Consider the following 72,089-nt stretch of genomic DNA (forward strand, 5'->3'; position numbering starts at 1 on the left):
GGACACTTGGAGGTCAGGGTCTGAAGACGATTCAGTGAAGGAGTGAGGCACGTCCGGGGGTTAGGATCTTGGCAGGGGATGCTGTGGCCTCCAGGGCTAGTGACCACGGAGAGCGGGAGCCCATCTTCACGCCTGGAGCCTCGGAGGTGAAACTCCTGGAGAAGCGGCCGCCCTAGCGAGCACGTGGGCCATTTGAGTACAGCCACCTCCCGAGCCGCGACGCGGGAAGGGGGACCTTGCTGGGGAAGAAACGGACAGAATGCTGCCCCCGTCCCGGTCCCCTGCAGGCGCTCCTGCTGGCCCAGCTCAGTCAGAGCGAGGGGGCCAGGGAGCCCGGGGCTGAGGCCCAAGCGTGTCCTCGGGAGCACAGCAGGAGGAGCGGTGCCGAGAGTGCACGAGGGGGAGGTGGAAAGTGCCACAAAGCGAACCGGCGGACAAGACCGGAACTTTCAGACGTTGTTCTAAAGGGGACGCTCACCGGTCAGGGCACAGTCAGTGTCAACTCCCTGGCTTTATGTGAGGGAATTATTCTCACTTTGAAGTTTATCAAGTTAACAAAGGGAGCAGCTGGAAATCCTAGACCCACATGGTTGAAACGACTACATACACCAGGTCTATCAGTTTATCGACCTTTCCATCTCTTTTCAAACCACAAGCAAAACGAACAGGGTTTCATCCAGGAAGCGGGGCCAAGGGTCGAGGCGTTACGGAGCACAGAGGGCTTTTCAGTGGAGGAAATCCCATGAGCTGCCAGAGCGAGCGTGCCAGGCGCAGGGAAGCGTGGAGCCCCCGACGGGCCGTCGGTGGAGACCTGGGGCTCATCCTTAGTGATTCCGATGCCAGGCTGAGGCAGGTTAATGCAGACCCTTCCTTCCTTTGACGTTAGCAGGAGATGGTAGTTGGCGTGAAGATTTTGGCCATTTCGGCGAGTTACCCAGTTCCTCTGGGTTTCTCCCACGCACGTGTACTTTTTAACTTTGGTTTGATTTTCCTTCTGTTAATCTGTCTTGTGCCAATTTAATTCCAAGACCAACCAGAAGGCCCTGGAGGGTGGAGGAAAATCTCCTCCCCCGACACACTGAACTGTGCACTTTCAGTTACAAGGATAAATGTCATGAGATGTACATTCCATGCACTTTGCTTTAATAAATACTTGTTAATGAAAACTGCTTGGCATGGAGAGAAACAGACTGCCATCGCATTTTCCCTCCAGACCCACGTTCACATATGATGGCTAACAAAGAGTCGTGAGGCGTTTAAAGGGGGATGGGCATTGATTTGAGAGGAACGGGGTAAAGAAGAAGAAACTGGTGGATTTCTGGTTGGCCTTTGAAGGATAAGATCTAAGATGCTAAAGACAGACGTGGATATACAAACAGAAGGAAGACCAGACGGAGACACACTGGGTCAGGAAAGAGTCCGTTTTTGGAGAAGCATGGGGCGCTTGGAAAGGGACTGGTGAGAGACGAGGCTGCAAGCGGAGAGGCATTTTGAGAAGCTGAGATTATGGGCTTCCACTGCTGATAGTCTGGAGTTCTCCTGACCTTGACCCATTTTTCACTCGCTGTCTTTCACTCATCCTGCAGGAGATCAGGCATGCTGTTGGTAGTATTAAGAACAACGTTGAAATATAGATTTCTGCCTTCAGTGCGTGAGCACCCAGATAATATATATTAGCTTCGATCATATTTTATAACCTGCCTCTTGAGCTAGGATACATATTTTGTGTCTAGAAAACCCTAAAGACTCCACCAAAAAAAAAAAAAAACTGTTAGAACTAATCAGGTCAGTAAAGTTGCAGAATACAAAATCAACAACCAAAATCAATTGTGTTTTATACACTAACGATGACGTATCTGAAAAAGAAATCAAGAAAACAGCCCCATTCGCTATAGCATCAAAAACAATAAAATAGTCAGGAGTGCATTTTATGAAGGAGGTCAGAAGGCCTGTGCCCTGAAAACCACCAGACACGGATGAGGGCAACTGGAGAAGACACAAGTCAATGGAAATTACCTCATATTTACGGGTTAGAAGAACTAAGGTTGTTAAAATGTCTGTACTACTGCCCAAAGCCATTTACTCAATGTACTCCTTATCAAAATACCAGTGACATTTTTTTGCAGAAATAAAAAAAGATCCTCAAATTCATATGGAACCAAAAAAAAAAAAAAAAAGACTGCAAAACCACCAAAGCGATCTTGAGAAAGAACAAGCCAGAGGCACCACACTTCCTGGCTTCACACTGTGCTCTGAGCTGTCGTAACCAAAACTGTGCTGCTGGCGTGAAAACGGACGCACAGGCAGAAATCCACACGTACGTGGTCAACTGATATTTGATGAGGGGCCAAGAATACTTAGCTGGGAGAAGACTGTCTCTTCAGTAAATGGTGCTGAGAAAATATCACAGCCACACAGGCAAGAGTGAAACTGGACCCCTACCGTCCCCGAGTCACAAAAATTCACTTGAAATGGGTGAAGGGTTTAAATGTAAAACCTGAAACCGTAACAATTTTAGAAGAAAACACAGGGTAAAATCTAGCTAGCTACAGTCAGAAAACGAGAGATGTAAGGACATGGTATTAGCAAGCAAATGAAAGTATGTTTAACGGATTTATGGAGGTAAAATTGATACGTGTATATAATCGATTTTATAGATATATATATATATGTAAATGGCACACATTTAATGCACACAGTCTGCTGCGTTTGGACACAGGCACACATGCGTGAAACCGGCACCACTATCAAAGTAATAAACATATTCACTCGGAACAACCAAACCTGCAATCCAGTTTTGCGACTTGCAGGAGTAGTTTCCTTTTGGGAAGAGACCCTAACTGCCCTTGAAGCTCAGCTTGGAATCTTCGTCTCTGCAGGTGGAACTGCGAGCCAGCAAAGCAGGTACTGAGTGGACGGCTGATGTCAACTGGCTTTTTTTTTTCTCTCTCTCCAAATATGTAAGCATTTTGCAAATAACCCATCTGATTCTGGGTTTAAGATTTCTCTGTCGGAGGGAGGACAGATGGTGACCGGCCCTCCGCAAAACCACGGGGCAGAACGTGACATTTAAGTCTGTCCGCCGTTACTTTACGCACTGAAGGCTCAGTCTCTGCGTTCCCGCCTCTCACGCCTTTGGTGTCCGCTCCCTGGGAGGAAGGAGATCGGACGTGCGTCTGGCAGTGCTGCCCTTCTGCGGTGGAGAGTGTAAGACTGTGTCCTATGTGCTGCGTTTTATGGAGGCGAGACCTTCACTTGTCTGCCTTGTTTCTGTCTCTCAGCAGTCCCCGGGGGGCCAGGTCGCACGTCAGGGGGAAGCAGCAGAAGGGCTTCTTGCGTTTTCTGCCACTTCTAGGCGGTTGGCTTGGAGCAGTTCGGGGACGCTCTCTGCCTGATCTCTCAGGTGTGAAGGGGGTGACGGGGCGGCAGGGTGTGGTGGTGGACCAGACCGTGTCTGAGTCCCCCGGCTACGATGCCTGCTTCCCCACCTGGCAAAGGGGCAGAACCCAGCCCTTCCGACTGCAGCTAGTCCCTCAGCCCTCTGTCTACAGCAGCGGAGTCAAGGTCCCTCCACGATGCCCACACCCTAGTCCCTGAAACCTGGGAACACGTTACTTTACGTGACAAAGCAGATTTTTCAGATGTGATTAAGTGAAGGATCTTAAAATGGGAGCGAACATCCTGGATTATCTGGGTGGGCGGGTCCAGTATGATCACAGGAGTCCTTACGCAGAGAGGCAGGAGGGACAGGGCCACAGGGAGAAGACATTAGGATGGAAGCAGAAGCCAGGACGGAGAGGACGCCCAGCTGCGGGCTGTCAGGGCAGAGGGGGCGCTCACAGGGGAGGCCGGTGTCCTCTAGAGGCTGCAAAAGCCAGAGAAACAGATTAGAGCCTCCAGGAGGAACACCTGATGGAAGACCGTCCCAGAGCCGGGGAGACTAAATGACAGCGCAGCTGTGTTTCTGTGGGAACCACGTACATCGGCGGTGATTAAGGTCACGATGTCAATTTTGACTTTGGCGAACTCTGTTCACCAAAAATCCTGGCGAGTGTCGCGTCATGGAAGTGTGCTCGACTGAAGATGTGCAGGTGACGTTCTGGCCAACTGCCGAGAAACAAAGCCATTCGGAGCAAGTCATTCCCCATTGGAACTGACATGGCAAAGTCAGCTGCTTCGAAGCAGCGAGAAGATGCCTGTGTAGGAGATTCTGTGTGCTTTGACTCAAGAGAGAGCCCACGCGGGTTAAATATAGCCTCCTTGTCTGAAAAAGCAAGCTTCATAGGCAGTCCTTCTCCCTGAAATGTCAGGGGCTCTCGCCAGGAGAATGAGATAGGGATGCAGAGAGCGTGTCAGCGTTTTCCGTGCTTTTTAATGATTCTTTCAAGGTTCAAGTTGCATTTGTTTCTGTGGAAATGCTGATGGAAGCACAAGTTCGCTTGTGTGGTCCCTCTTCCCTCAGCCCCCTTTCTGGGCTCAGAGCGGTGACATAATGAAGAAAGTAAGTGCTGAGTATCTCACCAGAAAGCCTCGGCGGGAGGTGGTGGGTGTTCCAGCTTCTGGAAATGGAAACCAGCTGGTCCCGGCGTGTTGCACAGAGGCTTCTCTCTGCCGCTTTCCAGGAGTTCATCACCGGGCAAACCTCCCGACCTCGCTGAGCAATGAGGACATTAAAATCAAGCCTAACCTCACAGTTCACCACGAGGACTGCCGGCAGTGACCGCGGAACCGATGGAGGCTTCCCCGGGGCGGGGTTGCTATAATTCAGGAAACTGGAGAGTTGCCATGACTCCCCGGGAAATCTTCTCCCAAGAAAGCGCTTCTGAGCACCTCTCCCCCCGGGGGCTGTTTTGCTTTGTTTTGTTTTGAGGGCAGATTAGGTTTCTTGGTTTACTTCAGTGGCGGGGCTGGGGGTCGAACCCAGGAACTGCGGGTGCTGAGCGCGCGCCCCACCCCGGGGCTGTCCCTCCCCCGGGGCACTTCCTCACAAGCCAGGTGTCGGCACCGCGGAGCTCAGAGGAGCTTCCTCCATCATCTCCGTCAGCCGAGGCGCTACGAGGCATCTTGGGAAGCTGGATGGAGAGAAAGTTAAACAGCAGTAAAGAGCTGAGTGGTGCCGGCAGGCTTCAAGTGGGGGAAGCAACCAGGGGCAGGAGATGCCTGGTTTCAGGAGAGCAGGTCTTCAGTGGGTGCTTCAGCCTTGCTGCTCCAGGTTCTCTCCTCTTGGACGGTTCCCTTGTAGCCCAAGCTGCCACTCACGGCAACCAAGGCCCTGGTCCCATGCCCTGCCTTCCTCGTCTGTCCTTAGGGCCACCTGCATCATCCCAACCTCTGTCCTACACCAGCCTCTTTTTCCTCAGAGTGTATGCAGATGAAGTCTGAATTCTTTACTTACTTCTAAGACAAACTTGTGCTTGGGTGTTTATTTGCTGTAAAGCTTTGCCAGTAAGGATGTCTTACAAGCAATGCTAGAGACAGTAAATTTGTGAACCCAGATCTCAGATGGTTTTTGGCCACTGCCCAGCAATTCTATGCAACTCCTCAAGTATGTTCTCTTCCTCGTTCACCAAAATGACGTGTTTATGCCTACCCTCCTCTGTAAACATCCAACACCAACTCTCCTTTCCCGCTTTCTTAAGTTCCAAACTTGCTTCCTTTCTCAATAACACAAGTTTAGAAGCTCTCCCCACCTGCCTTCTGCAAAGCCTACCAGTTCACAGGTGTCCCTCGGTGCGCACTGTGTCCTCTCATCCTTCGAGTATTCACTAAGGTCGGCTGACAACCGAGACAAAGAGCCCCAGCCTTGCCGTGGTTTCCCACGTGAGAGGTGCCGGGTCACCCAGACGATGTCCAGCGAGGCTCTTCCAGTCATGTGACTTTCCTGGGCATCTTTCCTTCAAGCAAAGCTTGAGACTCAGATCACTTTCCCATTGGAGGCAGAGGTAAAAAAAAAAAAGATGGCGAGAAGGCTCAACTGCTTTAGTTCAGATGTGACCTTTTATTTATTTCTAGGATCCCCTTTGAGGAAACCTATCACAGGGTCCTCCCTCCATGCAAGACAAATGGAAAATACAGTTGTGTGACCAGAAAGAAGCCACCTGCTGCGTGTTTGACCACATTACGGACGGCGTATCCCCGTTGCCTTCGCTTGCGCGCGTGTTCTGTTCTAGCTCAGCGTACCAGGAGCTCTACCTGTGAAGTGGCTGTTTCTCCCTCCTGAGCAGCTTCTCTTCTCCATTAGGTCATTACCTTTAGTACCCAGACACGCACTCATCCCCCAGGATCGCCTGTCGTAAAGAACAAGGAATTGTCAAAGCCCGCTGCCGTTGCCCCCGCTTTCTGACTACACCCAAGGTTCTGATAGCGCGCGGGCGTCCCGAGGGCCCCCCGTCGGAGTGCCTTCCGTTTGTTGGCAGGACGCTACCTGGCGCACGCTTCCAGTGAAGGGAGACCCTGGGTTTGGAGACTCAAGCCAGACGCTCAGGTCTTACAACTGTCACCATGGTGATCGAGAAATAAAGAACAGCGGATGGATGCATTTCAGAAATAAAAATCCTGAGTCTGAGATTCAGCACGAACGCAGCAGCGTGACAGAGGAAGAAAGCCTGTTTCCGTGCACGCCGTGAAAAGCCCACCCTGAAACTGCTGCCTCTCCTGCATCTGCAGACCCTCCCTCCTCCCCTAGATCACGGCTGGCAGTCACTCCTACCTTGAAACAACAAAAGCAACAAGAGAATTTTTCTTTGACCCCGACTTTCCTTTTCAACCGTCCTCTGATACCACTAAACTTGCTGAAAAGGTTTACACCCCGTCTTTGCAGTCTCATTGTCACTCTCTCCTCCATCCCATCCAGCAGAACTTCGTCTCCCCTCCACAGGCGTTGCCAGAGACCTGCCACGTTGGCACAGGCATCGATTACTTCTCTGCTTTTGTTTTATACGAACAATTATCCTCTAAGTCCTGGAGTGCCTGAGAGGTCCTCTCAATACACCCCCTTGGTGACCGCATCCAAACAGAAGGCTTTGGTGGGGGGTGTGGCTCAGTGGCAGAGCACATGCTTAGCACGCATGAGGCCCTGGGTTCAGTCCTCAGTCCCTCCATTAAATACATAAATGAACAAACAGTAAGCAAATCTAGTTACCTCTCCCCCCAAAAGCTTAAGAAAAGATGCTTCAGGGAACATCCTGTCAATGTCTCTCTGCACATACATACAAGAGCCCCTCTAGTCTAGAATGTGAACTCAGAAATGGAATGACTTCTTCAGGGCAACACCAACTTACAGGATTTGTCAGGCTGTCTGCCACGGTAAACACGCAGACTGATGACCCTGCAGCAATGTAAGAGCTAATTTCCAGGCTTCATCAATGCTTGCCATTCTGACTTTAATATTTTTTTCTACCATGACAGGTGTGAATGTATTTTTAGTGAGATTGAACACCTTTCTGTTTGGGCATTAGCCACATGGTCGTGGTCTCTCTTTTCCATAAATCCCCCTTGCGCAGCCTCTGCTCATTTCTCTTTTTTTGGTCCTGATTCATTCACAGGAGTTATGTTTCATGTTTTGAATACCTGACCTTTGTCGCCTACAGGCACAGCAAACACGTTCTCCTCGTCTGAAGGCTGTTTATCCACTTTACTTACGGTGCCTTTTTGTGCACCGGCTTGACACGGTCACACCCATCACTGTAACAGTTACACCATTACCGTGCTTTTGGTGTCTTGCTGAACAATTTCTTTCTTACTTCAAAGTCATCAAAACATCCTCATGTCTTCTTCTAGGCATTTAAAGTGAAGGTTGCATTTTATTTTTTGGTTTGCTTGTGGCTTGTTTTATTTACTTCTATGTACACTTTAAAAGATAGTTAGATCTGCAACCTACTTAAAGTTGATTTTGCTGTGTGCAGGGCGCAGTAGGGTACTGGTCTCCCTGGGGGTAAATAATTACCCAAACATCGCCTGTTTTGGGCCTGTTCTTTTTCCACTGATCTGCTGCTGTTTCTCCGTCACATCCGTTGTCTCCGTATGAGCATGTGTCTGGATTCTCTGTGTGATTCCAGTGACGGATTTTTCTAAACCTGCAGCAGAACCACACTGTCTTAGTTACTGTAATTTTGGAGTAAGTCTCGAATTCTGGCCAGGCGTGTCCTACAACCTCATCTTTTCCTGTAAGTCCTCTTTGCTATTTTTGAACATTCTTAACATACTGGAAAAGAAAAAGCTTCCTCCCATGCCTGTAAACCAAGACGCTTGAGGATGGGCTCTGGTGATTCTGTGCATAATTATTAAGCCTTCCATGCAGCGCACATGCAGTGGTGCCAGCCTGGACCAGAAGTGGACTGTCTGCAAAGAGAACAGCGCTTTTCTGAAGGTCTCTCCTACCCTCACCCCTGCGATTGTCCTCTTTTCCCTCTTTAAAAACGTCTCCTTGTCTCATCCCATTTCCACTTTTACAAAGCAGATTTTTGAACAATTTCAAATGACTAGATGAATTGTTTCTTTAGTGCAGCATCAGGAAGAATAGAATCAAAACTTATTTATATACAAATGGAATTTTAAAATATTATGAGTCTAAGTGAGTCATGTGAGGAACATGTGAGTAATAATGAAAGTACAACATACACGTTTGTGAAACTCAAATAAATTCACACAAGATGGTAAATATCCTGACATCAACACAGTCTTCAAGCCTTGTTTAAAACGTTTTCCACGACCAATGAAGCAAACTTGGGGATAATGGATGCCACACAGGTAACTTACCTAAGTTCAAATAGATTAAGGATTCACAGTGCTGTTAATTATTGTTTGTGTTGTAAGAAGCTGGTGTAGCACCAGGAAAAACCAGTGTCAGAAGAGACCATTACAGATCAGCTTCTGTTTTAGTCCGAAATGCAGCTTCCTGATACCTAAATCAAATATTTTTAAAAATGACTGTTTTTCATCTTTCACATCCGCTCTTTTTTCTTAATAGAGTCCCACCCAGCGACGTGATCTTAGGAGAGGCGTTCAGTATCATTCCCTGCTTCACAGAGGGGTAAATGGAGGCACCAAGATAGTCGCGACTTGGAAAAGGCGACAGACAGAGGTAGACAGAGGTAGAGAGGTAGCAGTCGGCTTTGGGCTCTTCCCCTGACTCTCGGACTTGTACCTGAGGACTTGTATTTTTGTCTTTTTGCCTCTGATATTGATTATAATTCCTTTACCCATAAAGATGGATGACTGTATGGGAGGGTGTAGCTCAGTGGTAGAGTGTGTGCTTAGCATGCCTGAGACCTTGGGTTCAAGCCCCGGGACCTCCACTAAAAATAATAAACAAATGGACAAACCTACCTACCTCCCTTCCAAAAAATAAAAATAAGTTATAAAAACACAAAGTTAATGACTGTCTATTGTTTGTCTTAATAACAAAATTATACCTTGTAAAAAGTAAGAAAATTAAATATTTTCACAGTCATCTTTCAAGATTTCTACTAGAATAAATGACCTATTTATTCGTTTTCACTTAAGCAAGTCCAGGGAAGTGAACACATTCACGGCTGACTGATCTCTCCGCCAGCTGACTTTGCTGAGTCTGCGTCACCCCGGACCTGCGGCTTCTCTGCCTCTTCTTGCTGTTCTCCACTGGCCGACACGCGGCCCTCTTGAACTGCCAACAAGTGACACACTGAGGAAAGAAATGCTGGCGAGGCGGAGACAAGTCACTAGAGTAGGGTGCTGATGCAGTTCCCTAGGCGGGCGTTTTTGGGTCACCAGTGGGCGTCCTTTATCATACCATCCCAGCCCCCTGTGGCCGCGGGTAACAGCTGCCTCCCCGTCATCTCCTCTTTCTCATGAGGTCATTCCAGAGCTCAAGCCCCGTGAGCCAGAGAAACGGGTGTCGCTGTAGCTGCACAGCTCAGCTGGCAGCGAGCACGGAACACCAGGGAAATCAGGAAGCAACTGACAGTGAGAACTGCTTCTTCCCCCGACACCAGAAACACTGCATGAAGAAAGCCAATTAAGTTGAACATCTCATCAACCCATTAACAAGCGTGCAGTCACGCTTCGGGGTTTATGTTTTCCAACATTTGACTTAAAGCACAGAGCTAGGGAAGTTTATATATATATATATGGTAGATATATGATACATATGTGATATAAACACGATTATGTATGAGATATACAATGATATAGATGAGATATATATATATATAAAAATATATATGAACTCAATTTTATAGAGATATATATATATTTTGACCTGTAAGTCCACTAATATGCAGACTCTTTTTCAGTAGTAAACACTACAGTACTGCATGATCTGGGGTTGGTTAAATCCTCCAGTTTAGAACCACATACACACACACAAACAGAGGGCTCGCTATAAACTATATGCGGACTTTTCAATTGTGCAGAAGGTCTGTGCCCCTTCCTCCCAAGTTGTTCAAGGGTAATATACATATATATTTATTTTTATTTTTATTTATTTCTCTCTCTATATATATTTATATATATATATTTCTCTCTATATATATTTATATATATCTATTTCTCTCTCTATATATATATATTCTCCTTATTTAACTTGACAGCTTGTATCTAAATAGCCTGTTACTAATGAGTCTGGGTAATTAAAACAAACCAAGTCGAGCCACAGAAAGACAGTCTTGGTTCTCAGAGAAGAGCTCAGGCACCTGCCCCCTCCCCTCGTTACTCTGGGCCTCCGTCCATCAAACGTCCTCTGTTTTCCTCTTCTCTCGTACCTTTAACCTCACGACTGGCTCTTCGCCAGACCATTCAAGTCTTCTCTCCCTTCTCTTCATTTTTTTTTTCACACGTATGCACAAAGACCTCCTTCGTCTTTCCCTGCTTCTCTTTTAATTCTTAACCATCACTTTCTCTTCCTTTCCTGTTAACCATCCACTTTCTTAGGACAATATATCATCTCTCTCTTCGGGTCCTCTGTTTCCTTAGCAAATCAGCCTAACAGCTGACACGTCCACCTTTCCGCATTTCACTGCTTTTAACTGCGCTTTCCTGGTTCCTCTGTTAAGTGACGTTGATCGTGTTTAATCCATTTGTCTTTGACGTGTGTTCGGGAAAGCTCTGGCCTCCCTCCTGACTGAAGTGAGATTCCTCGTGACAAACTATGACCACGGAGACACTCTTCAAGCTCAAGAGAAAGGAAACGTGTGGCTGGCTGGTGGCGCACATGTTTCGGGGACACCAGGGCCACACTGGAGGGGCCAGTTCTCTCCTCCGTGGAAGCCGGTTTTATAAAAGACAAAGCCAGTCCTCCTTTAAGTCATCTTGGGAAAATGTACCATTTGAGCAGATATATTGACTCTCAGCGCAGAGGTGTTTTCAACAGACCATTCTGTTCCAAGGAAGGCCGTCTCACTACCGCTTAGGCAAGGCAGCACCACTAATCAGTATCTGAGGGTCAGGCCCGCCTGTGCAACGGACAGCGGTCTGGAGCGCAGCGTGAGGGTTTCCACGTGAGGCCAAGGTCAGCGCAAGGGTCTCCCGTGCCGAGCCTGAGCCGGGGCAGAGCCTGGGCGGGATAAAGACGGCAGGTCGAGCGGAGGCAACGGCAGGTCGGTGGGGATCTCCTGACTCCCTCCCTGACTCCCAGTCTCAGCCTTCATTCTCTTTAACCGCCTTCCCTTTACTCCTCCTCATTAAGGAAGGCCTCCTGTTCCTTGCTTAATTCTGTTAGTGAAGATTTTAAGGGAACCCTTAAGGAAACTGTTTGTTGCCCCCCAAATTCATGGTATCAGGGTAGTGAGATTCCCACAGATAGATGTGGTTTTCTCAGTCTGTTTCCCTAAAGGTGACTCAGATAATTAAAATCATTGGAAAACAATCGTCAGTGAGATAACACAGGTCGTGTTACCTTAGGCAACAGTGCTGTCATTTTGTTACGGCTTTGCAGAGGCCGTTCGACACATTTCAACAGCTTTTTCCTGGCAGGATGACACTAGCTTCCATTTTTGTGTGGGAACTTCCTCTTAGGATCCCCCTTGTGTGCAGGTTCCACTTAGAGACGGCTTCGAGGGAACCGCTTCCTGTGTGCAGGGCCTGCTGCTCTGCTCGTCCCACTGGACACTTCCAGGTTCGCACGCTGCAACAGGTTCCAACTCCATGGCTCCCGGGTGTGTGACTCTAGGCTTCCCACCCCGTCTCAGTCTACACACTGACCCTCTACACTTGCATATAATTTTTCCTAATAAAATCCACATGCATGAAATTAGTCCCCACGGTCCCTTTAACAGTGGGTTCTAAAATGAATTACATTCCATGATGAAAGCACTGACACACAGGTATTTATTTAAAAGACTTCCTCCGATCATAAATGGTACCATTTGCTGCATCCGGACGGCTGGACAATCTGAGAGAGATGTTCATGCTGAGGTTGGCTGCACACCCCCCGCCCCCCACGGGGTCTCTGTCCCCTGAAGCTGTAACTGGTCCCTGTCCTGCTGAGAGCGCCTGTGGGAAGTGTTACCCAGTCACCTTCCGAAATCAAATGCTCTGGACGTGGGACAGAGCGGCTGCCGGGAAAGCCAGCACTTTCTTCCCCCTCCAAGGTTACTTCTCTATTAAAAAAAAGTCTCCTGCGCGTGTGCACCGGACTGGAGGTTAGCAGCACGTCCCTCCTCCAGCCTGCTCTCCGGGCGCCTGCCTTCGACGCGCCGAATCGGGCTCGCCCCGCAGTGTCCCTGCCTGTTCCGAGGGCGTCCCCGCTTTCCCAGTTACTCCCACTCAGAACCCTGGAGCTCTCTGGGACAGCACCCTCGCCTTCTCTCGCTCTGACAGAGATTAAATCCCTCTCTCTGCTCCCCGCTGACACTTCCCAATCCAGGCCCACGCGGCTCCTTTCCATTCCACTCCGCAAACCGTCCGACTGGATTTCCAGAACATCGTCGCCTTGTCAAAGCCCTGTCTGATGGCGACGCCACGTAAGTGTCTCTCGAGCAACGCGTCCCTTTCCTGCTGAAACCCTGCATCCTGCCTTCAGAGTGTCTTCAAATCAAGGTTCTTCTCGCAAATGTCTCCGTCCTATTTTTCCACTTCTGTCCTGATCTTCTCCAACGTGACACTTCCACACCGACCGGGCCCGCATCTTTATTCTCCTCAGATGCGGTGTGTTTTCTTCTTCATTAAATCTTTTTCATTCCTCGATGTCCTGGTTCTGTCCCATCTCAGATCTGAAGCTTAGACCACCAACCTGGTTGCCAACGGTCTCTCCCATCTCTTGACTCTTCTAATAACCCCAGCCCTGCTCTCAGCAGGCACGGAATCCGGTCCCGGGACTGTGTCAGTGTTCCACCGTGAGAGGCTGCCGGAGCCCAGGCCAGGTACCCTGGAGTCCATGGGCCCCCGCAGTCCTCAGGCCTCTGCACCTTCCTGCCTGGTGACCTGTCTCTCCAGCCCCATCCTGGCTTCTCTGACACAGGCTGCTCCTTCCTTTACTAAATCTGACTGTGTGTAAAAATGAAACTCCTGGATAAAGAAGCTGTGGTATATTATACAGTGGAAGACTACTCAGCCATACAAAAGAATAGAATCATGCCATTTGCAGCAACGTGGATGGACCTGGAGATGTCATGCTAAGTGAAGTCAGTCAGACAGAGAAGGACAAATACCCTATGACACAAACGAACTTATTTACAAACAGAAACAGACTCACAGACACAGAAAACAAACTTACAGTTACCAGGGAGGAAGGGGAGCAGCAAGGGATAAACTGGGAGTTCAAGATCTGCAGATACTGACTGCTAAATATGAAAAAGATAAGTAAGTGTCTACTGCAGAACACAGGGAGCTGTATTCAGTACCTTGGAGTGACCTGCAATGAAAAAGAGCATGAAGAGGAATATACGCATGTCCACGTCTGACTGAAACATCGTGCTGCACACCCGACATTGACACAACCCTGTAAACTGGCTAGATTTCAATGAAAAATTAAATAAATACTAAAAAAATGAAACTCCTTTTGTTTCTCCTTTCTGATTCTAATCTAGAAACACAACCTTATCCAAAAGCGTGCCTGACGTGATCATCTTGGGCGTAACGGCTCCACAGGAGGGTATGAATGTTTCCTGTGACCACAACAAGCCGAAGCCTCTAGAACAGACAGAGCTTCGCTGAAACAGACAAACAGCCCAGCCACCCCTAATGCTGGCCAGCGTCTGAAGCAATATATCAAAATTAGATGAAACCAGATTAAGTATGGCTTCTTACTTCAATCTGATTACTGAGAGTCTGAGGCTAAAACCATAAACTTCAGTCTCTGTAGAATTCCTCCAGCATGAACACTGTGCAACAGCAAACTTTTCGAAAGCAAGGGCCGGTCACTTCCTTTCTATGTGTGTTCCCAAGCCTTGGCACAAAGTGTAGTACTCCTTAGTCATTTTATGTGCTTGTATTATTTATCTAAGACAGGGGTTGGCCCCCTGCAGCTTGCAGGCCAAATCTGACTGGCTGCCTGTTTTTGTAAATAAAGTTTTATTGGAACACAGCCACACCCAATGACTTGCATATTACTCTTCAATACTGTCCACGCCTGCTGTTCCTCGGGGACTGCAGAGTTGCGACAGAGGCATTGCTGTTGCAAAGTCAGAAGTATTTAGTGGGGAGGGTGTAGCTCAGTGGTAGAGCGTGTGCTTAGCATGCACGAGGTCCTGGGTTCAATCCTCAGCACCTCCGTTACAGAAATAAATAAATAAACCTAGTTAACCCCTGCAAAAAACAAATAAAAAAAACCCCAAAATATTTACTGTCTTTTTAGAGAAACTATTTTTGTCTCCAGATAAAAGGTGTTTTTTTTTTAATTTTTAGAAAAAATATTTTACCCAGCCCAGATATAAGAGAAAGACATTATCAAAAAAAAAAAAAATCTTTTCTGCTGGTACCTTCTGGCATTAAAATTATGGAGCACAAGACCTCATTTTTGAGTCAGCAAGTGCAAAATGAACACCAGTGCGAACATTCACTCAAGAACCAGACCTAATTCTCCTCTCCTGTGAGCTTTCCCTTCCCTCCTCCTCTGCGCATCAAGCCCTGTTCTAACAACGGACACCTTACCGGTTGTTTCAGTGTCTGGCTTCCTAATTAAATGAGACTCTTTCCTGGGGCGAAGAGTGGGTTTTAATTTTTTTACAGACCTTTGACACCTGCAGTGGAGCTGCGTAGACGCTAGGTGCTCAGTAACCGCTGGCTGAGGGAAGGGATGAATTGTAAGTAAGAGACTGCAGTCCAGGGACGTGGAAACTTTACGTTGCTATTCGTTGTATGCCTTCAGAATTGGGGGGAAATATTCTCAATAAATAGGCCAACCTGGCATGGTTAGAAGTGATAATACGGCCTTATCTGTAAACATTACCTGAAGGCATGACAGAGGTTGAAGTGACTACCAGTTTCAAGATAAAGTGAATTTCAAATGGCTGACAGACCAGTTCGGCTCCCTGACTGTGTGACATTGTCGGTTCTTCCTGTCCTGTCTTGAAAACTGCAGGTTTATCTTTTTATCAAGCAGCCCTGCTGCCAACATCAGAGACAGACAACGGGACAAAACTTTGCTCAGTCCTGGTAAAGGAAACTGAAGGCTCCTCTAAGTTGGGTCATTTGGCAAGTTTCAGCCACTTTTCTTTCATTTACTGGTTAATTTTTTTTCTTTATCAATAATTGATCACTTATCATATATCAGGGACCAGATTATATACACTCACTTTCTTCTCATTTTTTAAAATTGAAGTCTAGTCAGTTTACAATGTTGTGTCAATTGCTGGTGTGCGGCATAGTGTTTCAGTCGTATGTACGCATACATGTGTTCTTTTTCATATTCTCTTCCATTACAGGTTGCTACAAGGTACTGAGTATCACTCCCTGTGCTGCACGGTAGACACCTGTTGCTGTCCGTTTGCTTTTTAAAAAGCCTTCAACTCTGTGGAACGTTATGTGTGATAACAGACGCAAAGTTCTCACTGCTTGATTGTCTGTTTACGACTAGTCGTCTCAGACAATCCGTATGGGCCCCGTCCCGTTAGGAGGGGATACAGAGACCCACACGGGAATTTCACTCCCAGCACCGAGAGCGTTGTCGGCTCTTCAGACTACTCACAGCCAGCCAGTGCCCGGGGGTCAAACAGGTAACAAAACGACTTCAGGAAGAACATGAAGGAAGCCAAAATGTCTGAACCTACGGTGGATAAGGAAAGAAAACGTACCATGCCTACGTTCTCCAAAGCCCCACACAGAAACAAAACCAGAAAATGGAGACAAGGAATTTGGAAAATGCTGACTGTCCTCCAAATTAAAGACATTGCAGATATTGAGGGTCAGAGATGAGTTATCTGTTATCCAAATCATCTTCCCATCCTAACTTTGAAATCACCACAACACTACTCTAATCTTCAAATAAATACTGGGTTCTCTTTACAGAGGGGAAAAATAATCCAAAGAGAGTGTCTAACATTTACTCAGCATCTCCCTGGAGCCTCACTGAGGAGAACGGACAGCTTTGCTTTCTCTTCGGCTTTGCACCAAGCACAGCTGGTATCACGCAAACCTTCTGGGGCTACGGCTGTGGGTTGGGGTCGACCTGGGTAGGGTGGCCGGAAACCTGTGCCTGGGCTGCAGGTGGCTGTGAGGCGGGGGAGAGGCTACTTTTCATGTTTCTGTTCCCATTTATGCCTGATTCCATCCAATGAGCGCTTCCTGTTAGAACACTGGAGACTAACACATGCTAGTGGTTTTGCGGAGGCTGCAGAGATATATTAAGAAACATTTATCTGTGCTGTGTGGAGCTCCTTGAGACTTAATGCCAATGCCAGCAAGTCAGCTGACTTTAAATTACGTGGCTCATTGTTAAATATTAATTACCAGTTTCTTGTGCACGGGGAGGAAAACTTTAATGGTCCCCTCCCACCATAAATTTCAGTTTAGACTAGTGCACAGAATTATATATCTTCTACTGCATGTCGTATAGAACAATACCAACACTCTCTGTGCTATCCCTTCACAGGCAGCCCCTCCTCTTCACTCCCCAGCTCAGCAACCACTGACTGCCTTCAGGTAGTTATACAGACTTTCTGTATAAAAAAGAGACAGGTTTTTTTATGTCTTTATTTTTTATCTGTATGACTTTGCACTGTCTTGTCTTATTGCATTGGCTAGAACTTCCAGCACCAAGTGAAATAGGAGTGGTGAGAGAAGACGTCCCTCTCTTGCTCCTAAACTTAACAGGAAAAGCTCAGTATTTCCCATAAGCACGATGTTAACTCTGAAGTCCTTTGTGGACACCTTTTATCAGATAGGAAGCTTCCTTCTAGTCCTAGGCTGCGTCCAGTTTTTGTTTGTTTTGTCAAGAATGGACGTTGAATTTTTGCCAAATGATTTCTCTGTATCTATTGAGAAGGTGGTATTTTTTTTTCATCATTAGTGCTTTAATGTGGTAAACTACACTGAGTTTTGAAAGTTGAAGCAAGGTAGTTTAAAATTACTGTTTGTATTTTCTGACCTCCCATTCACCTCCCAGAAGGTTGCTGTCTGACATTTATGCTCTCACTGCATGTACCTCTCTAGATAAGGTAGTAACGGCCCATGTTGTGCGATCCTTTCACGCCTTGTTTTATGTGTCTGTTAATAATGACCACGTTCGAGACCTGTTCTTTCCTGGTGTTCTTTTTCTGTTTGTTTTATGGGCCCTGCTTGCCAATTACCCCTGTCCATGCTGGAGGTGTGTGCATCCCTTAAAATTTCATTTCTTGCTGTAAGTATTTATTTGTTCATTTATTTATTTACTCTCCAAGTCCATGTTTACAGAAGTCATACACATGCAGGGGTCTCCCAAACCCCAATCTCCCATCTAGAACCCTCTCTGGTGAGTTTTACGTCCAACACATGTATTAGGAGAGCCTTTGGTAATCAGAAAACTAGCCTCATCACCTTGCCTCAATCTTTCAAAGTTCTCTATTACTTTTAGCCTAAAAGTTATTAACCCATTAACCCTAAGTCCTGCTGACTTCTGCAGCTTTATTTCTTGTCTCTTCTTCACCTCTACCCTTAGCTGACGCATACAGAGTCATTTTCTATATAAAGTCACATAGCTGTGTCACATCTGAGCCTCTGTACACATTGCTCCTTCTCTCTGTAACTCTTTTCTTTGTTTGTTTGTTTATTTTCTTTCACTAATTAAACATGAGTTGCTAGGTCTTTTTATTATTTTTGAAATTGCTCACATTAGTGTAGTGGATTTTGCTTAATTTACCCAGTTCCGCACATTTGAAAACTCTCTCTGTTCCAACCAGGGCATTGCTCACTGCCAACCTGCTACCGGTCCGGTACCATCTCAGGCTGAATCATCTCACAGAATGATCCATTTATTTGAATAATGAGTCAGTCACTCTTTTCTCTTTGAATTCCTCCACATTTTATTTCACTCCGTCTACTTCACTTCCTTTGCGAGGCTTCAGACCTACCCCTCCCCAGGCCAGGACGGTACTGGCTTGCTGTCTGCACTCCTTCTGCCTGCTCACCATGCAGTGCTGTGCTGTCACGTTGTAATTTTACTGCAATAACTGATTTACATGTTTATTTCACACACTCACATCTTAACTGTGCATCGTGGTGGGGGGCAATGTACTGACTCTTCAGCACCGGAGAGACCTTGCTCTGTGGTTGGCAACAAGCACACATCTGCTGACTGAATAGCCCGTGAACCTAGAGTTTTGCCCTTATAAAGGCAACCCTGATTTCTGAAGACGTCAGCATTTTAGTTTAGCTTCAGACCTTAAGGCAAATTTTCGTCGGAGCAGGGTCTTCACGCTAAGGTGGGAGGTTCCAGCTGTATATTGAAACAGAGAGGATCCCAGCAGCAAGGCTGGGAGTTGAAGGCTGCATCAGACGGCATGAAACAGCACAAAAGTCTGGGTGAGGTCAGGGCTCCGTCAGCCTGGACAGGTTTTGCACTGCAGAGGGCACCGGAAGGGGGACACGTCTCTGTGACAGGTGCCAAGAGGCAGAATAATGAAGCTGGCAGGCGCACAGATGCGTCATTTCAAAGCTGCCGTTCCTCAGCTAACGGCTTCCTCTCCCGTGTGTCTCTGTGAAAGATTTCCGGAGGCTGTGAGTGTGCGATGACTCACCCCTAAAGGTTAAGCACCGTCCTAACGGCCGGATGACGGATGTGGCGTAGGCTCCACGCTGCGCAGCAGCCGGACCTCCTCTTCGCCAGAGCTCTGAAGGGCCATTTCTCACACTTCACCCTTTGTGCCTGAAGGAAGTTAAACTTGTGGTTCTACTTTTTAAAAAACCTGTGTTTGAAAAAGTAAAAGTAAGTTTAAATACAACATAGCTTTGTGAAGTGTTTGCTTAAGTATATTCGGCTGTGGGCCAAGGTCAAAATAAGGGTCAAAGACCTCAGTCCGGAAAAAGAGTGAGTTATGGATGGCATCAGATTTGCATGGATACGATTAACCATCAAGGTCATGTCTACCAAGCCCCGTGTCTTGATACCAACTACGGTGGGAAATCCTTGACGGAGCTTCACTTTATCTACACGCTGGATTACTTGATGCTGGCGGGCCCCTCTCTGAAATGTAACGACGGGACCTAGGACTCAATGAGACTTGTGACCACAGGACTTCACCTTAGAACAAGGGTTGGCAAATACGGCCCACGAGCAAAGCCCAGCCTGCTGCCTGTTTTGCAAGTCAAGTATTACCGGAACTCATCTCCAGCCATTCACTTGCTCACTGCCTATGGCCATCCTTCCCCCACGCCACGGGGAGGCAATCAGGTCCCTTATTTATACAGTTGACGGAGGGGCTGGGGGTTGAACCCAGGACCTCGTGCGTGCCGGGCACACGCTCTGCCGCTGAGCTCGACCCTCTCCCTTCCTGTGACCGCTCTGCAGTAAGACGGCGGAGTCAAAGCGTTGTGACAGGGACCATCTCTGCCACAAACCAGGCGCGTTTACTATCTGAGCACCAGCAGACAGCTCTCGGCCGCCGCCCTAGCAGGTCTCCAGCTTCGCTGTTCCCACTCCTTAGTGCCGGTTGTTTTATTATTGCAGGCATTCTCATTTAATTATATGTTTTTTTAAATATAAACTGATGGCATGGGAGTGCCACAACAGAGACTGGTACTGATTCTAGAAAAACACAGTGAAAGCCAGTATCTGAAACAGCGGCACCGAATCAGGTATAGAAATCACGTAGAACGTCTAGGACTCCAGCTACCGCTACACTTCTCTCCCGCTTCCTACTCCGTACTTTAGAAACTGAAGCTGAAGAATTGTAAACAGTGTCATGTACACGCGTGGGCGCACGTGCACGCACACGCACGACGTGGAACCCTCATCAGCAGAACCAGAGTCAGGACCCAGGGCAGGGCTTCCACTGAAGGTGTCCAAAGCCAGTGTTTCACCGCAAAACATGGGCGGCGAAGACATTAGGAAAAGAGAGGAGACAGCAGCCAGTGCTGAGCTAAGAGTGGGGAGCATTAGCTGTGGCACGGCGGCAGCTCAGACTGCGAGGGGGCGCGGCAGGCCACCTGAGTCAGCCTGCCCTGCTGCGCTGTCCACGCCAGCCCGCGTTCCATTTTGGCTCCTTGGAACACATCGGATTTTATTAAGGAGTTTTATTAAGAGAACGAAGAGTGAATGGGGCTAGCTCCACGACAAGAGACTTGAGAACAAGAAATCAAACTTGAGAACGCAGATATCAGTAGGGGATCGGAAAGGCAGGAGGCTTTTTCAACAGGGGTGGAGCCTGGAGTGAGAAACGCGGCATATTTGACACCGAGGAGAAGAAAGCGTGTCTTCTTGGCTCCGTGGTCACATCTGTCGCCCAGTGGGCACGTGGCGGCCCTGGACGTTTTGGGCAAACTTAGGGAACCTTGGGAAAGAGTGAATAAATGTAATGGTTCACTACATTACATTTCTGAAAAATCACACAGCCTCTGTTTTGCTGTTTCCAGTGACAAAACGGCAACCAGGTTTTACTACTTTGTTAGGAAACTATTCTTCATATTGATCCCAAATTCTCCCTTTAACGCCCTGAACTTACATCTATCTCAAGGAACCACACAAAGCAAGCTTGATACTTCTTTTGTAGAATTACTTTCAAATACAAAATCTAACGTTGTCCAGACCCTTCATTTACCAGGTCTAGTGTCTGAATTCCTTCCCCGTAGTCCCTGCCAGGAGACCTACACCCCCATCTGCACATGCTCTCTGCGCACATTTTGGTTTCTCTGTGTGTTGTCTAGAAATCAAGCTCACAGAGCGGCGGTTTCTTCTCGGAGGCAGTGAGGCTGCCACGTCACCTCGGACACTGTGCCCTCCACCTGCAATGCCCTTGAGGGTTATAGCAGATACTCCTGGAGCTGGGCAGCGGAGCCGTCTCCGACTGAGCTGGTATTTAATAATTCACTACTGCCCTCAGGCCTGGTCCACACAGTGCCTCCGCTCAGCAGCTCATCCTCTGCTCTGCAGCTGAACTCTGAATTTATTGACTTCCCTTGAGTCAATATGTAAAAAGCACTTAGTGTATTAGTCTGCCAAAAACCTAATAAAAGTCAGAATTTGGATGTGGCTATCAAAGAAAGTAATGCGCTGAGAGTAATGGAGGATATCCGTCTGGAGAAGTGGAGACAGAAGTTTGTCTTCAAATATTTAAGGATCAGTCATATGAAAAGGAGTTAGAGGCCAAGTTGCCCTGAACACCTGAGGATAAACTTGGTGGTGGAATGTCCGGGTTTAAGTACTTGTTCAGATTCTGTTCTCTGAACTTTCTTTTCCTGGTTTGCAAAATGACAGTTAAAAAGTCCCTACCTTCAAAGGTTGATGAAAGAATGTGTTTGAAACTGTTCAGCCCGACGTATGTGTGTTGACTTGGGCAGGTCATGTAGCTCCTCTAAGCTTGTCTATCTCATCTGCTCCCTCATTTAGGCACTTCCCTGGTCACCTCTGCCTCCCAGAACAGCGGCCCCTGTCCTCACAGAGCACGGAGACCACCACGTGCTCCTGCTGTCCCACGGTTTCTCTCTTCTTGCACCGTGGTATGGACACCTCCTCCAGGCAGCAACCTGGGATGACAGTATGAATCACATTCCTTACTTCCTTTCTAAATCATTGTTTCATTGTATTTTTCTGGGTTGGTGGCTTACAGCACTGGGAGAGAAATTCTGACAACTATTAATCTTTCATGGGCACAACTGGAAATCTCAGGCGTTCTTTAGTGATTTATCCAATAAATTAAATGTGTGTTTTAATTCCTTATCAAACGTGGTAGTGGATACGAATAATGTAGAATCTCTTCTTTCAAGAATCTTAAAATCTCAGGGCAAATGAAACAAAAGAAGACAAACAGGTCTATGTTTTCGCTGTGCACTGTGTACCAACAGGCACATGTTACCTTTTAAAATTATTTGCAACGTGAGTGCCGCAGTGCTATCAATTAACTCTCATCGGAGACATTAGAGGCTTCACAGGGAGGTGATAATTTGATGCAGGTCTTGAAGTATGAAAAGCATTTAAGAGATGGAGGAAAATGGAGAGTCTTCTGTTAAGCCTTCTCGAGTCTCTTCCGTCCAAATGTGTTACTCACCCTTCCGTACTTTGTCTTCAGATTTATTGTATCGGTCACCCCTGATTGCTTTATAGTGCGTAGCCGGGTGGCGGTATCAGCTCCCGCCTGTGGGCTCTTGAGAGCAAGAACCATATCGGATATGAGTCATCTATGCAGCAGCCTCCTTCAAGTTGAAGTCCTCATGATTTAGTAAGGAATCTTCTGCCTTCTAGCCAAATGCAGCAAAATCTGGGAAAGTGTTTATGAAACGAGGCGGAAGCCAGGTGTTAGACTGAATAGGGGTGAAGGAGCCGGGAAAGGTCGGTAACATCAGATGCCACTAAGTTACAGGTCAAAGCTCATCGCAACACGCATGGAGCTGTTTCCACGTGATCTGTGCTGCGCCGTATTTGTCACATCAGGAACTGCTCGAAATGAGCACCCTGGCAGGAGACGTCGGCAATCTTTGCACTAGAGATGTTTACCGTTATAGTCTTTGTTTCAACAAGGTTTGACTCGTGTTAAACTGCATCATTGATGGGAGATGTTTTCTGTAAAAATAAATCCTTTTTATGGTGTGAGAAGGTCTGAAAATGTGCTGGGAAGATTCTCCAGCATCTGCCAAAAAGTTTGGAGGAGGAAAATCAGAGAGAAAAATATGCTTACAGCCTTTCCATTTATCTAAACCTCAGAGTGTAGGGAGAATATGACAGGAATAAATTTAAAATGGGAAATTTCAGGTCAGAGTCCCAACAGAGAAGGCAAATTATGTATGAGGCTAAAAAAAATTAACTCATCATCTTTTCAATTAGTAAAAATTATGAAAATTTTACTAAAATGACTGCATTTTATCGAATACAATAATACATACAATTTGAACAATAATGTAATCAACACTGAAGTATTATTACTTTTTTAAGTGAAGGAAGAAGCTGTAATAGTTTGAATAATGGACACCCCAAGATATCAAGTCATGATCGTCAAATGTGGAGATGTTACTTTATTTGCAAAAAAGGGGTGTCTGCAGGTGCAATGAGGAGAAAGATCTTGAGGTGGACAGATTATCCTGGGTTGTCAAGTGGCCACAGATGCAGTCACACGTCCTCGTAGGACAGAGGCAGAGGGAGGCAACACAGACAGGAGAGAAGGCAGGGACGGGAGGGAGGAGGCTGTAAGCCGAGGACGCCGACAGCCCCCAGGAGCTGGAAGAGGCAAGGAGTGGATTCTTCCCAGGAGCCTCCAGGAGTGTGGTCCTTGCTGATACCTCGCTTTTGAACTTAAGATGTTCCGAATGGGGACAGAATAAACTTCTGTCGTTTCCAACCATCCCGTTGGTGGCCATTTATTACAGCAGCCCTGGGAAGCTGACACAGAAGCTTTCCGAGTTTTACAGATTCAGCGTAACATGAACAATGACGAAGTGTCGAAATGCATTTTTAAATCGCCACGCTATGCACGTGAACATCAGTGGGATCACAACATTAAGCCTCTTAAATAAGGAGCAAGTTATTGCATAAGCAGGTGGTTATCAAAACAAGGAGGGAAGAACTAAAGCTGCAACAGAGGGAGCTAAATGCCCTATAGTCTGAGGCGAAACTCTGGTCGGGGAGGTTGACCTTGACTTTAAAGGGCATATTCTTGAAGAGCTCTAGGAATGTATGCTTAATGTGATCAATTAAATCATGTTGCAATGGTCCTGTGGTTAATTCTGGTTAGACTGCCAAATATGCTGGCTGTTGCATTTCCCCTAAGTACACTGCACTGCCCTTTGGAATCTGTTTTACGAATTCAGGCCGTCATTAGAGACATTTGCATTGCTCTGCTCTAAGTGGATGAGAATGTCAGCCTTATCAGAATGGCACAAAGGTAATTCGTGGTTCAGCCAACATCCGTAAGTTATAAAACGAATGGCACTGAAATTGATTTTTGTGGAATAGCTTAAAGAAATAACTTTCTCCCATAGCCTAGGACGATTCCAAGATACACCACAGTGCAGGGCCTAAAGGGTTGAAAAAGACTGAAATCCCAGGGTGGGTACCGCAAGGGCCGATCTCCACAGACGGGAGAGGATGGGTACCAGGGCGGCACCTCTGCGGGGGTAACTCTGCGTGCTTGCGTTGCACCCTTGGCACTGATACAGGTGTTTATGTGTTTTAAATGATTAAAATTCTGTTACTATGTTAACTCTCACCTGACAGAGTATCATTTTTACATGGACAGTGCATTAGTCTGCTGTGGCCGTAGTCATAAATAACACAGATTAGATGGCAGTAGATGACAACAAAAATACTTTCTCACCATTCTGGAGGCTAGAAGTCAGCAAGACGGGTTTCTCCCGGGGCCTTCCTCCCTGACAACGTGTCTTAAATTGTACAGTGCAACATACTATACAAAAAAGGGCTGTGCTACCAAATAGTTTTGGAAATTCTGGGTTAAACAAAGCTAGTATGTTTCTATCTTGGAACATTTCTCTGAGTCTTTGGTTTTTCTAAAGGGAAGTGATGTCAGGGAACACAACACGGACGATTTATGAAACTCTTGGATCAGAGAAAATGTGGTAGACGGAGTGTCTCAGAACACACGTCCCTGAGGATGGAGACGCTGCTACTGCACGTTGTCTCTCCCCCATTAGGACTTCGTGGGCATCTATGTCTTGTTTATGCCACTAATTAGGTGACATCTTTATTATCCGTGTCTACATGCATGCATTGCCACGTCCCCCCGACTTGGGGGCTCAGTGTTGGGTTTCTGGATGTCTTCAGCCTAGAGGTGGCTGTGAAGCCCTGAGTGTACACGGCGTCTCAGAACAGGGCAAAGAGCAGAGCGCCCAGGGCCACCGCGCAGAGGAGGCTGCCTTTGGCCGCACGCGCAGACTCCGTCCTGACAGCTACGCAGAGGGGAGCTCCGGGAGGCTCCCGGGGCGCCGGAACAGGGCTGCCCCCCAAGTTCTCATCGACGCTAACAGTCTTCTAATGCCTGCTGCATGGGTATTAGCGTTATTTTCACAGGAGGAAATTGGATTTCAAAGATTTTATAATGGACCCAAGAGCCAGCCAGCAAATAAAACACATGGGCAGAATTTGAACACAAGGGTTTTGTTTGTTTTGTTTTGACTTGGACTTCTCCACTCTCTTCAGTCTACTATTAACCCAAGATTTCAAATGTGCTTATAAACCGTAGCATTACGGAGGTTCATGGGGCTTTCTGAGTACCCTTCCTTTGTCTTTAGAAACTGTTGAAGAAATATTTGTTTCTGGCTGGCAATGATTTGTCAAAGGGTTTAGTTAGTGGCTAAGTTAACACATAAGTTTTCTTTTTCTCCCCTCAAAAGCGCACTTCCACAGAGTCTACACATTTTCACACTTTCACACAAAGAAACCTTATCCGTCTATGAAGTGTTGTATATGTTTGCAATGAAGCACTGCGCTGCAGATGTACTGCTCCTCACTTACGGAGTTGTGTGGGTTCAGCTATAAAAGATCTTAGGCTGGATAGAGTTCTCCCCAATATTTCTCATAGACAAATTACACAAAACATAAAAAATGAAGATGCAGGTAGAAAAATATCTGACAGATGAAGGGGCTTTGTGGTTGTAAAACATGGATTTTGCCTTCAAGGAGCGATGCATAAGCCACATAAGAGATCAGAATACAGGCTCAAGTCCTTGTTTTCCAGCATAATTCTGTCTGGTTCCTATTTGTGAACAAAGCAAGCAGGTAACTTCCAGAATTGGCAGCTTCATGTATGACTCAGTATTATTGCTTCAAGGGGACAAATATTACTGCTAGAGGAAAATTCCTTTAGTATTCACCGGTCAATCTTAAACTTTAATTGTCTATTTCATAACTACTAATGTGCCTAGGTTTCAGTTTTAAAGACTAAGAAAGCCATGTTTAGGATAACAGAGTGATTTTCAGTAATTTATAAGATTAGAGTAGACCATGTAAAGACTGTTCATAGCAGTATTTGTTTAAAAAAACACAGCAAAATGTCTCATTTGAGGTCTAATTAAGGCAATCCGCGAAGTAATTAATATAAACTCACACTTCTAGAAAAAGAAAGAGAGATCAGAACACCTTTCTCAGTTTGACACCTCAGAGCTGAAGCAATTTCAATCCTTTTCATCAAAACAGCTTCTTCGGCTTCATAAAGATGACATTAAAAAACATGAGGTTTCACATTAATTCCCTTCTGTCTGCTGAGGTCTTTATCACTCTGCATTATGACTTCAGTCTCCAGGATCCACAGGATAATTACAGCAAGAACGAAATAACTGGAGCATCATTTTAGACACATGTTGCAATTTGCAAGCTCGGGTTAAATAGTTTTTTCATAGGTCATTACTTGAAAGTCGGATTTAAATTGCTACTCTACCCCACGTTAAAATGAAACCATCTAAATCCATAAAATTGTCGTTAAACAGTATCACGTCAACACTATCCACCATGAATCACTGCGCACTTACAAAGGGCGCTGGTAAACAGTCAATGGAATAAATACTCCGTATTTTGCACAGCTCTGAACATATCTCGGTGCACCAACCCATGTACAACTATATCTAATAAATGAAACCCGGAAACAGAAAGTATTTCACTAAAGAACATCCTAGATAAACTTATTGGTGACAGAAGGAGCAGCAGATTGAAAGCACCCCCCACCCGCCCCCCACCCCACTCACAAAACAGCGCCTGGTGGTCTAGAGCAAAGAACGCCGGGGCAGAGCCCAGGACGTCGTGATGGAGCTCTGGGGTGGGTTCCCGTTACTGACGTGGGGGAAGGAAAGCCACTTCAGCTTCCCAGGTGTCGGATGAGGAGGACAAGCCACATTTCTCTGAATGCCCGACGTCAGTTCCTTTTCCGTGCGGTGAACATAAAGGCACCTTAGTTAGCAAGTTTGAACAGCGTGCACCGTTGTTTCAGGCACTGTTCTAAGCACTTTATGCATATTTATGGGGCACACGGGTCATGGCGTTGCTTTTGTTCAAACAGGCGTGTGTACTGGGACACAAGGGATGGCTCACATGTCTGACTGACTCTCTAAATGCACAGTTCCATGACTTAAGTGTCCTCATAGCCTTGTGCCTCCATTAACACAGTCCACTTCAGAACATGGTCACAGCCCCCCAGAGAAGCCCTGTACAGCCTGGCTGCCACCCCCGCTCCAACCTCCCCATCACTCTCAGCCTTATGAGACCACCGAACCACCTCCATCCATCGACTTGCCTGTTCTGAACATCCCCTGTAACTGGAATCAGGCAGTATAGCTGGAATTGGAGGATATAATTGGCATCATGCAGTTTGGAATCCTTTGTGACCGGCTTCTTTCACAGCATATTTTTAAGTTTCATGCATCTTTTTTTTTAATTTTGTTTTTTATTAAAGTTTAGTTGATTTACAGTGTTAGTTTCAGGTGTACAACAAACAATTTGGTTACACATATACCGATATCTGTATCTATTTCTATTTCAGATTCTTTTCTATTATATGTTATTATGAGAAATTGAATATCGTTCCCTGTGCTGTACAGTACAGTAGGTCCCTGCTGTTTATTTATGTTATATATAGCAATGTGCGTCTGTTAATCCCAAGCTCCTGATTTATCCCTCCCCTCCCCTTTCCCCTTTGGTATCCATAGTTTGTTTTCTATGTCTGTGAGTCTATTCTTGGTTTGTAAGTAAGATTTCTGTCATTTTTCTTAGATTCTATATATAAGTGATCTCATATGGTATTTGTCTTTCTCTTTCTGGCTTACTTCACTTAGATTAACAATCTCCAGGTCCATCCATGTTGCTGCAAATGGCATTATTTTATTCTTTTTTATGGCTGAGTAGTATTCTGTTGTATAAATATACCACCTCTTCTTTATCCAGTCATCTATCAGTGGACATTTAGGCTGTTTCCATGTCTTGGCTATTGTAAATAGTGCTGCTATGAACATTGGGGTGCAGGTGTCATCCTGAAGTAGGGTTCCTTCTGGATATATGCCCAGGAGTGGGATTGCTGGATCATAGGGTAAGTCTATTTTTAGTCTTTTGAGGAATCTCCACACGGTTTTCCACAGTGGCTGCACCAAACTGCATTCCCACCAGCAGTGTAGGAGGGTTCCCCTTTCTCCACAGCCTCTCCAGCATTTGTCATTTGTGGACTTTTCAGTGATGGCCATTCTGGCTAGTGTGAGGTGATAACCCTATTGTTAAGGTTCATGCATCTTGTAGTGTTTCAGCATTTCAGTCCCTTTTATTGCTGAATAATATTCTATTCTATGGATGTACCAAATTTATTTATCCATTCACACAGACGTTTAGGTTGTTTCCACTTTTTCAGCTATAATGAATCTGAACATTCATGAATAAACTTTTCTGTTTACTGTTTTTATCTCTCTTGGGTAGATGAGTAGGAGTAGAATTGCTGGGTCACATGGTAACTCCGTGTTTAAGCTTTTGAGGAAAAGCCAAACTGTTCTCCAAACGGACTACACCATTGTACAGTTCTACCATCAGTACGTTAAGACTTTGAAATTTTCACCTCCCCGCCAGCACTTGTTAGATCTTTCTGATTACAGCCATCCTAGTGGGTGTGAACTGGTATCTCACTGTGGTTATGACCTGTATTTCCCTGAGGGCTAATCATGTTGAATGTCTTTTCATGAGCTTACTGGCCAGTTATATACCCTCTTTAGGGAAATGTCTATTCAAATCACTTGCCCAGTGAAAAATGGACTGTCTTTTCTTTATTAAGTGTAAATACATGATGTGCAAATATTTTCTCCCATGAAGTGGGCTGTATTGTCACTTTCCTAAGGTGTCTTTTGAAGCAAAAAGTTTTAAACTTTGATGAATTTCTGTGTGTGTGTATATTTGTATATACGTCTGTGTATGTATATGTGTGTATATGTATGTGAATATGTGTATGCATGTGTATATGTGTATATACGTGTAGATTTGTGCATATATATGTATATGCATACATGTGTATGTATGTGTGTATATGTTTTATGTAGGTATATATGTATATATGTGTACATGTATCTGTATAAGTTTATATGTATATGTACATGTGTATATATGTATGTGTATATGTGTGTGTATGTATGTATATGTGCATATACAGCCTGTACTTTTGCTGTCATAGTCAAGAACCTTTGCCCCACCCAAGGCTCACGTGAATTTTTAATTCTCACCTCAACATGAATTTGGAATAATAACCCTTAACACTGAACATGTGCTTCAGACCTTCATATCATATTTATAGTTTATATGACATAAAATCTCATTCAGGCACACTTTTAGTGTTCATGTAGCAAATTTTGGTAATAATTTATACAAATAGAGATGTTTTTATAAATGTAATTTGAGATAATTTAACCATCAGGGATTTTTGTTTGTTTTAAGAAACATTCCTTTTATTTATTTATTTATTTACTTTGCTTGTCATTTATTCTTTTTTATTGAAGTACAGTCAGTTACAATGTGTTAATTCCTGGTGAACAGCACAGTGTCCCAGTCATGCATGTACATACAAAGATTTGTTTTCATATTTTTTCCATTAAAGGTTATTACAAGATATTGAACACAGTCCCCCGTGCTATACAAAAGAAACTTTTTTGAAAAATCTATTTTTATATATATAGTGGCTAACAACTGTAAATTTCAAACTCACAAACTTATCCCTTCTTACTCCCTCCTACCAGTAACCATATGATTGTTTACTATGTCTCTGAGTCTGTTTCTGTTTTATAGGTGAGTTCATAGTGTCTTTTCCTTTTTTTTTAGATTCCACATATGAGTGATATCATATGGTATTTCTGGCTCACTTCACTTAGAATGACGATCTCCAGATCCATCCATGTTACTGCAAATGGCATTATTTTATTCCTTTTTATGGCTGAGTAGTATTCCATTGTGTAAATATACCACAGAGTCTTTATCCAGTCACGTGTGGACGGACATTTAGGTTGCTTCCATGGCTTGGCTATTGTCAGTAGTGCTGCTATGAACATTGGGGTGCATGTGTCTCTTTGAATTAGTTTCCTCTGGATATATGCCCACGAGTGGGATTGCTGGATCATATGGTAAGTGTATTTTTAGTTTTTAAGGAATCTCTGTACTCTTTTCCATAATGGCTGCCCCAAACTGCATTCCCACCAGCAGTGTAGGAGGGTTCCTTTTTCTCTCTGGCATTTATCATTCCTGGACTTTTGAATGTTTTAGAACCTTTAGATCTATAGAAAGTTGCTGATACAGTGCAGAGCCACTGTGTACTTCACAGCGTCTCCCCTATTGTGAGCACTTTACATCATTCTAGTACAGTTGTCACAATCAGTGCACTAATATTGATAGATTATTACTAACTAAAAAGTCCATACATTGTTCAGATTTCCCTAGCTTTTATCTAACGTCCTTTTCTCTGTTCCTGAACCTCAGGTTACATCTAGTTTCAATTGCTTGGACTTTCCCTGTTTTTGATGGTCCTGACAGTTCTGAGGAGTACTGTTCGTGTATTTTGGGGAATGACCCTCGACTGGCATTTGCCTGAAGGCTTTTCTCACGGTCAGACTGAGGCGCTGAGTCTTTGGCAGAAAGACGGCGGGTTCGGGCACCATTCTCCTCCTCTGTAACAAGTGCACACACCATCAGCTCAGCTTCTGTCAGCTGCCACGGTCCTGCGGACCGCGCCAGGCTCTGGGTGCCCGCTTTCCACCCATGCCGTCTGCATCCACACACGTTTGCTTGGATTTTGACTGAGACGGCACTGAGCCTACAGATCAAGCTGAAGATACTTTAGCCATGCTCTGTACTCCAGTCACTTCATTTGTCTCTTGATTATTTGGATCAGTGTTTTCCAGTTTCCAAATATATTGTTGGTGCTATTTTCCTGATGCCTTTGCATTTTTATATATATATTTTTAATTTAAAATTCCAGTTATTCATTAATAGTGTGTAAGGAAGCCATTGACTTTCGTATATTGACCGTGTATCCTGGGACCCTGCTACCCTTCTTTATTAAAACTAAGGTTTGAGGGGGGAGGGCAGAGCTCAGTGGCAGGGCGTGCACTTAGCATGCACAGGTCCTGGGTTCAATGCCCAGTGCCTTCACGTAAAAAAAAATTAAAACAAAGAAAGTTTCCTCCCAAATTAAGGTTTTGTTTCATTTTCTCAGGGAGGGGCTGCAGGGTAGACTGTGGTATTTCTTACGCAGACGATCCTGTCAGTGAGATGCTGGGGAGAATCGGTGAGAGGGCACGGGCGCTCTAGTCCCCGTCTTAATGGGCAAGGGTCTCGTGCTGCTAAGCACGGTGCTGACTACAGAGCTCTGCAGATGCCCTCTGTTGCGTGGAGGGCCGCCCCGCTCCTGGTGCGCGTGGGTGCTGGATCTCTGTCCAACGACTTTCCTGCGTCAGATTCTCTGCTCCTTGGTGCTTTCTTCTTCATCGCGTGGGTCCCCTTAGTCATTTTCACATGTTGAGCCCCCCTGACTCCCTGGAATAAACGCTGACTCTCCACAGTGTACAGCTTTTTTCATACGTTACTGCGTTTGGGTGGATGGCCTTTCATGGAGGGTCTGTGTGTCCACATTCATGAGGGCCATTGGCCGGTAGTTCTGTCCTCCTGTAGTGTCTTTATCTGGTTTGGTGTGAAGGGAGTGCTGGCCTCATGGGATGAGTTAGAAAGGTTTACTACTGTTTGTTTGTTTTTTTTTAAATTGGAATTATTGCTTTCTTAAATATCTGATAGAATTCACCAGTGAAATCATCTAGCTTCATGCTTTTTTACAAACTGCTGATTATTAGTTGCGGATTCAACTTTACAGACATAGGGCCATTCATACCATCTGTTTCTCCTTGTGTGAAGCTTGGCTGCTTTGGTTGTGCAAATCTTTGGTTGTCATTTGCTGCGCTTAACCCATGTGCGCTCCTCTAAGCTACCAACTGGGCGAGTGTGTAATCGTTCACCCTATTCCTTTACTATTCTCTTCAAGTCCGTGGGATTAGAAATGATGAGTCCTCTTTTACTTCTGATTTAAATAATCTGTGGTTTTTCTCTTTTCCCCTGGTCAGGCCAGCTGGGATAGACGTTTATCAATTCTGTTGATCTTTTCAAAGAATGATGTACTGGTTTCCTTGATTTTCTTTGTTGTCTTCCCGTATTAGATTCATTAATATTGCCCTAAATTAGAAAAAAAATCTTCCGCTTGCTTCAGGCTTGATTAGATTTTCTTTCTCTAGGTTCCTAGGATGTAAGCTTTAATTTTAGACTGTAGTGATTTTTAATATCCTTAACAGTGTGAATTTCTGTCTAAGCCCTGTTTTTGCTAAACAAATGTTAAAGTCGCATTTTCATTTTCACGTGGTTCAATACATTTTTTTCTTTCTCTTGAGACTTAGTCTTTGATCCAGGTGTTAGAAATATGTTGTTTAATCCACAATCACTTTAGAATTTTGCAGCTCTCCCTCTGTGATGGCTTTCAAGTTTAGCTTCACTGTACAGTAAGATTTCATGATGCTCATTGTTTAACTGGCCAGGGTGTGTTTCATGATCTAGAAAGTCCTGTGTCTCTGTTGGTGAGTGTTCCGGGCAACCTGAGGAGAGCGGATGCTCTGCTCTTGTTGGATGGAATATCCTACGAATGTCAGTTCGACTGAGTTCGTTGATGGTGTTTCTCAAGTCCTCTGTGCCCTCACTGATTTCCTCTGCTTGATCTGCTATTACTGACAGAGGGTCCTGAAGTCCCCCGTTACAGGAGCTGGAATTGTCTGTCTTTCCTTTCAATACTGTGCGTTCTTCTCTCATGAGTTTTGACATTGTTATTACGTGCCTATAAGTTCCGGGCTGTTTTATCTTTTTATGACATGGACTGCTTTATTATTATATAATGCCTTTATTTAATGCTAATAATCTCCCTTATTCTGAAGTCTGATTTGCCTGACATGAATATAGCCACTCCCGCTTTCCTCTGCTTAGTGACAGTACAGTGCACCCTTCCTTTTAGCCTTTGTATTTAAAGGGTTTTGTTTTTCTGTGTGGACGACACGCAGTCGGGCCTTGTTCCCCAGCTGCTTGGACCGCCTGTGTCCTCTCACAGCTGTAGGCTGCCATTCCTATTAAAGAGAGCTTTGATGTTGCTGGAGCGACATCTACCACGTTTTAACTGTCTCCTACCCGCTGGATTTTTTTGTTTCTCTTTTTCCCCCACTTTCCTCCCTTCTCTGTACTTCGCTGACTGCTTATGTGGTTCAGTTTACTTCCTCTCCTAGTGCATCAACTATACTCTAAAATATCCCCTGGGCTGGAATGGTCACAGGTGCACGAACACAGTCCTCCGTCAGTTACACGCAGGGCCCTCCGTGTGGTGCTTTATGGAATGATTGTCGCCTTCGACAGTAACTCAAGTCACGGGACCACGCGGTGAGCCCCGGGCAGTGAGCTGACCTGGTTTATTCTGGGCTGGAGCGTTTAACTGTTGTTTCAAGATTTTCTGTTCCTCGGTTATAAGAAATTGTAGACGTGGAGATGGTAGTTGCTCCGTGAGCCTGGATCCTTGAAAAATGTGATGAGAAAACCCTGGCCATCAGCCCATAATGGACACACTGCATGAAAACGAAATAAACTTTTGTTGGTCTGAGTCACTGAAGTTTGGGTCTTAATTTTGTTCTGCAACATAATCTACGTGTCCTGACTTATAAATGGTTCACACACCTGCTTCCTAAGTTATTAGTTCCATGAACTCAACTGCTCTCATTCTGTTTCCTTAACTACACAGGGGGTGGGGGGGGGGACACAGTATCTGGTTCCTAGGGATACTGAGACCTAACAAGACATGATAAAGCATCTCGTGTCATGCAGCCCTTGGTTCGAGGTGGCTGTGGCTGCTCTGTCACCATCACAGTCCTTGGACACCCGCTTACTGTGTGACTCCGAGACCTTGCGTCTGGGCCATTCAAGAAGGGAAGGGATTCACAGCATACCTCAGTGGGTCCGAGTTACCTACAGAGCAGTTCCTAGAGGTCATTTTAGCGTCTGGTCCCTTTGCGCCCCAGCTGCCTGCTGTGGACTGGATTTTATGAGCAGTCTTGAAGTGAATGTTGAATGACAAAGGATCTGTGTGTACGTCTGTATCATTTATTTTTATATTTTCTACCGAGTTTGGAAAATATTATGTATCTGTATCTACATACCTTCATTTAGATACACAACTATATGTCTATGTATGTTTACTATTATGGAAAATAGGGATTTTATTGTGACAAGGCTGGCAAGCTACACAGTCAAGAAGGGGAAAGAGCTCGGGTACCATGGCCGCCTTGAGGCAAGGCCTTATGTTCTGGGGTTGGGGGCAGGGGCTGGCATGCGTGTATTTTCCAGATTCCTTTATTTTCCTGATGTCACAAGCAGCACTGGCATCTCATAGAATCTCACATAAGCATTCTCAGCTGTGTTTGCCTGCTCACTAAGCAACAACATTTTCAGGCCATTTCTTAGCTCCTTAGTATGAAAACAAAAGACAGGGGTGGCCATGTGAAAGAAAAGTTGAATCACGTCACTTTGTGAGAAACATGCATGTGGAGTTTTTGGAAAATCCATCTTAAGTTTGAAAAACAAAAGAACCCTTCTAATCTATCATCAGATAGGTTGCAGATATTTAAAAAAAATTACCAGAAATGACCCCAGGTAAGTGTCTGCATACAGCTTTTCACGATTTTCATACCCACTGTGGAGAACAGTCACGAGAGGTGGCGGGGCAGCCATTCTTCCCGTTTTCTGGATGAAATTGATATTTAGAGAACTCAGGTGACTGGCCCAAGGCCCCCGTGAGAGTTAACTCTGAAGGCCTCGTCCCCCAGTCTGAGCTTGTTGGCGGTTGTGGGGGGGGGGTGTCAGCAGGGGACAGCAAAGCAGGGGACGACCAGTCACTGAAGACACAGAAGTACCTGGGATTCCTTGTCCGGCCCTCTGCCGCCAACCCTATCCTGCCGGTTTCCAAATTCTGATGTTTGCCTCCCAGTGTTGTCCCATTTTGTCATTGGCATCTCACAGCTGTGTTCCTGCTCCACAGGGAGGCACTCGAGTGCACGGGTTAGTTTCAGCTCTGAGTCTGCGCTGCCTTTGATCCTGAGGCAGCTTTCAGGAGGTCTGGGGCACGTCCCCTGTTGCCAGGAAGCCGCGTGGTCGTTACCAACTCGATGTACAGACTGAGATGGGCTGGTTATTTAGCAGCTTCAGTGTCGTTCTCCACTGGTTTAACATGTGGGTAACACACGGCACGTTGAACAAGGTGGGTCTGCGAGCTGAGCGTCCCAGAGGCCGGTGCCGAGCACGCAGCAGGCACACAGTCACTCTCACTACCTCACTGCTGGTTGGGGCGACCCTTCTCTGGCCGCCTTGCTCCCCGTTTTGCTCCTCGGCAGCACTTCGGCCTGTGCTTGGCCTTGCTGGACACAAGGGGAGACCAGCCACGCGAGACAAGCGAAGTCGGGGCTCGCTAGACCAGAGCAGGCAGCCACCATCCCGCGCGCTGGGCAGAGACGCACGGGCGGGCAGAGGCGTGGGGAAGCTTACGGCGGGTGGGGAGGGGGGTGGCAGGGCTGCCGGCCCGGGGAGGCTGAAGAGAGGCCGACGGGATGTGGGGCCTCCTGTGGTTAGGGGAGCGGCTTGGCTTCGTCCGCCTGGTCCGGAGACGGACAAGGGGACACACAGGAGGAAAGCTGCCAGCTTCTCACCAAGTCCTGACTGCTTGGGGCCAGTGTTTGCCGCAGTCTTCGCGCCGCTTCCTGGACCCCTACCAGCGGAGGCGGACCTGCGTTCCAGTCTGCCTTGTGGCCGGCGGTCCTCCTGGCCTCCTCCTTGTGCATAAGGGGCCGCTTGTCTGGGCAGGATGCTGCAGGCTGTGGGTCACAGATCCTTTTTTTTTAAGTCTTATTTATTTTTAATTATTTTGGGGAAGTAACTAGGCTTACTTATTTATTTTGTGATTATTATTGTTTAATGGAGGCACTGGGGATTGAACCCAGGACCTCGGCAAGCCGAGCACAGCTCCACCACTGAGCGGGCCCCTCCCTTCAGAGCCGTGTGCCGCACGCGGCCTGTCCGCCTCCTTTCGCCCGGCGCCTCTCTCCCGCTTCTCGCCTGGTGGCGCCTCGCAGACGCAAATCGCGGGGCGCGACTGCTCCGCGTGAGGGTCTTCCATGGCTCCCCGGGCCTCCAGGGTAGATTCAGAGGCCCGAGCAGGGCCCTCGGGGTCCCTCCAGGCCCTGCGCCTTCCCGTGCCGTCCGCTGCGCCTGAGACCGCTTTGCGAGGAACCTGAGACCGCTTTGCGCTACCCGAAAGCGAGGCCGAAACCGCGCGCGTCAGCCCTGCTCCCTGCGGCCTCCGCGGGGGCGCCCGTCTCCCTCCGCCCGCGCCCCTCGCTGCCCTCGGGCTTCCCCGCAGGGCGGTGGCTGCGCGCCTGCGATCCGGGCCCGCGCGTCCCGGTGCGAGTCCCCCTTCATGCTGGTTGGCGCCCCTTTCCAGACGCTGAGCCCCCGAAGGCGAAGGCTGGCTCCTTTGTCCTCTTCCCCAGACCCTCGCACAGTTTAAGCCACTGCACTGAATGAGAATGAAGGATCAGAACCCGCATTCTCATTCTCTGGCTTCTGCTGGAGAGTTTTCTCCCATCTGTCACGTCTTATGAAAATGTGACATTGAAAATGTGACATTAAAAATGAGTGCTGAAAACAGGTCCAAGTGGTGAAGCGGAACCAAATACGATTAAGGCATGTTTCCATCTGTCCTCGGGGGCATTTCAGAACGTGTCTCTGAGGTTACCTGTGACGTGAGCAGTCCGCGGCCCGCAGATGGACAGCAAGCCCTGCTCTTTGACCATCAGAACCAGATACGAGCGTTCTTTCCGGAACATTTGTGTCCTGGGCTGTAAATCCTGGCTGTTTTGCAGATTCAGACTTCAATAATGAGACCCTTGTCACACGATCCAAGAGAGAAAGCAGATGGACACCTAGACGAGACGGCCCGTCTGCATGCCTCCTCTCTGAGGCGGCCAGGGCCCGCGCAGGTGCCTGGACCCCTGTCTCAGGTCTCCCTGACTCCAGGCCCTCGCTGTCGCCCAGGCGGGACAGAAACCGCCTGTTTCCTTGCCCCTGATCCCACCACCCACCGTTCCCAACGCGTACTTCTGGTGGTGTCTCGCACCTGCTCAGAACCTCGCAGTTCCTCAGGGTCCGGGCTGTAAATTTGGCCCGAGATCAGCTGTCCTGTGTCCGTAATTTACCTTTTCACTTCTCGTTCACCATATAGCCTTGGACTTACACTCCAGATAAATTAATCTGTGAACTTCTTCAGAACACGTTTGGCACGGTGTCACTTCCATGTAATTCCTCAACTGGACGTTTCCTACATGTCTATGAAGACACGGAAACAGACGCACAGACATGGAGGACAAACTTGTGGTCACTGGAGGGAAATGGGTGGGAAAGGATAAACTGGGAGTTGGACATTTGCAGACACTAACTACTATATGTAAAATAGATAAACAAGTTTCTTCTGCGTAGCACGGGGAACTGGGTTCAATATCTTGTAGTAACCTATAGTGAAAAAGAATGTGACAAGGAATACATGTATGTCTATGGGTGACTGAAACACTGCTGCACACCAGACATTGACACAACATTGTAAACTGACTATATTACAATTAAAAAAATAAAAAAAAAACATTTTGCTGATCCTCTTATCCTAGGGTCTCCCAGACTCACCTGCAGCGAGCAGGAAGGAGTTTATTAAAAATACAGATTCCTGGAGGCAGCTTCAGCATATCTATAAAAAGTGCTGACAGAAGACATCCTCTTAAAAGGTTTCTGGGAGTCACAGTGCCTGAAGGATCTGCCTTCATGTGGCATCAACATGTTATAGGCTGTATGTGGACTGGATGATACAGTTTAATAAAAATGGCATTTTATGCAGACATTACATAGGAGCCATGTTTGACATCAATTATCATTATTATTGTCATTGTTATTATTTGGATTGTGTGTGCTCTAGGAAGACTGATGACAGCATCCAAACGTACAGGATTCAAATTCTGGGTGCATCTAGACACTGCCTTTGTAGGACACCCTCAAAGTGATTACTCCTTAAGCCAAATTTTAAGAGTCATTGTAGCTAATAATCCAACATTTTTCAGAACTTTCTTCTGGTTGGCACGACTTCCCGCTTGGGCACGTCTCTTCCCCAGTGCATTTTTAGTGCCACAAGAGGACTTGTCACTGAAGCCTCCACAAGTCTCCGCAGAGCCTAGCAAGGATGCCTATAAAACCAGAAGAAACTGCCAAATGGTAAATCCTTAGGCTCAAGAATTTTGAAGTAACATGTTGTTTGATTTTGCTACAGAGCAATAATCTGGGGGACTAACAGGATATTTTCACACAATGTTATTTCATTTAGAAGACAGAGTCCTGGCAAGTGCCACGTCTGCCCATCACCTTAGCCAGAATACAAAAGGGAAATAAAAGTTAGTAAGGATGCTCACCAGACAATCTAGCAGAGGGTACCCTGGAGGAACTTGACTTGGAAGACCCTGCGTTTAATTTTTGACTTTCAGTCACTGAAGGTAACTGATACTTGCCTGCAGTTGGCGTATTGATCGTGGCACAAAACTATGCTTATTTCAAGCTGAAAAGCATGTGTCATCTTGGTACATGAAAGAGGACTGACAGAAACCCAGGAGTGAGTAATAAAAGAAGACTTAAGAAGGCAGAGCTAGTGTCTAAGTAACAAACATACCTGCATCGGGGATTTACCAACTTGGAGATAAAGCCAGACTGAACTGCATTTAGGACTGTATGCTTTTCCTTTGTAATTCAAAGCCCTTGCGCTCCTAATGGGGTTTTTATGTTTTACTTTTATTTTATTTATTTATTTATTTTGAATTGAAGAACAGTCAGTTACAATGTGTCAATTTCTGGTGTGCAGCGCCGTGTCCCAGCCATGCATATACATACATAGATATTCGTTTTCATATCGTTTTTCATTAAAAGTTATTACAAGATGTTGAATATAGTTCCCTGTGCTATACAGAAGGAATTTAGTTCTTATCTATTTTTATATATAGTGGCTAACCTTTGCAGATCTCAAACTCCAAAATTTATCCCTTCCCACCTCCTTCCCCCAGGAACCCTAAAATTGTTTACTATGTCTGTGAGTCTGTTTCTGTTTTGTAGATGAGTTCATAGTGTCCTCTTTTTTCTTTTTTTTAGATTCCACATATGAGTGATATCATATAGTATTTTTCTTTCTCTTTCTGGCTTCCATCACTTAGAATGATGCTCTCAGGTCCACCCATGCTGCTTTTATAATTTTTTTCATAGTAAGCACCATTATTTAAATAATTTCTAGGTGAGCATAATTAATCACTAATCTTCTAACGGAAATCCCTGTTGAATCTGTAGAAGGCGGATCTAGCTCCTCAAAGTCTTGGTCAGAGAATGAACACCAGCAATAGCGTGGTTCCCACAACAGTGAACGCCCAGGAAGCTGCATGGGCTCCTTTGACGCTGGGTGTTTTGATCTGAAGCCTCGTTACTTCTTCTTTATCATTAGGTAGCAAGTGTCCTTCATCCGAGTTTAATTAATCAGTTTTTAAATTAGTAGCTATCTAATATTTTTGACAGTTGAGGGAAACTGGGGGAGGGGTGGGGGTGACAGATACTGAGGTGCAGAATTGGTCATTCACCAATTGAAGCCCATCCAACTGACACATTAGAGAAAAAGCTAACAGAGGCAGGCATGCATTTGATTTTTTTTTAACCCCACATCTATAATGTGGAGTGAAGACAATCCTTTCTGCAGATGAACCCCGCAGTTAGTCATGACCATCCCATGCTGCCCTGCACCACTGAGCAGTCTCAGGAGGGTGTTACACAGTAGGGAATTAAGAGTAAAAGAACAGATGGTCTGTTTTGCCAAGCCTCGGTCTAACGCGTCATTGTATGTGGCTCCAACCAACACGTTATCATGCACCAAAAATGTGGTTTCTTAGGGATGTTCGTTCGGGACTCTGAATCTGGTCAGTCTTTACATCAACGGTGGTTTATGTTGGAAACAAATAAGAAGAAAAATGAGAACCTACATTTTAAGCACGAATCTGCAATATTCTCCTTATTTTACCAAGTGTACAGGACTCGTGGTGCATCCTGTGACCCATGTGCTCCGACTGCCCCGCTCTCACCCCCGGCAGGCACGGCTGCTTGACGGCTCGACTCTTTTCCACCAAAGATTAGCATCGTTTTACCAGTCGTCCCCACGTGGTCCTCCAGTGGCCACTACTCACAGGGTAGACAGACCTAGTTTTCACTTTGACTTTACCGTCAGGTTTTCTTATGATGTTAGACCTGTCAAGAATCATTCAACTCGATTTTGGTGTTTCCCACCCATTTTTGTCCTCATTGGTACACTAGGTATTGAGAACACTGATCAGATAAACGTAGACGGAGCGGATACGTGAGCATGAACCTGACAGAATCCAGGGAGGGGGGAAGACACACCGCAGAGAGCCCACAGCACTCCAAGCCGCGTCTCTGGAAGATGATCCTCTGGGGGGAGGAGGCGGACCCCAGGGTGGATGGGAGGGGGGCACGGGCAGCAGCCTGCACGCCCTCCGAGCTGCAGCAGCACAGTAATACTGGGAAGATTAGAACCAGGAAATGGCCCTCACTTTCCCTCGCTTCTCACCAGGAGGCTAAAGCATAAAGGGTGTATGATGTCCATAATTCACAGTCTGGGGTCACCATGATTCCTGCTGCTCTCCATTCTCACCCTGAGTTGTTTTTTTTTTTTTTTAACATTTTTTATTGATTTATAATCATTTTACAATGTTGTGCCAAATTCCAGTGTAGAGCACAATTTTTCAGTTATACACGAACATATATGTATATTCATTGTCACATTTTTTCTCTGTGAGCTACTATAAGATCTTGTGTATATTTCCCTGTGCTATACAGTGTAATCTTGTTTATCTATTCTACAATTTTGAAATCCCGTCTATCCCTTCCCACCCTCCGCCCCCTTGGCAACCACAGGTTTGTATTCTATGTCTATGAGTCTGTTTCTGTTTTGTATTTATGCTTTGTTTGTTTGTTTGTTTGTTTGTTTTTAGATTCCACATATGAGCGATCTCCTATGGTATTTTTCTTTCTCTTCTGGCTTACTGCACTTAGAATGGCATTCTCCAGGAGCATCCATGTTGCTGCAAATGGCGTTATGTTGTCAGTTTTTATGGCTGAGTAGTATTCCATTGTATAAATATGCCACTTCTTCTTTATCCAGTCATCTGTTGATGGACATTTAGGCTGTCTCCATGTCTTGATTATTGTAAATAGTGCTGCTATGAACATTGGGGTGCAGGTGTCATCCTGAAGTAGGGTTCCTTCTGGATATAAGCCCAGGAGTGGGATTCCTGGGTCATATGGTAAGTCTATTCCCAGTCTTTTGAGGAATCTCCATACTGTTTTCCACAGTGGCTGCACCAAACTGCATTCCCACCAGCAGTGTAGGAGGGTTCCCTTTTCTCCACAGCCTCTCCAGCATTTGTCGTTTGTGGATTTTCAAATGATGGCCATTCTGACTGGTGTGAGGTGATACCTCATTGTAGTTTTGATTTGCATTTCTCTGATAATTAGTGATATTGAGCATTTTTTCACGTGCCTATTGATCATTTGTATTTCTTCCTTGGAGAATTGCTTGTTCAGGTCTTTGCCCATCTTTGGATTGGGTTGTTTGGTTGTTTCTTAGTAAGTCGTATGAGCTGCTTATATATTCTGGAGATCAAGCCTTTGTCGGTTTCATTTGCAAAAATCTTCTCCCATTCTGTAGGTTGTCATTAGCTTTTAAATCAGCTCCTGGGAGCCCTGGTCGCTGGCTCAGGGTAGAACCCACCAGCAATGAGATCTCACGAGTCTCCTCCACATTTGAGTCATGCTCACCGAACAGGCGAAAACAGTACTCACTGAACAGCACAGGAAGGAAATTTTACTGCAATGTAAGTTTCAGTGCATTCCAACTATAAATTCAGTCATGCAAGGACCAGGATATTAAGCTATCAAAAAGTAATCCATGAGCTAACTGCTGATTCTGTGTCCAGGGGGCTGGATATACCCTGAAAAATGTGTCTCAGAAGGGTTGTTTAGTATTATATAACTACTTGGGTTGTGTGGTTTTTATATTTTTTTGTCTGTTTACTAAAACCATTGGTCCTCTAGTTAATTGCTCACCACACAGAGAGGCTTTCCAAGCTTCAAAAACAATAGAATCGCTAGGCAGTTAGATAGAAATGAGCACTGAGCAGGGGGAGAGGAAGACGAAAGGAACCACCCAGGAAATAACAGTACGTCTGCACTCAGGTTAAGGCAGTCCAGAAACTTCTACTCTCTCTAAATGAGGATCGGCCAAAGCAGCCAGCTGACATCAACACGCTGCAGCTGCGCGTGAGGAAGGCCCCGGCGTAACTTGACCCAATGCTCATTATAATGTAAGCAAGTTACAGTTTGAGCCCCCACCTCCCGCAGGCTGCTCTGCGTGGAGAACCTTCCCGGGGGGATGGGCGAGCCGGAGCACTGGAAACCTGAGCTGTCAGGCAGCCTGAGCACTCACAGAACCTGAGCCGTTAATCAATCACAAAAAACCGCCCCTAAGCCAGGAGATGAGACGGAAACACAAAGGAGCGGCGCCATTTTTTCTCTCTTGGATGGGCCGGCTCCCGGTTCTCGGGGACGTACCATCTTTTACTGCCTTTTTACTTCACTCATAAAAATCTTGCTTATATCACGCTTTCTGTCTCTCATTAAAAAAATTTTTTTTTCGGGTAACTAAGAACCGAGGTAATTCTTATTTCCCTTTCCCCAGTAACAGAAGTACGTTGTTTCATCAAAATTTGGGATGAGAATTGCATTAGGTTATACACTGACTATAAAAAAAGACATTTTTAAAAGCATTCTCAGTAGGTGTGAGCCACTAGGAAACTGATTTAAAATTATATGAAGGCTTTTCCCAGAGTTACTGAAATCAATTAAGTGTTATATATAACCTAAAAAATAGGGTACAAAGCCTTCTCACTGAATTGCTGATGGCACAAAGCAGGGAGACTGAATTCAAGAAAAGCATGATTGGATCATGGACTGGAATTCTAAGCTGATGATTTTTAAGGCTTTGAGAATTCCCAGGTCTAGACCTCAAGAAACCAGATCTACTCTCAAGCCACCAGGAAACACACTCTTCAAATTCCCTGGCCTGTGATTCTCGTCTGTGACTGCTCCAGTCTTCTGAGCGCACCTCTCATCAACCCAGGAAGCTGGAGAAGGGGCTCAAGGGATGTTTTATGTTTTGCCTATTAGCTTTTTTTTTTTTTTGGTTAAGCAGCTCTATTGATGAGTAGTTGACATATAATAAGTTGCACCTGTTAAGTCCAATTTGCTGCATTTTCACATAGATAAACCATGTAAAACCATCAGGACAAATGACGAGCATCTCCGTCAGCACCAAGTCTCCACAGTCCTTCTGTGACCCCTCTCTCCCAACTACAGACCCCTACTCACTGGCAGCTCTGGTCTGCTTTCAGTTGTTATAGGTTAGCTTGCATCTTCCGGAGCTTTATGTGAAGGGAAGCACGAAACATGTGCTCTCTTTGCTCTGTCTTCTTAGCTCAGCATAATTATTTTAAGATTCATCTATGCTGTGGCATATATAAACAGTCCATTCTTTTTGCATTACTGTGTAGTATCCCATTATTGGACATACCACTGTTTAACCATTCATCCGATGATGGACATTTGAACTGTTTCCAATTTGGGGCTATTACAGAAAAGCTGCTACGAATGTTCATGCACAACATGTGAGCTTTCATTTCTCTTGGGTCAATACCTAAGAGTGAATGGCTGGATCACAGGGTGAGTGTATGATTCACTTTCTAACAAAGTGCTAAACTGTCTTCCAAAGTAGACACACTGTTTTACATTCCAACCATTTTATATTCCAGAGCATGAGTTCCAGGTTCTCCACATATTCCCCAAAACAGTATCCTCAGTCTTTCTGATTTATCCATTCTGAAAGGTGGTAGCAGTATCTTGTTGCGTTTTTTTCCTTTAATTAATTAATTTATTTTTGTTGTTGCTACTGTTTTTTAATTGAAGTATGGTCAGTTTACAACATTGTGAGTGGTGGTTTTAATCTGTCTTCCTGATGAATAATGATGCTCAGCTTCTTTTCATGGCCTGATTGTCAGGAATGTATTTTCTTTGCTAATGTGTCCAAAAACTTGCCCAGCTCTTTATTTTTGTTTTCTTAGTGAGTTTTTAAAGTATTTTTAGTATATTTGAAATACACTCCCTGTGTATCCAGATGTGCAATTTGCAAATAGTTCCTCCTCGTCTGTGGCTTCTCTTTCCTTTCTCTTCACAGAGTCTTTTGAAAGAACAGTTTTAATTTTGACAAAGTCCAGCTTATCAATTAATATTTGTATAGATCATGCTTCTGGGGTCACATCTAAGAAATCTTTGCATAACTCACGAGCACAAAGATTCTCTCTTTTCTAGAAGTCTTACAGTTTCAGGTTTTACATTTAAGCCTAAGTTTCTTGTCTTTTTTTTTTTGCCTAAGGTCTATTTTGAGGAGCATTTGATTTTATCTCAATATATATAAAATTAAACTTAACCGCGGTAGCATCACCAAAGGAAAGCATGGTGGTTACTTAGGTGGCCAAAGTTAAAATCAGAGGTTGTGTGATAGAGAATGACTTGGGGATTGTTTTAAAATCCTATCTTTTTTCTTTTTTTTTTTTGAGACCGTCAGCTATACAGTCTCTGTATTTTTTTCCTACCCAGAGAACTGGAGAAAACCCCACGAGGCTATGGTACTGGGGGTGCAGAGAATGTCCCGTGTCAGAAGGCCTAGAGAGTAGCTGCGTCCGGTCCCAGGGATTCAGAGCCTGAGCACGTGGAGAACAAGGGAAAAGCTGAGAGATGAACCTGGAGAGGCTGACGGAGATCGGCTTACTGAAGCCCTCCTGAAGCATACCACGCATTCCTAAGTCCATCCTAAGAATGCAACAGAATGAATGCAACGTGTTCTAGTAGACAAGACGTTCAGAGACCAGTTAGGAATTATGAAAGATCTGGGGCAGATGCATCACATAACGTGTCTGGGTGGAGGATGAGATTTACACCATGACCAAAGGCAAATAGTCAGGAATGCGAGGGTATGTTCACGACACGGTGAAGACAGCACACTTGGCGGTCAGTGGTTAGTCAGGAGAGGGAGGGGGTGGGAGGGACTTTACTGGCACTCAGAGTAGCTCCTACTGCATCAGTAACAAAATTAAATACTGAGCCAATGTAAGGCTTTGTGTGGAGAAATGTCAGACAGTTTCTTTAGTTTGATGATAATATGGTCCATGGATTAAAAGAAATGCAGGTGACTTCCAAGGACATTTGGAGATAATGGCAGATATTGAATCAAAGCAATGCAGGATTGGGGTCAATCTGTGAAACCAGGAATTGAAATCAGAACAAAAATCTCTTTATCTAGTTTTAAAGCCTCACAATTTATTTGCAGGCACTCATTAAGCCAACCTCATTTCTCAATTCTGCCTTATTTGTACATGATTGTCTCTTATGAGCCTAAAATAATATTTAGCCCTCAACATGTTTTGAGATTTTAAATACCCTTTTTATAGCATTTTGTAAATATTTTCCAAATTATGCAAATCATTTCTGAATACATTTAGCATTGTTTCAACCCACATAATTTTGATGAAGCTTAGCATCTTAACTATAAAAACCACACCCACTCACTGACTTATATCCTAGCCTTTTAACCATTTAATAGATTACTGACAATGAAATATTCAAATAAAATAAGTGAACATCTTCATGATTATCAGTATTTTTCCACAGAGGCAGAATGAAAACAGATCGATGCACATATATTTTCCCTTCCCTTTATGGAAAATATTCTTAGGAAACTGAGCTCCGTGATACAGAAATTATAGTCTATGTGTTGGTATCTGAGACTTGGTTTTGACGATTTGATCCAAAAATTGTTTTACAGAACCTACTACTGATTTTTTCCCTCTAAATTTTCTAAATGACCATTATTGTTTGCAAAATCGAAAAGCTACAGCACATCAATGAAACGGATGCTCAGATTCAAGGAAATCATCATCACCATGGGTTTAAAATTCATGAATGACAGCTCACTAACTGTACAGATAAATGCACCTCCTTCAGCACATTGAGTGTGTGTGTGTGTAGTGACTGAAGCTGGACTCCCTAAGATACGATGCACCATACCTTAGAAGCCCAGGAAGTCGTTTAGGAGATTGCTTGATACACAGCCTTGGAACATTCATCTGAGCACTAACTACGTCTTGGCGACATCGGGGTGAAAAGAAAACACGGCATCAGCTGCAGGAACTAAGCCTTTACGATCAGATTTCCATCACTTGCAAGTTGGATAAGACGGACGGAAAGAATTTTTCTTTCCAGCTTAAGTGACACTTTAATCATTATCTTTCAAAGCTCACGGGGCAGTCTTTGGTGAAATATGTTTAAAAACTTTTTCCATTTTTTTAGTATAACATTTATCTAACTTGACTTTAATATTACCATATTTTTATTTTTATAATTTATGTAAAACAAAGTTTCACAGGCTAATAACTCCACACGAATCTTCTAGTTGTGTTATTAGTGATTCTGAATGCATCTCTCTTTCTTCCTGTTGGAAGTGTTTCCAGGACTGATTCTACGGAAGTGCAGCTGATTAAATCCCACTCCATGGGGTCAGAAAGAAACCAAAATCAAAGTAGGAGTCCACCATTCAGGCAGCGCTGCTTTCCTGATCCGTAAGCTTCACCCGTCACTGCACCCTGGAGCCACCTGGGGATGGCAGCTCACGCGCTGATGTAAGTCTTCCGCAGTGTTCTCTCTCTAGCAATGGCCTTCCACTCGCAGGTGATTCCAGTACACAGCCGGGATTGAGCGCTACTGTCAGACTGAACCCAGGAAGCAAACTCCTCAGCAGACCCAACGACATCCTGTCCGGGTATTCGGATTCCCCAACTTAGGAGGGGCGCAGGAACCCGCCTTTCAGCCAGCGGGTCGTCCCGAGACAGGCGGGCTGCAGGAGAGCGCGGGGCGGGACCAGAGAGACGCCGGCCCTTCCCAGAGGCCAGTGCTCCCCTCCTGGTGGCCGTTACTGCAAAAGCCTAGCTGACTTCTTCGGGACCGTACTGGCCCCCGATGAACTTTAATTCTTCATACCTTTAAATAAATTAAAATCCTAAAGCTGCCACATGTTAGGATGTCAATGTAAAACTTTGTCCCACAGTGATTCCAGGTCGTCAAAATCAACCTGCTCTCCCGAGAGAACCGGGAAACGGAACATTCCAGGCCACCATCTCCCCGGATTAATTCAAGTAATCAATCCGCTGTTTACTCCGGCATTACCGGCACCATATCCTATGGGAAGAAAAGAACTGCTCGTTCTGGGTGCTCATGATGAAAAGTGAAACTGATTATTTAAGTGCAGGATGTCTTGGTCTGGGGCCGAGACACAGCAAGAGAAATACTCGGTCTGGAATGGATGGACGCCGACGAGGAGGCGAGCCAGAAGTCGCACTCTGGCCACAGGGCCGAATACGGTAGGAGCTCCACCCGACCGCTCCCCCCGGCGACCACGCCGCCCGCCCGCCGAGGAGGCGGGCCCCACGCTCGGGGGAGGGCGGCGGGTCCTCGTCGGCCCCTCCCGGCGCCCCCCGCCTCGCCCCGCCCGGCTGAGCTCTGGCCGCGTGGTCCGCGCGCGGCGCAGGTACCCAGAGCATCCGCCGCGCGCCCAGGGCGCCGCACTTGTGTCCCTCGGCGTCTCCGGCGACAGCAGCGCCAGGCCCCCGGAGACGCCGCCTGCGACCACGGCCATCTGCCCGACCACCTTGTCGGCCTCAGACCCCCGCCGCCTCGGCCGAGCCCACGGAGGGCTCCCGGGTCCCTCGCCACGACCCGCCGACGCCCTCCTCCAGGCCCACCTCGTCTGTGCGCAGTTGACCGCTCAAGTCCCAGGCCCGCCTCCACCCCGGCACCACTGCCACCAAAGTCACTCGGAAGACGGCCGCCCAAAGCCGGGGGCTGCCCGTGGGCCCAGGCAGCCCCCCAGCACCCAGAGCGAGCCCGGGGGACGTGACCAGGGCGGTCAGGCAGCAGTGCAGAAAGCCCTCGGTCCCCGCCCCAGACGGCCTCTGGAGGCCCACCAGGTGCGCCCGCACCGGCCCGGAGGGTCGGCCGTCCCGCCTGGCGCCCGCGTCCACCTGGGCGCGGCCCACCTGCCCTGCCCGAGCCGCGCCGGGGGCCAGGCGCGCTCCGGGGGCTGCGCGCGCGCCGCTGGGCCATGGCCGCCCCGCTGACCTTGAGCCACGGGGACCGTGGCCTCCAGGTGGCCCTTTGTGATTTTAATATCGTCATAATCTCTCACTATGAGAGAGCCCATGGCCTCGTGGGAGGGAGGTGATTATGAGCTCTGAGAATCAGCGAATAAAAATATGGCAAGAATCAAGAGAGCAAACTTAGGGGTACGAGGGAAGGTGGGCGGGAAGGGGTAAACTGGGGGCTGGAGACCTGCAGATACTGACTGCTGTGTATAAAATAGACAAATTTCCTCTGTGCAGCGCGGGGAACTGTATTCAGTACCTTGTGGCAACCTGTAAGAGGCGGAATATGAAGAGGAATATATGCATGCACGTGGGCGACGGAAACATGCTGAACACCCGAAACAGACACGGCCCTGTCAACGGGCTACACTTCAACTTAAAAAATTAAAAAGAACATTAGAAAATAAATCTTACACTACAAAAGAACAAATAAAAATACGGCGCGGAGCGTGAACTGAGTGAGGGTGGGTGCACTGTGGGACTCTCGAGAGGTCTAAGGCCCGAGGCCCCCGCGTGACCTTATTATGCGCAGCCGGGGTGCTCACTTCCAGGTGAGGCAGAGCACGCTGGCAGGGGCTACCAACACTGTGGTATTGCTTCCAATGTTGTTTGTGTTCGCAAGTCCAAGGGCTCACCTGGAATTAATTATGTTTATACACACAAAAATAGTCAATCAGGATAACTTAGATTTTAACATTTTTGTTCCAATTATGTCACCATGATTAGAACCTTGTAAGATAAACGGAAGTTACTGTGGTATAAACAGAAATGTTTATCTTGGGACTTTATGATAAAACTGAAGAGAAAGTATTTTTAAATTATTGCTACTGGCATACCTATTCAGACATTTTAATAAATTCTCTAATATTCTGATATTAATATTTCAACCCAATCCTGTGTATTGGTCTGTTTAATTTTTCTACAGTTTCTTTTGTGATATGATTGTTGAAATATTTACTCCTTAGGTAAAATCATTAAAAAATTAAGTCCAAAAGAAGTGTCTCCTTAGTGTCTCATGATAGTCCCTGACATTTATTTTATTATATGTTAAATCTAAATTTCTATCATGTTTCCAGTCATCAAGTATCCTAACATATGTCTGATGTAGAGCTAGACTCTTACTTGATGAGGTAGTTTCCCACTGATGTACACCTTTAAAGATAAAAATAAGTCATGGGGAACACCCAGCAACTAAAAATCAACCCAAAAAGTTGTCTGAATACTGAATAATACACTAAGCTAAACAAGAGTTAGAAAGCATGGCTCTGCTTGTTGAAGCAGAAATTAATCCTCCCCTTCATTTATTCCTTAGCCACTGTGAAATTCCAATTCTTTTTTTAAATTTTTTTATTTTTCAGTCGTCTCTTTTTGAGTTTTGTAGAAACCAAATAGGTCATCATAATCAAAGACCTCATTTTCATTAACAGCCTTCAGGAGCTTGACTCTGATTCTCCTCCGCCCGAGTCATCACAGTGCAAATCGGACAGTGACGAGCGAACAGGAGCAAGAGGAAAGAGACAGGAACCGCGCTCGCCCGCTGGAAACCCGCGGTTCCTGGGAGCCGTCCCGCGTTCCCCCTGAACCGTCCCAGTCACAACTTCCTTCCACACGGGAACTGAAGTCCTAGACGGTTCTCCCTTGAACCAAGGCGTCTCTTTACTCACCTGTTTCAGGCTGTTTCTTCTGATCCATTTAAGAAATGATTTTCTAGTAAGTTTTTCTGCCCTACCATGTCTCCTTAAAAATCCCTACACTGAATAATTAAATAAATACAGCTACTGGCCGACCAAGAAGGAGAATGAACTCTTCTCTGTTTAAAAATATTAGCAATAATGTGCAACCAGTAAAATTGTATTTTCCCAATACCAAGTTTAAAATATTTTTTCATCTCAAAAGATGATCTAAAGATAACCAAAATCTCCGTTAGACAGAATTAGGCATAGCTTTTATTTCTCCTTAAATAGACTATAGCTTCTCCTCTTCTATCCTGTAGGGTGGTGCAGCTTAGTCAGGAAGACAAACCAGATGGGATTATCAGAACGCAGAAACAAAAGACGGTCATCAAGGTGCAGCGGTGTGACTGTGGAGCAGAGCCCTAGGTCCTCCCGGAAGGGCACACACAGCAATCTGAAGCAGAGCTTGGAGTTCTTCCGCGGGACTCCCAGTGCAGGGTGGTGCAACGTGCTGACCGCAAGCATGCAGACCCCAGACTGGTAAGAACCAGAAGGCTGATGACTGAGATTCCAGAGACACCGATCAGAAGAAAGCCATGCATCTCGCAGCACACCCCCCCCAAATGTTGCCTTTAAAAACACTTCCCTAAAAACCTTTGGGGAGTTTGGGTCCTCTGGGCATGAGTGGCCCACTCTGCTTGCTCGGCCCTGCAGTAAACCTTTCTCTGCTCCAGATCTGAAGGCCTGGTTTGTTTGACCTCACTGTGCGTCGGGCACAGGACCTTAGGTTCAACAACACTTACGCCCACAACACCGCTCCTCACAACTCCCGTGAAAAGACTGTCTTCACTTGGCTTCCAGGACACCGTGCTCTCCTGGGCTGTCGCTGTTGGCCGGGCTTGGCAGACTTCCCATCCACTCTAAACGCTCAGGTGTGTCAGAGCTCAGCCCTTGCATTTCTGGTCATTGTCCTTGCCCGGCTCTCACTCTCCTGGGGGTCATGTCTACACTCAGGGCTTTAAAGCACATTCTGTAAACTGACAGTCCCTGAAACATAGAACAGTTCTCAAAATTACTTGTTGAAAGCATGACTCTAAAAGTTTAGTCTCTTTCCTTGACACCTTCCAATTGAGCCCTTGCCAATCTGCAAACAGCTTCACAGATGGCTTATTTTATCCTCGTATCAAAGCTGTAACCTCCATGATGAACATTTACATCTAGTGTATGTGTAAACAGTGTGCTAGGAAGAGCTAAGTGACTTGAAGGTGAGTCCTGATCTTAGTTCATTAGACAGTCCTAAGTCCGATCATCTAAATCCGTGTTACTGCATAACTCAATGAAAACATAAATACTGAGAACTTTCTACTTCATGAAATTTGTAGAAAATCCTCCCAAACTTTTTGTCCGCTGGATGGTGATAAAAAAAAGAGTTCTACAAATACTCAGTTTTTCCTTTCTTTTCTCTCCGAGCATTTAAAATGGATTCACGAAGGATTATTGAGTGCTACCCCGAGTTAACGCTGGAGAGAGAATCTAAAATGCGTGCAACTTCTTCTTAGGAATTTTGCTGTGTCTCTTAAACAAACTGAAGGCATACGTCTAATGTTATTTTTTATTCATGATCATGCTCAAAATAACCAGTTATAATTTAAGTCTTTAGATTTGCAAGATCCTTTGGTTTTAAACCACTTGAACATGATCATTTGAATGCTCTTCCTAGAGAAAGGATGACCTGTTAACTTTTCATAGAAATGCACAGAAGCAGGCAATGAAAAAGGAACATAGCCAAGAAGACCTACTCGGGTCGGGATGAAGAAAGGATGGGGGTGAATCCAGTGTGACTTGGGAGCAGGTGTTACATATATCCAAATCCAGCGTCTCTGGAACAGCAATGCAGTGGTCCCTGGTTCCCTCTCCATGTATATTCCCATTCTTTTCATATTTCTTACATGTTTCTAGTCTCTCATGACTCAAGTCTTTCCCGGTTCTGAATACTTCTTTGACTCTGATTATAGGATATTTTCCAGAAATTATATGGTAAACACAGATACTAATAGGAGGTTCCCACTATTTTTAGGCAAAAGCTTGTGGCTCCCTTTTTTTGGACACAAATCTTTGACCTTCCTTTAATTGCACTGATTGTCTTTATCCCTGCCTGCCTCCTTGGTATCCATTGTCTTGTCAGCCAGTGCCCTGCAGCTGTCCCATTTATATAATTCAGCCAATGTTCGGAGAGACAGAATTGTGAACACAATTGTTTCCAGCCCAAAATAGAAGCAAGTTGCACTGTGTCTTTCTGGGTAATTTCCTCTGTGGCTTCCATTCAGATACCCTCACAAATGTTCTTGTCTCAGAAAAGACGCACTTCTTCCCTCTCTCACCCCGTCGCACTAACACGTATGTGACCTCTGCACTTAGCAGAACTTTCACTTCAATGCACTGATTCGAGTGCTGCATTCTATCCATCTGTATGTTATGGCCGCCACCTTTTAATGCTACCTCTAAAAGCAGACTGAAGAATTTGAACACTAGCAGGCAGCAAATTATACGGGAACTGTGTGATCCCACAGGTCAGACAGCGTATCTCGTTCACTCTCATAATTCAAAGTCCTAGCAGAGTGCTTGGAGGTTGTCTGAGTAAATATCTGTGAGTTTTAAAATCCTGCCACCCTTATGAGCAGAAAGCACACCGCAGTCCCAGGCCTCTTTTTTCTTAATTTTCCTTTGTCTGCCCACCTCTCAGATGTCACTAGCAAGTTCTCACTGTATCACCTAGCCCTCCAGCATCTAGCAATGAGCTTTCCTCAGTATGTTACTAGCCAAGTTCGCGCCGTATACGTGGACTAGAATATACAAAGTGAAAACACGTCACTAGCCTTGTAGGATTGTTGGGGGACATGTGACCTGCCAATCAGTTCAATGACAGAGACCAGTACCCGGCAGTTAGTAACTTCACCTGGTGGCAGCAGGACTCCTGTACATGCATTTAATCCTCCAGACAATTACGGTGGGTAAAGAACTTGCCAAAGGTCCCAGAGCTATCAAATAATGCAGTGGAATTCCTTCCTCACGTGTATCGCCGTTCAGAACCTTCCCTCCTCCCTGCGAACTGTGATTCCGCAAAGCACGCTGCCTCTCCCGTGCCGTCGGAGAGCTTCATCCACGTGGATGCCGCGCGGCGGGACCCCAGGCTGGGCAGGGCACCTCGATGCAACAAGTTGCATTTAGAAAATACGTGCAGGACACCAGATTTCTCCAGGGGTTTGTAGAGACTCAGGACCGGTCTCTCTCCACGTGAAGGTGAGAACACCGAGACGAGCACAAACCGGGCTCTGGCACAGGACTGATGGCGGAAGCTTTGATGAAGGGCATCTGCAGTGCCTTGAGGACCCTAAGGAGGGAAGAGCACGTGGCGTGGAGAATGCAGCTTGATGGGGGGCAGGGTGGAGACCCCGCCCTGTCCTTGCCAGGAGGGTCCAGTGTCTCCTTAGATGGGCGGGGATCCAGCAGAGGTGACGGGAAGGAGCGAGAGACAGACACTCCAGACAGAAGGGAGAGGAGGAGGAGGGGCAGAAATGAGAAGTTTCCGAAGCTCTAAAGGAAGAGATTGGCTGAGAGGCTGGGGAGAGTTTGTTCTCATACTGACAGCGAGAGAACTGGTGCTGTTTTGTGCTTCTCGTGAGCCCACTGCCCACACCTCCCAGGTGTTAACCGAGGCTGAACCCCAGGGAGCAGGGGTCACAGAGCAGGTTTAAGGGGGAGCCTGCCACTCTCTCAGGGATTTTCAAAAGTGAACTTGTAACGGTACAGAGCAGAGAGCAGCTTTCAAGCCTGACTCTCGGCGCCATCTCGGTCTCACTGCTGCTGGGTAAGTTAAAGCACGTGGCATTAAAACACTGTTCTCAAAGAGCTGGGGTTCTCCGCTATGAATTCAGTTTTACGTCTGTTGCAACACCACGCTCACAAGGGAACTTGATAAACATTATTCTAATTTGAGAATCTTTAACACCTACTCCTGTAAGAGACTTGGGAGCCTTGACTGATTCAGGACGGGGCTCGAGCTGGCCGCGGCGTCCTGGGCTGGTGGAGGCTCGCAGGCTCCCTGGCCCAGAGCCCCCCTGTAGCAGGGGCCTCGGCAGCCGGTGCCACGAGGTGCGGGCCTGAGGACTGCTGTGTGCGGAGCACGCCACAAGCCGCAGTGGGGTCCAGGCAGAAGAGTCGGCCAGATCCCACCCCGCAGGGACTCGCCAGGGGGCGTCGCAGGGGGCGTGCTGCCGTGCCTCAGAAGGACCAGCCCGTCTTCTCCAGGACACGCGTCAGATCCCAGGCCTTCGGCCGGCACCTTCTCGCTCCCCTTTGGGGCTGCCCAGAGCCCAGAGCGATGAGTGCAGCCCTTCAAGGGTTCTAGTCAAATGAGTTTACCTAACGAGAAAACAAAGCACCCACGCTCACTCATTTCCTGAGGAGAAAGCAGCCTCACGCTACCCAGGCCTCCTCCTCGGAGGACCGCGGCTTTCCCTTTAGCTCTTAATTCGTTGTAAGCTGCAGAGTGCTCATGAGTCCATTTTCTTCTTCTACAAATGTTTTCCTCCCCAAAAGCACAGTGTACGCCGGGGGGGGGGGTGTAGCTCAGGGGCAGAGCGCGTGCTGAGCACACACGAGGTCCTGGGCTCCGTCCCCGGGGCCCCCGTGAAATAAACAAATGATGAGCAAACCCGATCGCCTACCCCTCCCACAAAAGAGCAAATGAAAGTGCGATGTTCGATCCTCCCCGGTATTCGGGCTTCAGGTGGAAATGGCACAAACACACACCCGCACACTGGCCAGCAGCAAGCAGGACCAGCCATCCCGGGGACGGCCCCCACCCCCAGTCAGGTGTGCAGACGGGACTGCGGTTCCCTAGTCTGTGCTGTTGAGCCAGCGCTAATGCCACGCTGTAAACATGCTTCCCAGGCTCAGTAAAGAAAGTAGAAAGGAAATCACAAATTTTGTTCTGAATCCTCGACAGGGCCTTGGTTCACAGTTGTGGCTCACCCAAAAAGGCTGAGCAGCCCCGACATGACCCCCGAGAGACAGCGTGAGATGCAGAGGAAGGTGGGCGAGCTTCGCTGTGCAAGTTCTCACCAGGCATCCTGACCACGGTGGGGACGGCTTTTCAGGTTTTTGATGTTAAGAATCTGATTAAATTTCTCCAGAATGGAGAGTCTTAAAGGATTCACACATGGTAACAAAACCATAAGATGACTTGAGAAATAAAACTCCCATTCACTGCAGCTCATTAACCATCTGTTTCCAACTACACTACGTGTGTAAATACACCTTTGCAGGGTGTCAGGTAACCACCCATTGTGAGGCGACCTTGGATGTTCCTAATGCCTTATTACACATAGCCAGGTTGGGACAGTTACACTAAAGTCCTGCATTAAAACCTGTTTATCAAAACTTCTCTCAATGTTCATAGCAGCACTATTTACAATACCTGAGACACAGAAACAACCTGAATGTCCATCGACAGATGACTGGATAAAGAAGTTCAGGTATATTTACACGATGGAATACTACTCAGCCATAAAAAGGGTAGCCTAATGCCATTTGCAGCAACACTGATGGGCCTGGAGATCATTATTTAAATGAAGTAAGTTAGACAGAGAAAGACAAATACCATATGATATCACTCATATGTGGAATTTAAACAAATGAGACAAATGAACTTATTTATGGAACAGAATCAGACTCACAGACATAGAGAACAGACTTATGGTTACTGGACCAGGGAAGGAGGTGGGAAGGGATAAATTGGGAGTTTGAAATTTTCAGATACTATTATATATAAAATAGATAAACAACAAGGTCCTACTGTACAGCACAGGGAACTATATTTAATATCTTGTAGTAACCTATAATGAAAAAGAATATGAAAATGAATATATGTATGTATGTGTATGACTGAATCACTACACTGTACACCAGAAACTGACACAACAGCATAAACTGGCCGTACTTCAACAAGAAAGATAATAATAAAACTTCTTAGTATGTCTTGACCTAATTTCCTCATCTGTTAGTTGCAAATAACCATGGTGTATGTTCCAGTGTAGATGTTGAGTGGATTAAAAGATAGAATTCAGGCAAATATCTTGCTTATAAGACTGTGTGGAGCATAATCAGTGCATTTATTTGGAGACTGTTTCCTTGAGTCTCATCCTGTTACATCATTTATAATCTTCCTTAATAAAGATTTACCAAGTTACCATCTCAATGAACATTTGCTAAGTGGATTAAGCTGCAGGTTCTGTCAGAGGCATGTGAAGGGGCGGTGGGAGTGAGTGGATTCCAGGTGGCTCTCCCTGCAGGGGCAGCACACTCTGGCCCCACTAGTGACAAGTGACAAGGACCCACGTGTCCGCTAGGAGGAGGCGCAGAGCACTGTGACAGCATGGAGAAACAAATTCCTAAAAACGTGCTCCTGCCATCTTCTTTGACTTGTATGTCAGCGCTTCTGAAATCCCAGCACACACGGTCACAGGACATCTCTTAAACTGTATTCTCTCTCTGTAGAAAACACTACGCGTGGAACATTCTCAGGGCAGCGAATCCAGAGGCCCGTGTGTTCCTTTGTTCCTTCTGGGTGACATTAATTTGCATCACAATGTGAACGTTCACTGTCTGCACAGTTACCATTTCTGCATCAGGAACCATCTTGCTGTGGATCTGCAAACCCTGGGCTAAATAACCTTTATGACCTGCGTCAGTCGTCTGTTGCCATGATAGGTGTCAAATGGGTTCGAGCGAGGAAGACCGTCCCGTGCAGCCATCTGCAAGCCTCTGCCTGAATCACGCTTGTTCGAGCTCCACTCACTGACACAAGCCTACCACAGCGCCGAGCCAGGGTGGGAAGGCGCCGCAAACACGCGTGCGGGAGGCGGGGCGGTAGGAAGGACCACCGAGCCGACACCCTCCTACAGGTAGTGCTAAATTACGTCCTGCCTCAGGTGGGCTCTGAGCGACATCTTGGCACAGATGTCCTAGGACGGCGGACCCGTGTATTCACACTCTTCAGCTGCTGCTCCTATTACAGCACAACGTAAAGTACGCCGTTCGGGGGGGCCACGCGGTGTCATCCCACCTCTTCCTGGCTTGTGGAATCATTGCGTTGTTCATTAGGCTTTTAGCGCATTTGAGGTGAAATTTCTGGTGTGGTCCTGACTACAATGGTGGAGCAGACACAAAGAGCTCGTTTCAAAGCTGAGGCTGGCACTCAGAAATGTCCAGTGAACCGCTGTCTGCACGGGGTCCTGCACAAAACAGCAGTAACAGTGTGACAGACTGTGGTGCGTCAGCTTCTGTGAAACACAGTTGTCTTCAGTTCTGCGACCCCCCTTTTAGCAGCCGTGACGTCTGATGTCTCATGGTAAACTATAGGGAGACTAAGTTCATATAATAACAACTTTCCAGTGTTAGTATCCTTGTGTGAAGCGCTGCATATAGGACATGTAGCTCATTTCCTCAAAATGTTCTAAAAATTGTTCACTTGGGAACAAAATTTAAGCAGCTTACAGGCGTGTCCTCTCCTCCAATAGAACCTTTTGTCATTGCTTCACTGTTCAGGGAAGAAATCGACCCAGAGAACTGGCCCGAGGGTGACGATAGCACAAAGCTCTGCTCCGAGAGAGATTTGAGGAGCACTGACCCGATGCCCTTGGGCGTTCCCTCCCCACATTCTTCTCCAAATAAATTCGGCTGGTGCATCAAAGTCAAAAAGTTTGCCTCCAGCCATTGCTTCTTTACCTAAGGGTTTATCCCCTCAAGGGCACAGTCCTCCCGGCCAGGAGTGGCAGCAATTAAAGCTGACAAGGGGGGTGCGGCGGTGTCTCGGGCTCTGTCGTTGGGGTTCACTCCCTTTCCTCTACATGTATTTTTTAACTGAAGTATAGTCAGTTACAGTGTGTCAATTTCCTGGTGTACTTCCTGCATTTAAACTGGCTTTTGGAGCAAGATAGGGGTGTGTAATTAAGGGACATAAACAACCAAGTGTAAAACAAGTGTGCAGCAAGTGTACATCGTACAGCACAGGGAAATTTAGCCATTATTACTTTGCAATAACTTTAAATGGAGCATAAACTATAAAAATACTGAATCACCATGTTGTACACCTGAAACTAATACAATATTGTAAATCAACTACATTGCCCCCCAAAATAAACCTAAAACTTAATTGGCTTTTCTCTAATATATAAAACCAAATAGAGTATCTCTAGCCTGTCATGGAAAAGAATATGAAAACGAACATATGTGTGGATACATATGACTGAAGCATGATGCTGGACACCAGACATGGGCACAACACTGCATACTGACTATATTTCAGTAAAAAAGGAAGCAAAAAAAGCCCCTACAAAACCAATAATGACATGCAAAACCATGCAAAAACCGTTTCAAAAATACCAGTCATACAAAACCGGTGACCGTGGCTGGCCACTCCCGCTACACGACACACGTGTGTTTGGGGGGGAGTCTGCTCCTCCCACTCACAGACCTACGCTGACCACGCATGACATCTCGGTCCCACCGAAGAGAAAGAGAGGGCTGGAGGGGAGTCCTGTCAGTCACCCTGAATCAGACACACGCGTCCTCCACTCATCTCACTGTCTAGCCCTCAGCACACGGCTCTGCCTGGCTTCAAGGGCGCGGGGGAAATGTGAGCTTCTGACATCTGGAAATAGATGGGAGCCAAGTGTGGGAGGACACTGCTAATACTGACCACAAACCCACGCAAGTCAAGAGCTTTAGACCTCATAGACCAAACTTTTAAGGTAAGTCAGCCAAACATACACAAGGATAAAGACATCTGAGTATTTTGAAACAAGATAAATCACTTAAAAAAAGTTACGTGAAAGCCTCAGGTCTGAGAAATTTCGTGACTGAAATAAAGAATGCAGCAAAGGAGATGAGTGGTAGGAGGAGACGGCTGGCTAGACTGATTAATTAATTACTGTGTTAGAAGACCAGTTTAAGGAGCGCTCCTGAAAAGTGGCACGGAAACTACATAGAGACCAAAACAAAGGAGGCCTTGCTGAGGACTGGCCTTGTTATGAGGACAACAAAGACATTGCTACCTCTAAGAAATCAGTAAGTTCGCTTAGGAGTTGTAAGTTATAAGCTATTACTCTAAGAGCTAAAATGTCACGTGCAGCTCTTAAACCAGCAGCACGTGCGTTGATTTATCTGCGAGAGAGCAGAAGTGGAGGCGCGATGAAGTCAACATTAGTCACTGAGAATGTGAGTGGCGGAACTAAGTCTTAGAGCAACGACAGACACAGTGACTGTCGGCAAGTGAGACTCAGCAGGTGAAGCACAGAGGTCCTCAGCTTCGTTTAAAAACCATGAGTGAACCAAGACAGGAAGGAGCAAAAAGACACAGATGCTGAATCAAGAGCGAAGCTGGAAGACTGGTGACCAGTGCTGATAAAATGACATAGAGGTGGACTTTGCCTTGCCGCAGAGCAGGAGATTTATGCCTTATGTCAGTGTCCCCTGAACTTCTCACACGCAGAGATGGGGCTCAGCTGTCAGGCTGACCAGACGCCATCAGACGCCACACTGTGCGCTGCTCGCTAAGGATGCCTCCCCGGTGCTTCCGCAGAGGCTCACGAACAGCGTGGCACAGGTGGGAGAGAGAAATTATCTACCGTGACCTGAACTCCACGGACCCTCCCTCACCAGCGCTGAGCTGGCCACCGTCAGCACCGATTCCCAGGCTGCAGAGACCAGAGGCAGAGGCTGACACCCTGACGCCCGTGTCGGATGGAGGGGAGGGAACAGCTTTCCTTCACGAAGCGATGAGTGTGTTTCATCCCTTCGAGGTCTGCTCGTTCTGGATGTGGAAGGGCTGACCTTGCCGACAGTGAACTGGTACCTGTCTGTAGAAGAGCTGCGTGTCTTGTTCACCCCACAGCGCCTCACACAATTCTGACTAAGGAGCTGATTTTATGAACAGATAAATGAGACAGCCGGCTGATACCTCTGGGATTCACTGGCCTTGCCCTGCCCCTGTCAGCAGGGAGCCACTGAGCTGACTGCACTTGCAGTTTTTCCAAGGAGGTGGTGCTGGCCCACAACACACAGCGTAGGCGCTCAGCAAGCAGCCTACTGTTTCCTCTGAGCGACAGCAGGTTGCAAGTTAAGAGCACATGCTAAACTCACGGGCTAGAGCGTGTGCCGAGCTCACGGGTCCAGACGCTGAAAGTTAGATGCAGGAGTGACACGTCCCCCTATTATGTCTTGACCAGCTCATAAAATCTTCGCTTTTTATCCTACAAATTTGAGCTCAGTTTCAAGAAATAAAAATGCTTCCCCTGGGGATATACAGTAGTTGCACTGAACTGGAGGTGGTGACACTCCTTGGCCATCCGACTGCTCCGGCCGCTGGACCACTAGGCGGAGAAGATGATGGCAGTGTTGGCGAGACTGTCAGCTCTGATGCCAAGGGGAAAGTGGGTGCCACTGAGCAGCGGGCGCCGAGCAAAGGCTGAGGGTGTCCTCGAAAACTCCTCCTGATAGCCCCATGTCCAGCGGACGCCAGCGGCAGCCCGGGAGCAGGACCACGACCGGCTGAGACCCTTCAAGAATAAAAAGCTGGGTTACTCCACAAAGTGAAGCTCTTCACCGGCTGAGACACAGGCAGAAGCCCAGGGGGACGTGGACTGGGCCGTGGAGGGGTGAAGTCACAGACCCCAGTTGCCTTCTTCTTACCAGTGACAGAAACAAGAACTACAGTAACTGCTCACAGTTCTTCCCTTGCTGTGACACAAAAAGCGCTCTGCTCTAAAAATTGACACAATATTGTAAACTGACTATACTTCAATAAGAATGTGCGTGCAAAACATACACACAAGTACTTTCATTCGCTAACACACTTCTGAGCACCTGCCGTGACTGGCAGTGATCCAGGCTCAGAGCAGAGCGGAAGCTCCCCTCTCCACACTCAGCTCCGGGGAGGCTGACGAGCTGTAACTGACCAGGCAGATGGGCACAAACTGTCAGGTCGTGACGCGCGCCGGCAAGGAACTGCGTGTGCTGCTTTGTGTCCCTGCTCGACTGTTCCTTACGTTGTTTCATTAGAAAACACTGAGGCTTTCAAGGAGTTGCTTTTTGATTTGATACACACTCACACACACACACACACACACAACTTTAAAGACTTGTCTTAAGACGGAAATTATCTCAGTCATTTGGTGCCTCACCGCTAGCTCTTCAAGAAGCCGGTCTCAGTCAAACAGACGGGAGGAGAGCCGTCAGCCTTCAGTTACCAGGAACCTCATTCCATAATTCGCTTTGTGTTCTTACACATCCGTCTTCTCTGAAGATACGCTAAGATTTAATCCAAAAATCCGTTCTCAAAGGAAGGCAGGCGGACTTGAGAGCACAGAGAAGAAGCAGGTGAGCTTTCGGGAAACACATCCTCTCAGAGGTGCAGTTTGCAGGTCGGCCTGGGAAACGCCCCTCTGGCCGCTGGCGCCGAAGTGCGCGCTCGGGGCCAGGCCTTGCGACCCCGCGCACCTCACCGGACTCCCCGGGCCCCGTGTGGTCTCCGTTCACTGCGCTCTTTGCAGCTGTAGCCTCCGTCTTTCCTCTCCGTCAGAAGGAACCACAGGAGGGGCCCCGGCACCCCAGAAACGGGGCGAGGGAAGGCAGGCCCACCGCGGCTTCCGGCCGCTGAGCTCTTTTCGGACACGAAGCTGCGAGGACGCAGAGGCCGAGCAGAGCTCCAGCGCACACGGCCTCACACCCCTTCTTTACGGGAGGTGTGATTCTGCTGAGCGGTTTCGTGGGGGTTTTGGCCATCACGGGTAGACTGGGGCACTTTGCTGTTCGTTCTAATTAATTTTTAAAGTCAGTGTTTTGCTCTGCACTTAGGGAGGCGCGAACAGTTGAAGAATGATCTCTGAAGCCGACAGTGCGCAGAGAAATGCAGGTCAGTCCTTTCGATAATGTTTTTTCTTTCATTTTCTTTCCTTTTTTGGGGGGGGTCACATTTCAACATACTTTTTCTAAAGAAGAAAGCAACAACGAGAAGTGATTGTCACCTCCAAGTACCTGTAGAAAAGCACATGAGCTTCTCAGGACAGGCTTCCAGTGTTCTGACCAAGGACTGAATTTTGAAGCCTCCCTGGGAACCGGAGGCACAGCCGCTCACTGCCCGTGGGCGAGGACAGGTGGCAGAGCGCCGGGGGGTACGAGGGCCCAGCAGAGCCCGGGCCCCAGAGCCCTGGCTCGCTCCCCGGGCCTCCTCCCACCGCCTGCAGTCTCACTGACACGTCCACACTCAAGTGTCTGCTTCAGGTTTACTCTGTTCCACCGTATCACTTCATCAAAAGAACTCAACACAGTATTTACAGAAAACTACAGTTCATTAAAATGTGAAGACTTTTGGTGAGATTTGCAATAATCAGATTTAAGGACATGTTATTTAAAGAGCTGTTTCACAGGGCGTCCTGCCAGAGAAGCGAATTCTTTGGAGGCATAAGAACACGTCTACACACCTTAAGTCAGGAACGTTGACAGTGGATTCCTTCACCTGTAAGTAAATTCCATCCACTTTGGAAGCTTGAAAGGATCTTATACTCACTGGACACTCGCTAGATACCACACAATATAAGCACATTATTTCTTTGAATTTTTCAACTGAGGGAGCAGGTAAGAATCTCAATCTATGCGCTCAGGTGTGTGCAAGAAATAGGAGTTACTTCCTTTGTAAAAGTTCAGCCTATTTCAGATTTTCAGCCTTCATCTCTCCTTGATGAGTCTGTACTGCTGGGAAATTCAGTCTCAGCCACTCAACCCCATTCCTCAGCGTCTGGTTTTCACTGAGGTCCCGAGCTGTTATGAAAAGCTGAAGCACGGGCGTCGGAGGGGACCCCGATGTGGCCTGAGGATGCCCGGTCCCAGCGTGCCTTGAATTTCCCCAACGCCCTGAGGCCCTCTGCTTCCCGGACGCCCCTGGGAACGAGGAGCCCTCGGCGGGACTGGCAGCACCTGTCCTGGGCGGCCGTCTCCCTCAGTGCCCTGCTCAGGCCTCCTTGCTTAGGGGTTGCCCAGTCCCCACTGCCTGGGATCAGTGGGGGAAGAAGACACTGCAGGGCCTCGGGGACATCGCCGACCTGCCTGTCTTCCCCCTCCCTCCCTTCAGGGGAGCGCCCCTTCCTGCCTCTGGTTTCACATTATCACTCTTGCTCTTAACCTGCATCCAAAATAACCAGCGAAAACGTCCTGGATGGCATTAGACCTTTAGGAGATACGAGGAAAGCCGCTGACCTCATGGTGATTCTTCTTTATAACTTGGCCATGAAGTTTGCAGACACACAATACTGTGTGTAAAACAGATAAACAGCAATGTCCTGCTGTAGAGCACAGGGAACTATATTCAATATCTCACAGTAACTACAGTGAAGAGAATATGAAAATGCACGTATGTACATGTACGCCTGAAACCCTGTGCTGTGCACCGGAGACGGACACAACACTGTAAACTGACTGTACTTCAACAACAAGAGAAAAGAAGAAAAAAGAACAATAGCCCCATTCAGACTCATTTTCTTGTGTGACCACAGAACCTCCATTATCAGGAGGCAGGCTTTCTCTTCAGTCTTAAGGGAGCCGTCTGCTACCTTCAGCTTTTCTCTGGTGTCCCCATTTTGGAGCAGTGGGTTGGATGAGGATAAATCAAGTGCGGCCCTAAGCTGGTGCAGATCTGGGACTTAATAAAGCCAGACGCCACCCCTGGAGCGTCTGTACAAAGTATGGGTTTCTACTGTTTCTCTGAGTCTGCCACCATTACATCAGTTTCCTGCAGTCGCCCAGGCTCTGTCGATACCCAAAAAAAAACATTTTGACTGAAGATCCACACGTCTCAACCCAAATGTGCAGATCAGCACAATCAGGACTTTGGCGAATTTCTGAACTGACCTGCTCGCTTACAGAACCATGATAACGGAACATCCATACGCATCACTGTATACAAAATAGGTAAACAACACGGACCTGCTGTACAGCGCCGAGAACTACATTCAGTGTCTTGTAATGAGCCGTGATGGAAAAGAAACGGAACAGAACCGTATGTTTCTGGGCAGCTGAATCCTTTGTCGTGCACCAGAAATCAACACAGCGTTGGAAACTGACTATACTTCTGCTAAAAGAAAAATGGAAGAGAAAACTTGGCTAAATCGCCGAGACACAGTTTATGAAAACTCCCTGCCTGCCTGAAGCGGATGAGAGTGTGTGGAGAGGAATGGTCACCGTCGTGACTCGGACTCGCCCAGGGGAACACGGTTCCCGCAGGGCCTCGCGAACGTTCTTACAGGAGCGGGAGTGCGTTCGAGCGGCAGGCAGTGCTGAGGACTGTGCTAGAGAGGCAGCCTCCGCAGCCTCCCACACGTTCTGCTTTCTAACTGGAGTTCTGCATTGAACGCGTTTTCCCAGGTCTTAAAGTTCCACCTTTACCCGTGTAGAAATTGTCTGGTGCGGTTCCAGCCCCAACCCCCTTCTCTCTGTAGACATAATAAAAATTTTGTCTGAACTGCAAGACTAAAACGAGCATTCCCATTGAGGAGCTAGAGGAATAAATATTCATTCTTTTATCAAGTGTTATTTGGGGCATCAAATATGGATAAATCCAGAAAAACAGAAGGCCTCGACTTAGATGTCTTGGCATTCCACACGTTTATTTCATCCCTTTTTGACCCCACGCTTTCCGCTGAGAGAAGGATGTGGACCAGAAGACGTGGCGCTGACCTGATTCATATGTGTGTTGGGCCAGGTTACGGAGCGGGACGAGCTGGAGTCTGTCGAGATTTTCAGTCCAAAAGTGAAATTTCTCACAATACTGAATCAGGGTGTCAAGGATTAAACAGCCGGAATGGCCTGTAACCTTTCTCTCAGCCAGTGGTTCTCAGCGTGGGGCGATTTTACTTCTGGGGACATTTAGCGACGTTTAGGGCCATTTCTGGTTGTCACAACTCGGGAGACGGTGCTAAGGCCTCTGGTGGGTAGGGGGCGGGGAGCCAGCAAGCGCCCCACCGTGCGTGGGGCAGCTCCTCACAGCAGAGACGCTTCTGTTCTAATACGTCAACGGCGCTGGGGCGGAGAAGCCTTTCTTAAGTTGTGCTGTGAAAAACGTCTTTCACTGCGGCAGTTGCTAAACCTCCCACTGGGTCTCCACGTTCTTCTAGGACAACATTATTCACTTGTAAATCAAATATTTACTGACTGTCTAATACGGCTCCTGAGTTTTCAAAAGTAAAACAAATGTTTGAATAGATGCCAGTTTGCATAACACCAGCTCCAAGGGACTGAGAGAACCTTTTAAAGATACGGCTCTGAGCACATTTTAATGAAAAAAAAAAACTATTTAGTTTGTAACCTGAATATTTTATTAGTTATGAACACTTAATCCTGATATATCTTAAAAATGAGACCCACACATCAGAATGTCCTAGAATCATGTCTGAGCACTGCTGGGTTAAAGTACAAACTTCACAAATCCTTTTGAGTCAAATCTGTTAAATGCTGTTTTCCAAATTAATTGTTGGGCACCATGTTATGGCTGGGTGAAGTTTTTATTTTTTAGAATTCATTCTTTTCATACCTTGTTTCTTGCAAAATAATTTTTTGGCTTCCTTCTCCATATGTGACCCTACCTTGGCCATTAAACACCAATTCTCTAATTTTTTTAAAGGCCACCTTCAAGGACAAAATATGGAATTTGTCAACAGGTATATTGTAAAAGTGTGCTGTGTTTAACCCAGATGCGGTCAGCCACGGGCTGTCTCCCACGGGTGGGGCAGGAACTGGGTGGGAAATCTTGCAACTTTTCTTCTTCCTCTAAATTTTTCTTTGCATTTCAATTTACGTTGAAATAATGTGGGAATAGCTTTTTTTTTTTTTAATAACACAGTGATTGGTTGACTTACTGGCAAATAAAAGAAAATGAGGAAAGACAAAAGGTCACAGAAGTAGAAATGATGTGCGTAATCTAATCTAGATAATTGTGAACTGTCTCTTAAGTCTAACGCGAGTGGACATCTTAGCGTACGTTATATTTTGCTTGAACTACGTCGTGTGTGTGTATATATGTTATATATATATATATATATATATATATAAAAATTATTTCTGAATTTAGATTTATCCATTTAAATTAGGCCACATTAAACAACGCTCGCCTGTGCTGACACGCAGTCCCTCCAGAAGTGTTACTGGCTGAGGGACGGTTACTGCCATGTGCAATTCACCAGCGATGCATAGAGATTTGCTTGATGTGTAGAAGTGTTTAAATGTACAAATGGTAACTGTGACCACACTTACAGTTATACCTCGCATGCTGACTAAGAAGATAGATGGAAGCAAGTGCCTGACAGCTCCAGTGGCAAACTTTTTAATGAGAAAATGTGGGAAATGCTACCAGGCATATGCAACTCCACGAAACAATAATTACCAATATCAGAGGGTTTTTACTATGTGATAAAGCAGCTGGTTACATGTGCATAATAGACATGACTGCAATTTACAAATCTGGCGCCTGGCTTCTTTAGAAAAAGGTCAGGTTTTGGCGGTTTCTTTTTGTTTGGTTTTAATTTCAACGTAAGCGGGCATTTCCAGATCCACCTCCATCGCCGTGTGTTTGTGTTTTCCGGCCCTCCGGGGGTCTCTCACGCTGGTGTGTCTGCTTGGCGCTCTCAGTTCTCTGCAGTCAGGAGGTGTCCAAAATTATAAACAAGTGTTTTTCTCACTATGAATAGAATACATCGTTCTACTTGGGGCTCAGTCTGTTTCTCCCCTCCTGCACAGAAAATGTCTTGCTTTCTGTTTTCTTTCTAATGCAAGCCAACGCTGCACGTCTTATAACACATTTGTTTTAAACAAAATATTTAAAGAAACAAGACACGGCCTCAGTAAAATGACATCCCTGCTCTTGGTTTACGTTCACCATTCAAATACCTGACTGACCAGCTCATGTTGTTCAATGAGATCATTATCATAAATTTTATGTGTGTATATATACACACACACACACAATTTGTTTTTTGACTAACTACAAAAATGGAAAAAAAGATGATGTTTAATTTAATCTTTCAAGCTGTATCGAGATATAGCCTACCTCTAACAGCTTAATTTTAAGTACGCAGATTGAAGCCCAAAGTTGTAATTACTTACGTAGCAAATCGTGTGTGTGTGTGTGTGTGTGTGTGTGTGTGTGTGTGTATGCTTACAGGCGTATGGAACATGGGGGATGGTGGGTAATCAGTGAGGGAGTGGAGCTGGCATGTGTTCTTCACATCAAGAGGAAAAGACGAAATTGTCTGTCTCAACTGAAAAGACAGAGGCCAAAAAAGTAAATTGGAGCCTGTGGGGCTGAGAATTTACTTAGAAAAAATTGTTTCTAATACCTTGTCATCAAAACTGATTTGGAACAATTAAAGCAGAAAGCAACTATTGTGTAATCTTCTCGTCTGTTGGAATTCAAAACCCAGGAAATTTGAGATAATTTAATAAACATAAAAGGGAATGATAAAAGGAACCCAATTATGAGAATGAACACTCTCAACCACCGGCAAGTAATACCGAGATAATTGAATAATTCTAGAGAGAGTGGATGCCAAACTTTAAATAGCAAATCATTTAATGGCACTGCAGAATGATTCGGAAAGGAACGGAAATTGAGAAGAGAGTTATTTGAATGTTTACAAAATTACAAAGTTAACTTCTGGGAAGGAGAGTGCACAGGAATGTAAAAATGCAGACATCCTGCTTCAGCGAATCGGGCCAGCCGAGCCCAGTGGGTGACCGGGGGCGGGCCTGTCCCTGTCCTCAGGGCCCTGCTTCTCTCTCCAGCTCCTGCGCTGATTTCCATTTTGCTCTGTTTTGCTTCCTTGAGCGCCCAGACCTGGTTTTTCGTTTTCTTCCCTTCACCAGACTTACATCAACTTATCTTGCGTTCCCTATGATTTTTGTCCACTTTCGGACTTTTTTTTCTCACCTCCATTTTACCTGTCAAATTCCATATCCTCATGGAATCCCCTGCCTCATATTTCCAATTACTTTCACGTGCGTTCCAGCTCTTCCTTTGATGTGGACATATTAATGAGGACCGATTTTGTACAGGGCATGGGCAATTCATTTTACACTTGTTTTCCTAAGTTTAAGTATCAAAATATTTGCTTACATCCCCCAGAAATTCTCTTCCTTGTTGCCTTTTTTGGCGGAAAAAAATTAAGTTTCTCATATGCACATTCGATGATTAAATTCCATTTTAAATAAAGCCTTTTGAGGATTTTTTTACTATAGCACCAGAGATTTATTCACAACCCAAGAAAAATAGATCTTTGATATCAAGAGGGATTAGCAAGTTCACTGGGACACGCTGCCCGGATCCAGCAAGAACGGCAGTCACCGCGTGCTCTGTGTGCGTCCCCGTGCCCCCCGTCCTACTTCCAGGTCACAGCAGATCTGGCTGCTTTTAACTCATTGCTCTGACCGCTTGGGTAGCACATGAACAGTCGTGTCCTATTTATCATCTGAATCTTTGTGCCTCATCATTAAAGCACCACATTTGGTGAGCTATTAAAAAGAAAAGCTAAGAATGCCCAATTCGCCATAGACTTTCTATGAAATAGTCTACTAAAATAATCTCAAGGTGAAGTGATGCCACCGTCTGATGGACAGCTGGCACTCACTACGCAATCGGCAGCTCTGACCATAAACGTCAAGCACAGCTGCTCAGCCCTTCTCCACCGTCCTCGGCAGGACCCGCATCTCCATGTGGACACGCTGTCCTCACCGACAGCATGCACCTCGCTCGATCAGAGACCTGAAAGGCAGCTTTCGGGATTATTCTTGCTCGTTTGGAACTTGTGCTCAAGGACAAGTTATGTTACTGAGCGTTTTCTCCTTCCTGTCTCGCTTTACTCGACGATTACCCTGTTCCTCATAAAGCACCAACATTTTCATCCCATCCAAAATCAAAATGTACTTGCATCAGGTGCCCGAGCGCCCCCTGGGTTCTCTAACAGCCCTTTACCCTGGATCACGGGACTGGCTTTCGCTTTGTTCTGAAGAAGGCGTCTTATCTTTCCACCGCCCAGTATATCACCTCTCGTCAAGAGACTGTGTTTACTCAACTCTTGTTTCATCTTTGATTTTACACTCACCATTACTTCTTCCGAGCAACTTTGTTCTACTCCTTACAGCACCTTTGGTAATTTTCACCTGTCATCCAAGGATGTAACAGTTTGTGTGTGCGTGCGTGTGTGTGTGTGTGTTCACACGCGCACGTGATTCGGTCTTCAACTAAATGTGTCAAAGTAATTCCTCCAAGTGTTTTCGCGATTCCTTTACCTCGAACAAGCCACCGTTTTATCGACGTCATTTTATTTAATGTCAGTGCAGTCATTTCTGTTTCCACTGACTGGCTTTTCCCGACGATGGATGAGCCACGCTTGCACGTTTGTGTGCCTGGTGTTTTTGACTCAGTAACAGGCGTTGTGAATGTCGTTTCTGTCTTGCTGAGCGCCGGAGCTCGCTGTTTCCCCTCAGGGTACTTACCTTCCTCTGGACAGCAGCTCAGTTACGTGTGGATTACTTCTGTGCTTCTGAGACTTGCTTTTAAGCTGTTTTATGGTGAGTCTAGAATAATCGTAACTCTAAGGCTTCGTTATTTCTCTTACTTCTTGTTTGTTTTTTGTCTGTTTAATTTTTATTATTTATAGTTTTTTGGGGGGGAGGTAATTAGGTTATTTATTTTTTTAAATGGATGTCCTGGGGATTGAACCCAGGACCTTGTGCATGCTAAGCACACGCTCTACCAGGGAGCTGTAACTTCTCCCAGTCCTATTTCTACGCCACGGCCATTCTGGTGTCGCTGTGGTGGGTCTCATGTCTTCAGCACATTTTCTTTGCTACGGGTGGAGGGAGTGTAAATGATTCTTGGCCTCCTGTGTGTTTACGCGTAGACTCATAGAGCGTGAACAGTTTACGTACGCCTGAATAAAACTGTTTATTTTCTGTGAAACTAGAAGGTGACGAGTGGCACTGTCACTGGGGAGAAGAGTTCACACAAGCCTTTGGAAGGCACACTGAACACAATTACTGGGGTCCTTGGTGGCTGTTCTCCTAAGACGGAACAGACGTAAATGGTGGAAAGCTACTGACAGCCAGCTTTCCAGGTCTGGATGAAAGGGCTAGAACTGAGAATGAGAAGATGACAAGTAATTTAACCTACATTCTTAAACATTCTCCATCCTTCATCCCAAGATACAGCGTGTGCAAATGGAGGCATTTCATTACAGATATGAGTTTGATGAAGATATACCAAGGCTCTGACACAGAGTTTATTTGCTAGAAAATAACATGAGAACCACGTAGGGAAAAAGCCTTGTAAATGTCCCTGCAGCTAAAGAAGTGTCATTTCCCCAAAATCAGACTTTAAAGAAATAATGGCCCTTCTCAGAGGAAACGGTTCTCTGATAATTCACACATTCTAACCGATCTGTGTGTGCGCATTAAACACATTCCTGTGAATTACTATCCTTAGTCACTTGATTCCTGTACCCGATCTGATGCACTGAAGTTTATACACATCTCTGCTGTGCTTTGGGGAATAAATTCTAAACCCCTAAAGCTTGGTTTCCGTAATCTTCAACATTCTGGCTCATCCCATATGTTTTTCAGTTCCACGTTCCACTTACTCTGTTAAACTCCCTTTGTGATCTCCCACTGGACAGCGTGACAGCCTTCCCGTGCTTCGATCCAACTCTTGTTTCAGGACTAGCTGGAGTTCCCTTCACTGCTCTGCCCCCTCCCCTCCCAGGTGGCGGTCATCTCGCTCCACCTCCCTGACACAGTTCTCGTGCCACTAATCACGTGCCTCCCTACGCCTCTGGCTCCCACCTGAGCCCTGCCTGGTTTCTGGGTCGTAACCTGCTGGACCTGCTGGGTGGCTGCGTGCCCTCTGCCTCCTCTGAACCCACGCAGCACGCCCCTGGTGTGTGGTGTTTCTACGTGCCTCCTTTAGCTCGTTCTTGTCCTACAGAGCCGGGACCAGACCATCTTCCTTTTGTGTGCGGTCGTGCCAGAGTGTTTCCGACATGAGGTTAGCTGAATGACATAATTCAAAAGTATGTTTCTGGGTTACCCCTCTGCTACGTTAACATCCTTTCTGACGGAATGATAGTTGATTAAGCTCAGGGGGCTCCATCCGGGCTTCTGGCTGGTCCCCTGAGCGTGTGGAGACATCAGTTTAGACTACGGCTCTTAATCACCTGATAACTCAAAGTACTGGCGGGCAGTTCAGTGTTCTTCACGTAGAAGCTTCAAACCTGTGCTTTAAAATTAACTTGAATAATTCAGCATTGC

The 72,089-nt window shown here is 46.3% G+C and overlaps 2 long non-coding RNA genes across 5 annotated transcripts; one reads left to right on the forward strand and one right to left on the reverse strand.

Annotated features, from left to right (window-relative positions):
• Nucleotides 1–34,999: 34,999 nt before the first annotated feature.
• Nucleotides 35,000–51,422, forward strand: LOC140699262 (uncharacterized). 4 transcript variants are annotated; one of them, XR_012077305.1, is made up of 3 exons: nucleotides 35,000–35,221; nucleotides 47,314–47,490; nucleotides 50,436–50,801. It is a non-coding gene; the product is annotated as an uncharacterized lncRNA (long non-coding RNA). The 4 variants fall into 4 exon arrangements; XR_012077304.1 differs by lacking the exons at nucleotides 35,000–35,221; nucleotides 47,314–47,490 and adding exons at nucleotides 48,982–49,149; nucleotides 49,227–49,472; XR_012077303.1 differs by lacking the exons at nucleotides 35,000–35,221; nucleotides 47,314–47,490 and adding exons at nucleotides 49,173–49,472; nucleotides 51,002–51,422 and having other exon boundaries at nucleotides 50,436–50,718.
• LOC140699263 (uncharacterized) lies at nucleotides 47,184–48,813 on the reverse strand. The gene is made up of 2 exons (XR_012077306.1): nucleotides 48,610–48,813; nucleotides 47,184–48,046 (listed from the first exon to the last, which is right to left on the reverse strand). It is a non-coding gene; the product is annotated as an uncharacterized lncRNA (long non-coding RNA).
• Nucleotides 51,423–72,089: the final 20,667 nt, after the last annotated feature.

This window comes from Vicugna pacos, chromosome 11 (genome assembly GCF_048564905.1).
Source record: "Vicugna pacos chromosome 11, VicPac4, whole genome shotgun sequence".
NCBI classification, from domain to species: domain Eukaryota; kingdom Metazoa; phylum Chordata; class Mammalia; order Artiodactyla; family Camelidae; genus Vicugna; species Vicugna pacos.